The 72,089-nt window shown below is 28.4% G+C and overlaps 1 protein-coding gene across 1 annotated transcript; it reads right to left on the reverse strand.

Annotated features, from left to right (window-relative positions):
- Window positions 1-832: 832 nt before the first annotated feature.
- On the reverse strand, window positions 833-42,948 carry LOC133330596 (uncharacterized; the record flags this gene model as incomplete). Its single annotated transcript, XM_061539035.1, has 6 exons — window positions 833-943; window positions 5,308-5,427; window positions 5,495-6,394; window positions 6,493-6,596; window positions 9,834-10,138; window positions 42,788-42,948. Coding segments are annotated over 6 exons (1,677 nt in total), but the record flags the coding sequence as incomplete, so codon positions are not given.
- Window positions 42,949-72,089: the final 29,141 nt, after the last annotated feature.

The raw sequence follows: 72,089 nt of genomic DNA on the forward strand, positions 1-72,089 counted from the left end.
CTATGGGTGACCAAAAAAATTTTAACAAAAAAAAAAATTTATTAAAAAAATTTTCAAAAATTATATAAAATTAAAAAAAATATTTTTTTTATAAAAATTTTCAAACCATTTTTTATTTTTCAATGGGTGACCAATAGTTTTGTTGTTTTTCCCCATTTCATTAATAAATATTTTCTATGGGTGACCAATAGTGTTCTTGTTTTTCTCAATTTCATTAATAAATATTTTCAAAAAAAATATTTTTTTATAAAAATTTTCAAACCAATTTTTTTTTATTTTTCCTTGTATGACCAAAAAAAATTTTAACAAAAAAATTTTTTATTAAAAAAAAAATTAAAAAAATTAAAAAAATATTTTTTTTTAAAAAAATTTCAAACCAATTTTTTTCTTTTATTTTTCCATGGGTGGCCAGTAGTGTTGTTGTTTTTTTTCTTCCTCGTAATTTCAATAATAACCCACAAAATAATTCTTTTTAAATTTTTCTTTTCTTTATATTTTTTTAAGTAATGGAATATTTTTTTTAATAATAATAATATTTATAAAAAATAATAAAATTTTATAAAATTTAGCTTATTATTACAATAATAATATTAATAAATACAATTACAATTTTCTTAAGCATATAATTTTTCTTATATAACTCTAAAGTGTTTTCATCTTGGCTAAGCTAAAATAATTTACTAGGAAAATGTTTTTTTGAATTTTTTTCGCAAAAAAAAAAAATTAACAAAATAAAAAATAATATTTTTTTAAAATTATAATAATTATATTATTTTTAATTACAATAATAATAATTCTATATGCAATTATAAATTACAAAATATATAAAATAATGATATATTATTAATTAATAAATTCAGTCACTATCATCGGTATTTGTGGAACCAAACGATGAGCTACGGTCATGGATTAACATCGATAAGGTTTCTAAACTGCGGCGTACCTGGAATGAAGAAGAAGAAAAAACATAAAAATTATTATCAGGAAAACGATCAATCATTCGGAAATAAATGTGAGAAATCATGATTCATAGTTGTTGGGAAACCCTATGGGACACGAGTCAAAAATTTTGCCGAATTCCAAAAAAAAATGATTCATTCGAATTTTTTTTCTCGCAAAATTTTATCATTTGACCCACAAATCATATGATTTGCAGGTGGTCGATAATTCTTATCTCGATCCTCAATAAAAATACATGTGATATAAAAAAAATTATAATGACTACAATTGCCTGATCAATCACATTTAAATGAATAATAATCCGGCAGACAATTTGGGATTTTGTTTATCGGGGAAAAATTCCAAAGGAAATTTGGGGAAAAAATTCGGGAGAAAATTTCCAAAAATGCTTACCGATTTTTTTTTATTTCATGGCTCAAAAATCTACACACCTCCCTAAAAAAGACCTACGATGACCTAAGGTAACACAGATACAAAAAATAATTAAAAAAAATACCTCCATATTGATAACAATTATCGATAGACGATTTTTTTATGATTGCCTCCATTATCACCCGAACACAAGCTCGACAAACATGTCAAGATATGAAATATATAAATAAATAATAAAAATGATATATTTATTGTTGTTATTGCCACAACAATAATAAAAAATAAAACACATTATAAAGAAAAATATATATAGTTATCAATAAGCTTGAATATAAATCTCAAAAGGCTTTAGACAAAATAATCGCAAAAGGTTTACAGAAATGTCAGAAACTGACACTGTGATGACAGATATAAGCTAAAACCAAAATAAACACAAAGAAAAAACTATTTATAGAATTAAAAATCAAAGTTATAAACATTGGCCCAAAAAATTAAATTAAAAATCAGCACCCTATTATTTTGCCCATAACTCAAAAAATCGTTGCCCTACAACAACGACATCTATTGGAAATATTGAGAACAATCTTTTCTCTTTCCAAAACCGTTTATTTCCTGAAAATCCACCCATTACATCCCAAGTTATGACCCCTCGAAATCGATTACTAAAAAACAAAATGTTGACAACCAAAAATCTAAAATTTCCGTAAAGTTTTGCTGATAACTCAAAAAATTGTTACGATACAACAACGACATCTATAGCACATATTGAGGACAAACACTTCTCTTTTCAAATCCGTTTATTTCATGATAATTAACCCACTACTTTCAAAGTTATGGCTGCTAGATACCGATTACTAAAAAATTGTCGAAATTAACCAAATTTCAGTAATTGACAAATTTTTCCCATAACTCTAAAAATTGTTGCCATACAACAACGACATCTATTGCAAATATTGAGAACAACTTTTTCTTTTTTCAAAACCGTTTATTTCATGAAAATCAACCCATTACATCACAAGTTATGACTCCTTGAAATGGATTACTTAAAAACAAAATATTGCCAAACAAAAAACTAAAATTTTCGTAAAGTTTTGCCCATAACTCAAAAATTTGTTGCGATACAACAGCGACACCTGTAGCACATATTGAGGACAAACATTTCTCTTTCCAAATTTGGTTACTTCATGAAATTTGATCCACTACATCCAATGTTATGCCCTCTAGATACCGATTACCAAAAAATTGCGGAAGTTGACAAATTTGAAGAAGTTGACTTATTTTTCGCATATCTCGGAAATATTTTAAGCTACCTACTTATATCGGCCCATAATTTTAAAAAGCATATTCTTATCTATCCAAATAATTTTTTTCATGAAAATATCTTCAATACTTTCAGAGATATGGTTTCTAGAAATCGATTACCCAAAAGCAGTGGATGTTGGCATACTTTGAGTAATCGCCTAATTTTTCGTATATTTCAGAAATTTTGGAGGCAACATCTTTTTATCTGCTCAAAAATTTGGAAAAGTGATCTTCCTCTTTCTAAAACATTTTATTTCACCCCAATTGACCTGCTACATTCAATGTTATAGCCTCTGGAAATAGATAACCCAAAAAATTCGTAAAATTGAAAAATTTGGTCATTTGCAAAATTTTTCCGATATCTCAAAAATTTGTTCCGAAACACAAGCGACATCTTGAACAAATATTGAGGACACATGCCATTCGTTAAAAATCCGCCAATTTCATTAAAATACATCCATTACTTTTAAAGTTATGACCTCAAGAAGTTGATTACCCAAAAATGTCAGAAATTGACTTATTTTGAGTAGTCGGATACTTTTCCACATAACTCATGAATTTCATCAGATACAGCAACGACATCTTTTGCAAATATTGAGGACAGATGTCCTTCTTTCAAAATCCGTTTATTTCATTTAAATCTACCCATTATTTTCAAAGTTATGACCTCTAGAAGTTGCATACGCAAAAAAAACGGAACTTAGCAATTTTCGGGAGTATGTATAATACGTTGTGTATAATTTCTAAAGTACTTTGTGGATCTTGGTAAAACAAATCTACTTTTATAAAGGAGCACGCCATCTACATATGGGTTATTTGTTGACCGGATGTATCTCTCAAAATACCCGAGATATCTTCAAAAATATACAAGATGGGAATTTTTCCGACTGTCAATATTTTTTGTGCAATCATGTTCCGGAGGCCATAACTTCTGATCTAGTTCGTATATTTAAGTACAACAAAATTTTGTTGTTAGAAGAATAAGTTTGCCACATAACATTCATTAGGTGTGTTCACATATCTCCTAAAAATTTCAAGATATTGTACAAAATGCCAAAATTCGGAAAATTTCCGATTATGGGCATTTTTGCGTTACCATGTTCTGGAGGCCATAACTTCTGAAGTTGTTAATATATTTTGATGAAATAAAATTATTATCATAGAGGAATAGGTGTTCTACACAGCATTCATTAGGTGTGTTCACATGTCACCTAAAATTTCCAAGATATTTGAAAAATATCAAAATGCGGAAAATTTCGGATTTTGGCAAATTTTTGCGTAATCATGTTCCAGAGGTCATAACATCTGTGGTAGTTTGTAGATTTTGATGAAATAAAATTATAATGATAGAAGAAGGTGTGTGCTAAATAATTTTTATTAGGCGTGTTCACATATCTCCAAAAATTTTCAAGATATTGAACAAAATACAAAAATGCGGAAAACTTCGGTTTTTAGGAAATTTTTGTGTAATCATGTTCCAGAGGTCATAACATCTGTGGTAGTTTGTAGATTTTGATGAAATAAAATTATAGTGATAGAAGAAGGTGTGTGCTACATAATTTTTATGAGGCGCGTTCACATATCTCCAAAATTTTTCAAGATATTGAACAAAATACAAAAATGCGGAAAATTTCGGTTTTTAGGAAATTTTTGTGTAATCATGTTCTGGAGGCCATAACTTCTGAATTTGTTTATAGATCTTGGTAAAATAAATCAAATTTGACAGAAGAATATCTGTTCTACATAACATTCATTAGGAGTGTTCACATAGCTCCCAAAATTTTCAAAATTTTGAACAAAAATCTTAAAACCTGGAAATTTCCTGATTTTAAAAATTTTTGCGCAATCATATTTTGGGGGCCATAACTTCGGAATTAGTTCGTAGATTTGGGTGAAATAAAATTATTTTGAAAGAAAAACATGTATTCATCATAATTTTCATTAGGTGTGTTCACATATCTCCAAACATTTTCAAAATATTTGAAAATGTTTCCGCAAAAATGCGGAAATTTTCGGAATATATGAAATTATTGTGTAATCATGTTCCAGAGGCCATAACTTCTGAAGTTGTTCATAGATTTTGAGGAAATAAAATTATGTTGATAGACGAATGTGTGTTCTGCAAAATTTTTATTAGGTGTGTTCACATATCTCCTAAAATTTCTAAGTTATTAAGAAAATACCAAATTGCGAAAATTTTCCGATTTTGGGAATTTTTTGCCTAATCATGTTCTAGGGGCCATAACTCTTGTCAAGTAAAATTATAGTGATAGAAGAATTTGTTATCTACACAAATTTCATTAGGTGTGTTCACATATCTCCAAACATTTTCAAGATATTTGAAAAATACAAAAATGCGGGAAATTTCTTGTTTTGGAAATTTTTTGCGCAATCATTTTCTAGGGTACATAACTTCGGATGTAGTTCGCAGATTTTTGTGAAACGAAATTATTTTGTTAGAAAAATGTGTGTGCTACATAACATTCATTAGGTGTGTTCACATAGCTCCTCAAATTATCAAGATATCGGAAAAATATTAAGCTGCGGAAAATTTTTCGTTTTGGGATTTTTTTTGGGATACCATGTTCTAGAGGCCATAACTTCTAAGGTAGTTCGAGGATTTTGGTGAAATAAAATTATTTTGATAGAGAACTATTTTGTCTTTGTACCTACCTTAGCGATTTGTTCTAAATTCGTTTTAAGTATATTCTGAGCTTCTTCAGTGCTTTTAACTTGCAATTGTTTTTGGAAACGTAAAGCTTCGGCAAATATGTCATCATCGTTGCCGGAACGCTGTAAATAAGAAATTAAATAAAATATTTAAAATTTTCTAAAAGGCATTAAGGTCTTGAGAACCTACCCAATTAAATTCTATAGGAGATCGATAAACATTCGTTTTCGCTTCAATATCTAATATCCGATACAATAGGAATATCGTAAATACAGCCAATAAAACGGTGAGCATGGCACCCAAATAGACCACATGGACCTCAGTGGGAAATTTCACATTGACCATGAGCTTCTGGCCCAATTGTCGAAACTTATTTACGACCTGATAGGCCTTGGTATGCGGCATTGCCATAACGGTGGTGGGCGATGATGTTGACGGCGTTGGTGTACTGGTGGCCGACGTCGTCGTTGAGGTATTGCCAGCAATAAATGTGAGATTACTACTGTCTAGGCCGGCACATCCAATTGCTGTGGCCGGCCCACTTATGGAGGAGGCAATGACATGACCAATACCACCCGAACCACCATTGGCATAGGCCTGTGAACCAGCCGGAGCCGAGGAACGGAGGTTTTGGTGTAAGGAAGTTGCGGAATTTTTGGCATTTAACGGAATGTCAGAGTGCCGTTGTTTGTCACCACCCGGTGGACAATCGGCAATGCTAAGCGTCGATGCACCCACTGTGCGTCGTAATATCATTTGACTAGGTTCATTCGCGTTGGTTTCATGTGTGGAATTGGCATTATCGGTTGCCTGAGCGGGACTTTCATTGCCGCTGATCGAACAGCTGCTATCATCCTCGACTGAGTATTCTTCGGAAATTTCAATGCTTGCAGGATCTTTGGGTAGGATTTCAACGGTGCCGCCCAGCGGTGGGCAAACGCTGCACATCAAGCGGAATGCGGCTTCGCGGCTAATGAAGCTGCCGAAAACGTGACGTTCATCGGCGGTGGCCACACCGACGGCGTTGGGTATGATTTTTGCCGTTTTCTCTTTGGAGATTTTCGTAACCGAGGATGTGGGTATAACAACCTGGAAGGGGGTGGAAGAGAAGGGAGGTTATGTTATAAAAATAATTTTAATTTAATTTAAAATGAAAAAAGTTTTTAAAATTCAGAAAAAAAGCTCACCTTAGTAACATAACCAAAAACATTTGAATAAAATGCAAAATGTTGATCTGTTATATAAAGATGTCCTTGCAGCAAAATATCACTGACTAAAGCACAGGAAAAATCTAAAAATGGAAGTAGAAAAAATAATTTTTTTTATAAAAAAGTTTGAAAAAAAAAAATAATTTCAAAAAATTTTAAAGCTTTTGTAAATTTTTTGGGCCACCCTATTACGGAAGCCCTAACTCCTAAATTTGTTGGTAGATTTTGATGAAATAAAATTATATGGATAGAAGATTGTGTGTGCCACATAATATTCATTAGGTGTGTTCACATATCTCCTAAAATTTTCAAGATATTGAAAAAATACCTGAATTCTGAAAATTTCCTATTTTAGACATTTTTGCGTAATCACGTTCCGGAGGCCATAACTTCGGAAGATGCTAGTCGATTTTGGTAAAATAAAATTATTTTGTATAGAAGAATGTGTGCGCTACATAATTTTCATTAGGGGTGTTCACATATCACCTAAAATTTACAAAATATTCCAAAAATACAAAAATGCGGAAATTTTCGGATTTGGAATTTTTTTTGCGCTATCATGTTCCGGAGGCCATAACTTCTGAAGTTGCCCGTAGATGTCAGTGAAATAAAATTATTCTGATAGAAGAATATGTGTGCTACATAATTTTCATTAGGTGTGTTCACATATCTTCAAAAATTTTTAAGATATTTGAAAAATACCAAAATGCCGAAATTTTTGCATTTTGAAAATTTTCTGGGCAACCCTGTTCTAGAGGCCCTAACTCCTATAGTTGTTCGCAGATTTTGATGAAATAAAATTAATTTGGAAAGAAGAATGTGTGGGCTATATAAAATTCATTAGGTGTGTTCACATATCTCCCAAAATTTCCAAGCTATGAGAAAAATACCAGAGTGCTAAGAAAATTTCCTATTTTAGTAATTTTTTGCGTAATCATGTTCTAGAGACCATAACTTCTGAACAAGTAATTGGATTTTGATGAAATTAGATTATTTTGATAGCAGAATGTGTGTGCAGCATAACATTCATTAGGTGTGTTCACATATCTTCTAAAATGTTTAAGAAAAATACCAGAATGCCGAAAATGTCCTATTTTGGAATTTTTTGCGTAATCATGTTCTGGAGGCCATAACTCCTAGAGATTATCGTAAATTGTAATGAAATAAAATAATTTTGGATAGAAGAATATGTGTGCTACATAACTTCCATTAGGTGTGTTCACACATCTCCCAAAATCTCCAAGTTATGAGAAAAAATACCAGAGTACACAAAATTTCCAATTTTAGTAATTTTTTGCGTAATCATGTTCCGGAGCTCATAACTCCTAAAGTTATTCCTAGATTTCGATAAAATAATTTTTTTTTGATAGAAGAGTATGTGTGCTATATAATTTTCATTAGGTGTGTTCACATATCTCCCAAAATCTCCAAGCTATGAGCGAAAATACCAGAGTACACAAAATTTCCTATTTTGGTAGTTTTTTTTGAGAGATCATGTTCCGGAGCCCATAACATTTAAAGTTGTTGGTAGATTCTGATGAAATAAAATTATTCTGATAGAAGAATATGTGTGCTACATAACTTCCATTAGGTGTGTTCACATGTCACCCAAAATCTCCAAACTATGGGAAAAATAACCACAATGCTGAACATTTTCTATTTTGGAAATTTTTGCGTGATCATGTTTCGGAGCCCATAACATTTGATGTTGTTGGTGGATTTGGATGAAATGAAATAATTCTGATATAAGAATATTTGTGTTACACAATTTTCATTAGGTGGGTTCACATATCTCCTAAACTTTCCTAGATATTGAAATACAAAAAACAGAAATACTAAAAATTTGCGGTTTTTGAAATTTTTTGAGCAACCCGGTTCCAGAGGCCGTAACTTCTGAAATAGTTCATGGATTTTGATGAAATAAAATTATTTTGCTAGATGAATATGTCTGCTAGATAACTTTCATTAGGTGTGTTCACATATCTCCCAAAATCTTCAAGTTATGAGAAAAATAAACACAATGCTGAACATTTCCTATTTTGGGAATTTTTGAGCGATCACGTTCTGGAGCCCATAACATTTGATGTTGTTGGTGGATTTGGATGAAATAATATTATTCTGATAGAATAATATGTGTGCTACACAACTTCCATTAGGTGTGTTCACATATCTCCCAAAATCTTCAAGTTATGGGAAAAATAACCACAATGTTGAAAATTTCCTATTTTGGTAATTTTTTGCGTGATCTTGTTCCGGAGCCCATAATATTTAAAGTTGTTGGTGGATTTAGATGAAATAAAATTATTCTGATAGAAGAATATTTGTGTTACACAACTTTCATTAGGTGTGTTCACATATCTCCCAAAACCTTCAAGCTATGGGAAAAATAACCACAATGCTGAAAATTTCCTATTTTGGTAATTTTTTGAGCAATCATGTTCCGGAGCCCATAACATTTAAAGTTGTTGGTGGATTTGGATGAAATGAAATAATTCTGATAGAAGAATATTTGTGTTACACAATTTTCATTAGGTGGGTTCACATATCTCCTAAACTTTCCTAGATATTAGAAAAAAGATACAAAAACACTAAAAAATTACGGTTTTTCCAATTTTTTGAGCAACCCGGTTCCAGAGGCCATAACTTCTGAAATAGTTAATGGATTTTGATGAAATAAAATTATTTTGCTAGATGAATTTGTCTGCTAGATAAGTTTCATTAGGTGTGTCCAAATATTCCCCAAAATCTTCATGTTATGAGAAAAAATACCAGAGTGCTGAAATTTTCCTATTATGGTAATTTTTTGCGCAATCATGTTCCGAAGCCCATAACATTTGAAGTTGTTGTTGGATTTGGATGAAATAAAATTATTTTGATAGAAGAATGTTTGTGCTACATATCTTTCATTATGTGTGTTCACATATCTCCCAAAATCTCCAAGCTATGCGAAAAATTGCAAGAATGCTGAAAATTTTGTGTTGTGGAAATTTTTTGTGCAATCATGTTCCGGAGCCCATAACTTCTGAAGTTCTTTTCGACAGTAGAATGTGTGCGCTACACATCCTTAATAAGGTGTGTTCACATAGCTCCTAAAATTTCCAAGATATTTAATAAAATATCAAAATGGTGAACATTTTCCAGTGTAGGATTTTTTGCCCAATACTGTTTCAGAGTTCATAACTTCTGAAATAGTTGGTGGATTTTGATGAAAAAAAAATTTCTAACAGGAAAAATATTTTTTTATAAAAATTTTGAAATTAAAAAAAATTTTTTTTAAATTGAAAGCTTTTGAAAAAATTTGAATTTTTTGAAAAACTTACAGTTAATCAATTTCTCATCTTGCGACACCTGCGAGAAATGCCTTTGGAACTTTTTTACCCTTGAACTGGATACCTCTTTGCGTTTCTTCTCCTTTTCCGGTGGTGTAATATTTTGCGCCGCTGCAGAGCTGCTGCTGCTAGCCGCCACAGTACCGGCCGGCGGCGCCGCCGGTGATTGCTCATGTTTGGCCGTGCTGCTGCTGTTGCTACTGGCACTACGGCGTGAAGGGCTGATGCTGCGCAGGCTGGCGGATGATGGCACCGATTGTAGGGGGGCCAATGAGGTGGAACTATGTTTGAGAGATCTGAAAACAAAAACAAGAGGAAAAAAATTAGAAAATTTGGACAAAAATTAAATTTTCTTATAAATACAACAAAGTTGCGTGCAGGTTCTTGATGTGACCAGTTAACTAACTGTTTTCAAATCGAGTTGTTATTTTTGTAGAATTTTAATTACTTTTTAATGGAACCCCAAACAAAATTGCTGTTTAATTACCCGACAATTCACAACATCGTCATCATCATTCCACAACCTAAACGACTAAAATCTCACATCGAAATATTCAAAAATTGACATGACAAGTTTTTATTCGTTTTAGAAAAAATTCAAAATAATAGCCGTCTAATTCAAAGTGAAAATTTCACGAAAAATCGAACAGTTTTGCAATTTGTTTATTTTCAAACTGATAATCACAAACTGGCAAAAAAAAACTGCCATGTAATTCAAATAGCTGGTCTACGTTTTCTAATGGCGTAGGTAATTGTTTTAACCTTTGTGAGCTGCTGTTGCCTGTTCGCTCAATGCTTGTAGAGAGGAAATAAAATACAACAACAACAATAAAATAGCAGCGAAGAAAATTGATAAGTAATTTTTTCAAAGAAAAAACCAAATAGGAGGTGAGGTACGGGGTTTGGAAATGGTTATTTCAAAATGAATATTTAAATACGGTAGCTGGTTCTGGTAAACTCCAACAACATGTTTTCCCTGAGGGACAACAACAACAAATTTCAAATGGTTTTCAATTTAAACAAATGGAAAATAGGACCATGGGTTTGAAAATAAAAAAAAATAGTAACAGGATTTAAATTTGTTTTAATAGATTTTTTATGGAATGAAAAAAAAATTGTCTTAAAAAAAATTGAGATTTTTCTATATATGCAAAATTTTTGACGATAACTCTGTAGTTTGATCTGACACAGCAACATTGTCAATAACAGATATTGAGATTAAATGCTTCTCTTTCAAAATCCTTTTATTTTATTAAAATATACCTATTATGTCAGATGTTATGGCCCCCAGAAGCGGATTACCCAAAAACGTCAGAAATTGGTCAATTTTTTAGTAGTTGTGTATTTTTTCCCATAACTCGGAAATTTCATCAGCTACAGTGACATCGCCGTCTACAATTTTGAAGAATATATTCTTAGCTTTCAAAATCCATTAAATTCATTACAAAAGTCCTACTACATCCAAAGTTATGGCCTCCAGAACCTGATTGCCCAAAAACGTCAAAAATTGGTCAATTTTGAGTAGTTTTGTAATTTTCCCCATAACTCAGATATTTCAAGAGCTACATAGGTAACACCGTTTACACTTTTAAAAAATACATTCTTAGCTTTCAAAATCCACTTATTTCAATAAAATAGACCCACTACATTCAAAGTTATGACCTCTAGAAATCGATTACCGAAAAAAGTAAGAAATTGGCAAATTTTTGCCCATTTAAGTTTCACAGTTTTCCACAATTTTAAAGAATACATTCTTAGCTTTCAAAATTCATTTACTTCATTAAAAAGGACCTATTACATCCAAAGTTATGGCCCCTAGAAATCGATTACCCAAAAAAGTAAGAAATTTGGCAAATTTTGAGTGTTGGTGTAATTTTCCCCATAACTCGGAAATTTTGTTAGGTACCTAGGAACAAATGTATAGAAGTTTAAAGAACACAATCTAATCTTTCAAAATTCAAATTATATCCAAAGTTATGGCCTCTAGAAATTGATTACCCAAAAATATTGGGAACTGAAAATTTTCGACTTTCGTAAACATTTTCAGATATCTTTGAAATTTTGCGAGATATAACAATAATATATTCCAGAAATCTTGAGGTGGGGTGCTTCCCTATCCACCTCAGTTTATTTCATTACAATAAACCCATTACATTCAAAATTACGGCCCCTAGAAATCGATTACACAAAAAAGTCAGAAATTTGCAAATTTTTGAGTAGTGGTGTAATTTTCTCCATAACTCGGAAATTTTGTGAGGTACATAGGAACCAAAGTATAGGAGTTTTTAGAACACAATTCAATCTTTCAAAATCCATTTACTTCATAAACATCGATCTATTACGTCCAAAGTTTTGACCTCTAGAAATTGATTACACAAAAATATTGAAAACTAAAAAAAAATCGACATTCGTAAAGTTTCTTCCGATATCTTGAAAATTCGTTAAGACACAGCAGTAAGATATTTTACAAATATCGAGAACAAATGTTTCTCTTTCATAAACAATTTATTTCATTAAAATAGACCCACTATTTTCAAAGTTATGGCCTCTGGGAAAGGGTTACCCAAAAAAATCCTGAATACTAAAAATTGACGACATTAGTAATTTTTTCCGATATCTCGGAAATTTGAAAAGCTATATCATGAAAATCTTAAACAAGTTTAAAGAGCTTATATTCTACTTTCAAAATCTTTTTATTTCAACAATAAATACCAATTGCGACAAAAGTTATGACCTACGGAACTTGAGTGCACAAAAAATGATTGAAGGTGAAAATTGAAAGCATAAGTGTATTATTGCCGATATCTCGAATATTTGTGCAGCTATATTAGGATAACCTTTTACAATTTTTGAACGGACATATTACTCTATCAGAATAATTTTATTTCATTCAAATCGATTTATTACTTTAAAAGTTATGGCCTCCAGAAATTGCTTACCCAAAGAAATTTTGAATACTTTGTTTATTTCCCTGGGAAAAATATCACACGTGACAAACTTTTCCCCCTTCTCGTGGGTGTTATGATTTTCCGTGTGTATTTTTTCCCCTGCTAAAATTTGTCATTAGTTCTATTTTGTTCTATGAGAAAAACTAAAAAAACGTTCACATGTGATATTTAATAAAAATTTATGATGGGATTTTGTTTTTAGACAACACCTGCTACCATTTTTTCACAGTTGGTAATTTCGGTTTCCCCCCAATCACATGAATGCTGTATATCAAAATTGTTGTTTTTTTTTTTGTCTTATTTTCTCTGAAGGTCTCCAAACTCAAATAAACAAAAAGGCAGGGCAGTATAATTTACAAATGCTGTAAAATTTATTTTTGTTGTTTTTTTTTCTTTGAAAAAGATAAATTGGAAACGAGAAGAAAAAAATGAGTGTCTACGTTACTGGAGGCACATATTAGAGGGCCTGGTCAATGACTGGGAGCAAAACAAAAACATTGTAAAAAAATTTCAATTTTTTTCCTTTTCTTCCCTTGAATAAAAAATTTCCAAAGGAAAATATTCCATTATCCTTTGTTCTAGAATTCTTGAGGTTCTGCTGGCAGCTATGCATTTTTAATATGTTTACCGAAATTCTAGACAAATATTGTTAACCAAGTTTTTTTATTTATATATAAAAAAGTTTGCCTTTGAGTTTTTTTTTTTATTTTCAAGGTGAAATTGTTCTTCGTCGTGTAAACATGGCCAAGGATATTGTCCTAGTTTCTTGAGTAAATAGAAAAACAAAATTATAAGACTTTCCCCCAAAAGTCAGATGAAGGTGGTCGCCATAATGCCAATTTTTTCTAGAACATACTACTGGAAAATATATTTTTTGGAGAGTGAGAAATGTGCTCTCTAAAATTGTCAAAGGTTATCTTAACGTGGCAGCTCAAATTTCCGAGTTATCGGACCTATTAAACATACACCTTATATTTTTACCTTCCCTCATTTTTTGTGTAGTCAAGTTCTATGGGGCACAACTTTTGTCGTAATAGGCCTTTTTAGATGAACTAAAAATATTTGGAAAATAGAATAGGTAATCTTTCAAAATGTTAAAGATTACCGTGCTGTAACTTTTCACATTTTCGAGATATCGCCAAAAATACCCACACACCTCAACGTTTATATACCAACCATTTTTTCGGTAATCTAATTCTAAGGGTCATAAAATTTTAACTAATGGACCAAAGTTTATGAAATAAACTGTTGTAGAATTTATGTATTCTTTCATATCATAAACATTTACGAGGGCGTACCTTCACTAATTTCTGAGTTATAGGAAAAATTACATCTGTACTTAAAATTTTTAATGTTCTCCAGTTTTTTGGGTAATCATTTTCTAGAGGCCATAAGTTTGGAATTAATACACCAATCCCAAAAATATAAATGGATTTGAAAAGAGTGGAGTATCCTCTTTAAAATAGTGTATAATAATAATGATGTACCCTGACAAATAGCTGAGATATCGGAAAAATTATTCATGTACCTTAAATAGTTAAAGGTAATCATTTCTTGGGTAATCAATTTCTAGAGGCCATAACTTTTTAAATAATGCAACAAATGTTATGAAATAAATTGATTCCGAATTTGGAATATGCATTCTTTCATATCACAAAAAGTTACGAGGGTGTATCTTCACAAATTTCTGAGTTATAGGAAAAATTGCACCAATACTTAAAATTTTCAATGTTCTCCAGTTTTTTTGGGCAATCAATTTCTAGAGGCCATAAGATTAGAACTAATAGACCGTTTTAAATTAAGTAAATGGATATAGAAAGAGAAAAATATATCCTTTAAAATAATGTATAATAATAATGATGTACCCCTGCAAATAGCTGAGTTATCGGCAAAATTACACATGCACTCTAAATTTTCAAAGGTTGGCATTTCTTTGGTAAGCAATTTCTAGAAGACATAACTTTTGAACTAATGCATCAATTTTTAAGAAATAAGCCAATTTTGAAAGATAATCATGTGTTCTTCAAAATTGTAAACAGTGAAAATTATGTAGCTAAAAAAATTCTAGAGATATGGTAAAAAATACACTTATACTCAAAATTTGCCAATTTCCGATTTTTTTTGGTAACCAATATCTAGTGGCCATAACTTTAAAAGTAGTGGGTCTATTTTAATGAATTAAACGGATTTGGAAAGATAAATATTTCTCCTCAATATGTCATAAAGATATTGCTTTTATATCACTTCAAATTCCAGAGTTATCGGAAAAAAATGCCGATGGCGGAATTTTTCAATTTCCTTTTTTTTTGGGTAACCAACTTCTAGAGGCCATAACTTTTAAAATTATTGGTCTATTTTCACGAAATAAATGGATTTGGAAAGAAAAAAATGTATCCTCAATATTTGTGAAAGATATCATCTATGTATCTAATTAAATTTTAGTGATATCGGAAAAAATATATAGCTGACGGAATTTTTTCAATTTCCAAAATTTTTTGAGTAATCAATTTCGAGAGGTCATAACTTTGAAACTAGTGGCTCTATTTTAATGAAATAAACGAATTTGGAAAGAGAAACATTTATTCTTAATATGTGTCTAATATATCGTAATTGTATTGTAACAAATTTGTGAGTTATCGGAAAAATTACACAAGTAATCGAAATATACCAACTTCCAGCATGTTTGGGTAACCAAGTTCTAGCGGCCATAACTTTGAACATTATCGGTCTATTTTAATGAAATGAATAAATTTGGATAGAGAAACATTAGTCCTGAACATTTGTTAAAGATATCGTTGTCGTAACTGCTAAAATTTCAGAGCTATCCGGGAAAAATATTTACAAATGACGGAATTTTTCAAATACCGATTTTTTTGGGGTAATCTATTTCTAGAGGTCATAACTTTGAAAGTAATTGGTCTATTTTAATGAAAAGCATAAATTTGGAAAGGGAAGCACTTGTCCTCAATATTTGTGGAAGATATCGTTGTTATATCTGCTTGAATTTTGGAGATATCGGAAAAATTTTGCAACTGATGGAATTTTTCAATTACCGATATTTTTGGGTAATTTACTTCTAGAGGTCATAACATTGAACGTAATGGATCAATTTTAATGAAATAAATGGATTAAGAAAGGGAAATGGTTGTCCTCCAAATATGTAAAAGATGCTGGTGTTGTATCGCAACAAATTTCAGAGTTATCGGAAAAAAATTGAGAATATTGAAAATTTTCATTATTTTCCTTTTTTGGGTAATCATGTTCTAGAGATCATAACTTCTGAACTGGTGGGTTTATTTTCATGAAATAAATGGATTTGGAAAGAGTAACACTTGTTCTCAATATTTGTGAAAGATATTGTTGTTGTATCTGTTCGAATTTCGGAGTTATCGGAAAATTTTTGAAACTGACGGAAATTTTCAATTTCCGATTTTTTGGAGTAATCTATTCTTAGAGGTCATAACTTTGGAAGTAGTGGGTCTATTTTCATGAAATAAATGGATTTGAAAAGAGAAACATTGATCCTCAATATTTGTGGAAGATATCGTTGTTGTATCTGTTCGAATTTCGGAATTATCGGAGAAAAATTTGCAATTTAAGAAATTTTTCAATTTCCGATTATTTTGGGAAATCTATTCATAGAGGTCATAACTTTGAAAGTAATGGGTCAATTTTTATGAAATAAAAAAAATTAGAAAGAGTAACACTTGTCCTTAATATTTTTGGAAGATATCGTTGTTGTATCTGCTCGAATTTTGGAGTTATCGGAAAAAACTTTGGGAATGTTGGAATTTTTCAGTTTATACATTTTTTTTTGGTAATCAGATTCTAGAGGTCATAACTTCCGAAGCAATGGGCTTAATTTTATAAAATAATGGAATTTAGAAAGAGTATCACTTGTCCTTAATATTTGTGGAAGATATTGCTGTTGTATCTTTTCGAATTTCGGATTTATCGGAAAAACTTTAGGAATGTTGGAATTTTTCGGTTTCTAAATGTTTTTAGGTAACCTGATTCTAGAGGTCATAACTTTGAAAGTAATGGGTCTATTTTCATGAAATAAATGAATTTAGAAAGAGTATCACTTGTTCTTAATATATGTGACAGGTATTGTTGTTGTATCTGTTCGAATTTCGGAGTTATCGGAAAAACTTTAAGAATGTCGGAATTTTTAAGTTTTCAATTTTTTTAAGTAACCTGATTCTAGAGGTCATAACTTTGTAAATAATGGGTATATTTTAATGAAATAAATGGATTTGGATAGAGAAACATTTGTTCTCAATATTTGTGGAAGATATTGTTGTTGTCTTTGTTCGAATTTCAGAGTTATCGGGAGAAAAAACTTTGCGAATGTTGAAAAATGTATTTTTTCCCTTTTTTGGGTAATCAGGTTCTAGGGTCCATAACTTCCAAAGTAATGAGTCGATTTTAATAAAATAAATTGATTCTTAAAGAAAACTCCAGTAGAAAAAATACAAAATTATTTTTAGAGAAAAATTCAATATTTTTTCGTTTAAAAAAATTAATTTTTTATAAAAAATCTATATGTTGAAGGCGTTGTATCAAAAATATATCATGATAGAATATTTTATGATAGAAAATCTATCATGAGAGAAATGTTTTTCATGTCAAGAAATATTTCTAGAATTTCTTATTAAATCCTAGAATTTCTAGAATTTTTTAATAAATAAGATTCCCCCTTCAAACCTCCCTCCCCCTTTACTCCATAACATCATCAGTTTGAGTATTCCCCACAATTTTTGTTTTATGTTTTTATGGCCCTATTTTTTTTTGGTTTCAAAATTTTTCTCTAATATGACGCAAAATTTCGAGATGGAGATAAAATTTTAATTGCAGAATTTTTTTTACCGATTCTCTACCTCCTTTTTGTTTTCATTCTAAGATGAAGAAGAAGAAAACACTTTCTCTCCACACAGCGACTGATGGCTTGTGACGCCAAAAGTTAAATGACATTTTTATATAGCCACAAATGTTTGCTAATACTCTATATAGGTATTTTAAAAAATTTTTTTATTTGTTTATTGATAAACAAGGAAAACAAATTTTTATTCGCAGAGGTAGAGGTAGAGTAGCATTCATTTGTTTATTTTTTTATTTATTATCTTTTTTGCCGGTTGTCTGATCACCATGCGTGTGCGTTCTGCTGTTTGTCCCCTGACAATCCCCCCAAAAAACACTTGGCATTTTTTTTTAAATTTTATTAAAAATATATATTAATTGGAATTTTTTGATTCGATCTGACGTCACAGTTATGATTTCATAGGAATTTATTATTTTTTTTATATACAAAAATTATTAATTATTATTTATATTTGTTATCTAACAAAAATACGTCATTGTTATTGAATATTATTTGAAATTAATTAAAAAAATATATATTTATTTCAAATATTCCTCTCCTCATGCCCCGTTTCCCTACTCCATACCTGCTAGACAAATTACTTTTTAAATGGCATCATTATCTACTCGAAATAAAAAAATGATGATGGGAATGCGAATCATCATCACCATCATATCCGTTAACACCTCCTCAAGATCAATCAAAACAAACAATTATTTACGTCATTTCGGCGGAGATTATTCAGACAAATTTTTGGAAAGTTAATTTTGAAAACAAAATTGAAAAAAATCCCCCAAAAATACTTTTTTTATTTTCAAAAGACAATGGGAAATTTTTTTTATTTTCAACTGACAATGGGAATAATTAAAATCTGACATCATTTAAATTTCTCGAGGCCATAACTTCTAAACTAATCCGTTAATTTCACAGAAATAAATCGGGTTTGGAAGATAAGAATGTTCCCTTTAAAAGCACCAACAATGTCGAAGATGCACCTCTTAAAATTTCCGAATTATGGGAAAAATTACACAAATACCCAAAATTGGACAATTTTCATAGTTTTTTTGGGTAAGCACATTCTTTTAGGCATAATTTTGAAAATTATGGGTCTATTTGAATAAATTAAATTGATTTTGAAAGATAAAAATATGGACTTTAATAATAGGGAAGAATCCGCTGCCTTAACTTTGCAAGTTTCTATGATATCGGAAAAATAACACAACCTGCTAAAATTCTCAAATTCAAATATTTTTGGGTAATCGATTTCTAGAGGCCATAACTTCGAAACTAACAGGACAATTTTTAATAAAAACCCCGATTCTTGTGCAAAGAGTGCACTCTTTAAGATTGTAGACAGTGTAAAATATGTAGCTTGCCATATTTATGAGTTATGGGAAAAATTAAACAAATACCCAAAATTTGCCAATTTTCAAAACTTTTTTGGGCAACCACATACTTTTAGGCATAATTTTGAAAATTATGGACCTATTTGAATGAAGTAAATTGAAATTGAAAGATAAGCATATGAACTTTAATAATATGGAAAAATCCGCTGCCTTAACTTTACAAGTTTCTGAGATATCGGAAAGAGAACACAACCTGCAAAAAATTTCAAATTTAAATATTTTTGGGTAATTAATTTTTAGAGGCCATAACTTCGAAATTAATCGCCCAATTTTAAATAAAGATACCGATATTTAAAGCTAAGAGTGTCCTCTTCAAGATTGTAGACAGTGAAAAATATGTAGCTTGCCATATTTATGAGTTATGGGAAAAATAACACAAATACACAAAATTTGCCCATTTTCACAATTTTTTTGGGTAACCACACTCTTTTAGGCATAATTTTGAAAATTATGGGTTAATTTTAATGAAATAACATGATTTTGAAAGATAAACATATGTACTTTAATATTATGGAAGAATACGCTGCCTTAACTTTACAAGTTTCTGAGATATCGGCAAAATAACACAAATTGGGCAATTTTTCCAATTCACATATTTTTGGGTAATCGATTTCTAGAGACGATAACTTATAAACTAATACGACAATTTGAAATAAAAATCCCGATTTTTAAAGCTAAGAGTACACTCTTCATGATTGTAGACATTGAAAAATATGTAGCTTGCCATATTTATGAGTTATGGGAAAAATTAGACAAATACCCAAAAATTTCCAAATTTCCGATATTTTTGAGTAATTAATTTCAAAAAGCCATAACATCGAAACTACTTAGACAATTTCAAATAATGATGCCGATTTGGAAAGCCGAAAGTGTACTCTTTAAAATTCTATTCGTAAAAAATGATGTATCTTGAGAAATGTTGGATATATAGGAAAAATTACATAAATACCCAAAATTTGGCAATTTCTCACAATTTTGGGTAATCTGTTTCTATAAACCAAAACTTCTAAACTAATAGGTCAATTTTAAATAATACCCCCGATTTTGAACGCTAAAAATGAGTTCTTTAAAATTCCGGACACTAAAAATTACGTATCCTGAAAAATTTTAGAGATATGGGACAAATTACACAAATACCCAAAATTTGCCAATTTCCTATATTTTTCTAACATGTTTAGGTAATCCATTTCTAGAGACCATAACTTCGAAACTAATAGACCAATTTTAAATAATAATCCCGATTTTGAAAGCTAAGAATTTGCTCTTCAAATTTCTAGACATCAAAAATTATGTATCTTGAGAGATTTCAGATATATGGGAAAAATTACACAAATACCCAATATTTGTCAATATCCGATATTTTTGGGTAAACAATTTCTAGAGACCATAACTTCGAAACTAATCGGTCAATTTGAAATAAAAACCCCCGATTGTGAAAGCTAAGAATGAGCTCTTTAATATCCAGGACAATAAAAATAATGTTTCTTGAGAAATTTTAGAAATAAGGGAAAAATAACACAAATACCCAAAATTTGCCAATATACGACATTTTTGGGTAATCAATTTCTAGTGGTCATAACTTCTTAACTAAACGACCAATTTTAAATAATAATCCCGATTTAGAATGCTTAGAATGAGCTCTTTAAAATTCCAGACACTGAAAATAACGTATCTTGAGAAATTTTTGAAATATGCGAAAAATTCCAGAAATAGCCAAAATTTGCGTATTTCCGATATTTTTGGGTAATCAATTTCTAGAGGCCATATCTTCTAAAATAATCGCCCGATTTCAAATAAAACCCTCGATTTTGAATGATAAGAAGAGTTATTTTAAGTTCTGGACAGTAAAAATTATTTATCATAAGAATTTTTTCAGATATGTGGAAAATTACCCAAATACCCAATATTTGACAATATCCGATATTTCTGGGTAATCAATTTCTAGATGCCATAACTTCGGTACTAATGCATCAATTTCAATAAAATAAATAGATTTTGAAAGTTAAGAATGTGCTCTTGAAGATTGTAGACATGGAAACAGATATAGCTGATCAAATTTAAAAAACTTGGGAAAAATTATAAAAGTACTTAAAAATTTCCAATTTCCTAAATTTTTGAGTAACCACATTCTCCAGGCCATAACATTGGACCTGGTGGTTGTATTTTAATAAAAAAAAATTGATTCTGAGAGATAATAACTTATACTTAAAATTTGTTGACAACAATATTGCTGTATCTAACCAAATTTCGAAGTTATCGGAAAAATTGAACAAATGATCGAAATTTTCATTTCCTTCCTTCATCTATTTTTTTTAAGTAACCATTTTCTGTAGCGCATAACTTTGAAAGTAATCGGTAGTTTTTAATAAAATAAATTGAGTTTAAAAGATATTCGTCTGTTCTAAAGATTTGTTAAAGTTATACATTTTGTATCTAATCAAATATACGAGATATCGGGAAAAATTCACGAGTACTTAACTTCAGTACTTAACTTCAGTTTTTTTGGAGTAACCATTTTCTGTGGGTCATAACTTTTTAAGTACTGGGTATTTTTTAATGAAATAAATTGATTTTGAAGAAGAAGGTTTTGCTCTCAATATTTGCTAAAGGGGAAGTATTTGTATCTGTTCAAATACAAGAGATATTGGAAAAAAATACACGATTACTTAAAAATTGGCATACTTGGGATTTTTTGAGTAATCATGTTCAATGGATCATAAGTTTTGAGGTAGTGGTTATTTTTTTAATGAAATAAATTGAGTATGGTAGATAATCATCTGTTCTCAAGATTTGTTAAAGGCGTAAATGTTGTATCTAATCAAAGTAAAAGATATCGGTAAAAATAGATGATTACTTAAATTTTCACATAGGTGGCATTTTTTGAGTAATCATGTTTAATAGCTTATAACTTTTGAAGTAATGGTTACTTTATTATGAAATAAATTGTGTTTGATAGATAATCATCTGCCATTAATAATTGTTAAAGGCATCATTGTTGTATCTTATCAAATTCAAGAGATATCGGAAAAAATACCCGATTACATAAAAATTGTCAAAATTGGTATTATTTTGGTAACCATGTCCTACAGCTCAGAACTTTTGAAGTAATCGGTATTTTCTAATCAAATAAATTGTATTTGATAGATAATCAGCCGTTCTCAAGATTTGTTAAAGGGGTATTTGTTGTATATAGTCAAATTCTAGAGATATCCGAAAAAATACCCGATTACGTAAAAATTTACAAAAGTGGTATTATTTTGGTAACCATGTCCTGGAGTCCGTAACTTTTAAAGTAATCGTTATTTTTTAATAAAATAAATTGAGTTGGACAGATAATCATCCGTTCTCAAGATTTGTTAAAGGGCTCTTTGTTGTATATAGTCAAATTCTAGAGATATCCGAAAAAATATATGATTACTTAAATTTTTGACATATAAGGAATTTATTCGGAAATCATGTTCTTGAGGTCATAACTTTTAAAGTAATGGTTACTTTCTAATAAAATAAATTATGTTTGAAAGATAATTATCTGTCCTCAGGATTGATTAAAGGCAACATTGTTATATCTAATCATATTTAAGAGATATCGGAAAATATACACGATTACTTAAATTTTTGCATAGGTAGAATTTTTTGGGTAGTCATGCTCATGAGTACCTAACTTTTGAAGTAATCGCTATTTTTAAAAAACTAAATTGGATTTGGAAGATAAGTATCTCTGCTCAAAATTTGTTGAAGGCATCATTTTTGTATCTAAGCAAATTCAAGAGATATCGGAAAATATAAATGATTACCTAAATTTTTACCTAGGTGGAATTTTTTGAGTAATCATGTTCAATAGCTCATAACTTTTGAAGTAATGGTTACTTTATTATGAAATAAATTGTGTTTGGTAGATAATCATCTGTCGTCAATATTTGTTGAAGGAATCTTTGTTGTATCTAAACAAATGTAAGAGATATCGGAAAATATACACGATTACTTAAATTTTTGCATAGGTGGCATTTTTCCGGTAGTCATGTTCGGGAGCCCATAACTTTTGAAGTAATCGTTAGTTTTTAATAAAATAAATTGGATTTGGAAGATAATTATCTCCTCTCAAGATTTGTTGAAGGAATCTTTGTTGTATCTAAACAAATTTAAGAGATATCGGAAAATATACACGATTACTTAAATTTGTGCATAGATGGGAATTTTTCGGTATTGATGTTCTGGAGCGCATAACTTTTGAAGTAATGATTACTTTTTAATAAAATAAATTGTGCTTGACAGATAATCTTCCGTTCTCAAGATTTTCTGACGGTAACTTTATGATATCTCACAAAATTTAAGAGATATCGTCAAAAATATATGTTTACCTAAATTTTTACATAGATTGGATTTTTTCCAGTATTGATGTTCCGGAGCCCATAACTTTTAAAGTAGTTGGTATTTTTTAATCAAATAAATTGTATTCGACAGATAATTATGTTCACTCAATATGTGCTAAAGGCAATATTGTTGTATCGGATCAAGTTGAAGAGATAATGGAAAAAATACACGATTACTTAAATTTTTTCGTAGACGGAATTTTTTCGGTATTGATGTTCAAGAGCTCATAACTTTTGAGATATGGCAACTATCTTAAAGTATCTTGGTTTGTTTTTGAAGAGAAAGATGTTATCTTTCAGAATATAGGTAGCTATATAGAGGTAGCTGTTGAAAATTTTCGAGATATTGGGTAAAGATTGAAGGTGCTAAAATTTGTATATAGATGAGATTTTTTCGGTCGCTTTTCTAGGAGCCATAACTTGGGAAGTAATTGATAGATCTTTGCAAAATAAATTGCTAATGGAAGTTCTAGCCTTCTGGGTTGAAATTATAAACCTCTTCTTATCCTGGGAAGCAATTATCCTTTTAATGATCCTTGTAATAGAACTTCTTCTTTGCTATGAGATATTTTTTTTTGATTAGTTCATCAGGGTTTATTTTTTTCAAATATTCCAGGAATTTTTTTCCACACATTTATTTGAAATATATAATGTCTAGTTTTTATTACCCTAATTCTGTAGTGAGTCAGTCATTTTTTTTTCTTGTCCCGAAATTTATGATTTTTTCTTGGCTACTTATTTTGTTCACATGTTTTTTGTCACACGTTTTTTTATTGCGACATTTGAACGTTTTGCCGATCACATAGAGAGTCATATAGTGTTTGTCATTTATCAGAGACAAGATCGTAAAAAATCGAATTACTATTTATCGCCTGAAATGGCTGTCGGGACGGCTGGCCAAATTTTTATGGGTTTATCACACACACTTTTTCTACTTGCAATAGAATTTGAACCCCATTTTAGGCCACATGATTTGTAATCTTTCGAAACAACAACAAAGCGTGAGTCATTTGATTTAGAACAGGTGTTTTTCGGAAATATTTTTTGGTCTTGGTTGATCAGGTGGCTAATCAATAAATAATCAGATGGCTAATGGTCATAATCTATAGAGCCAACATTATTCAGCAAATTTATAGGGTTTTCAAAATTGTATAAGCGAATGATTTGTTTTTTGTTAAAATTCGGCCAATAAGTTGCGAATTTGCATCAGAAATGTCGGGAAAAAAGTCTAGAAAAAAATCGAAAAAAAATAATTCCTGGAGATTTTGAAAATCCCCAATAAAAATCCCTCTATGACCTGTCATGCATCGAATATGTAGGCGTAGATTATTCCATTAATTTATTACCTCACTGATTTGCTGATATCAAAAATCTATCCTATCCCGTCATTAGATTAATAATGACGCACATTACTCCCTCCTCCACTTCTCTCCCCTCCCCCTCCACCTCTCTCTATCACGCCATAGATAAATACCACTAAATTAATCCGCCTCCAAGTGCCACTTAGTATTGATGACGCCATAATTTCATTTCAGGCCCAAACCACATTTAGGTGTGTCGTCTGCAGCCATGGCTCGTCATCAATGAATCCGCAACACATTCCCATGCTGACATGGATACTCCATTTTGAGTATAAACAATCCGCAAATGCTTACAACTTAGTAAATAATTGTCCCATATACATTTTTTTGCCTCACTATTCTGGGTACTTGAAAAACGTGATGAGACTTATTGATAGACGAACGGACGATGGGTTCGATTATTTGAACTTAGATAAGTGTTACCAAGAATGTGTAATGTGCTTACAGAGGGCATAGTTCTATCTGTTAATGACTTATGTACAATAAATATCAATTAATGTAATATCAGGTTATAAATGGGCGGAATAGAATAGACATTTGGTAACAGACATTTTATGGGTACAAAGTTAGGGAATATTAACCCAATAAAATAATAATTACTAGGATTAAGTTGTTTTCCATACGAACTGTTAGATTACAATAGAAAAAAATCGTACTCTTAGAGATATGGGTATCAAAGATTCTCAGAAAAGCACACGTTTCGCCAATACTTCGATAAGAAAAAAAAAAAAACAAAAAATTATGAAAAAATATTTATGGGTCCTCTAGGGCCATTTTTTGTCATTTTAAGCACATACAGTTTTTGGACCAGATCTCCTGAATTTGGCGAGCTATACCAAAGACACCTTCCACAATTTGATAGATAACATCTTCCTCGTCCAATATCCTTTTGATTTCATGGAGATATCTCCACTATTTCAGAAGCTAGGGCCTCAAGAAAGCCAACGCAAAAAAATACCCAAAAATAGGTAATTTTGTGCACATGCAGTTTTTGCCCAATATCTCTTGAGTTTGTTGAGCTAAATCGATGAAATCTACTATATTTTGATAGATAATATTCTCCTCTTTCAACATACTATTAATTTCATGAAGATATCTCTAATAGTTCCAAAGTTATGGCCCCTAGAAAGCCAATGCAGAAAAAAATCAAAAAATGGGTAATTTTGAGCACATGTGATATTTGGCCCATATCTCTTGAATTTGTTGAGATAAATCAATGATACCTGTTACAATTTTATAGATCACATGCTCCTCTCTCAATATTCTTCTGATTTCATGAAGATATCTTCACTATTTCAGAAGTTATGGCTTCTGGAAAGCCTGGGCAGGAACAATTTATGAACTTGGTAATTTTGTGTACATACAGTTTTTTGCCGATATCTTTTGAATTTCCTGAGCTATATCAAAGACACCTTCCACAATTTGATAGACCACATATTCCTCTTTCAACGTTCTGTTGATTTCATAAAGATATCTCCACTTATTTAGAAGTTATGGCCTCTAGAAATCTCTTCGCAGAAAAAAATCGAAAAAGTGGCAATTTTGAGTAAACTCAGTTTTTTTGGCCATGACTCAGGTATTCGGTTACCTAAACCAGACTTACTAACATCTATTTAAAGATAAGACAGTGCCCTATCAGAAACTATGTTATATCGTAAAGCCGTTCTTACAAATTTTGGTAGTTATGGTCCACACAATTCGAATGCGGAAAAATAAGTTGTCATTGACAATTGTGGGTTATTTGGGTATTTTGGCCATAACTCAGGTATTCGGTTACTTAAACCAGATACACTAACATCTATTTTAAAGATAATACAGTACCCTATCAATATCTAGAACACATCAAGTAGCTGTTGCTATAAATTTTGATAGTTATGGCCCACACAAATCGAATACGAAAAAATTAACTGTTGTTGGCAATTTTTTGTTATTTGGCTACTTTTGCCATAACTCAGGTATTCGGTTACTTAAAGCAGATTAACTAACATTTATTTTAGAGATGAGGCAATACTATATCAAAACCTAGAACACATCAAGTAGCTGTTGCTATAAATTTTGATAGTTCTGGCCCACACAAGTCGAATACGGAAAAAATGAGCTGTAATTTGAAATTTTGGGTTATTTGGATATTTTTGCCATAACTCAGGTATTCGGTTACTTTGATCAGATCTATTTACATCTATTTAAAGATTAGACAGTACCCTATCAAATCCTAGAGCATGTCGCGAAGCTGTTCCCATTTATTCTGGTAGTTATGGCCCACACAAATCGAATGCGGAAAAATGAGCTATAATTTGAAATTTTGGGTAGCTTGGGTATTTTGGCCATAGCTTTGGTATTTGGTGGGATAAATCAATATTTTATATTTCAATTTTCAGGTAAGATATTCATCTGTGAAAATATAATACAATTCTATGACCTTATTTCGGTAAATTTAAGAGTTATGACCCATAGAAACTGATTACGGAAAAATATGTCGTAATTGGAAATTTTGAGTCATTTAGGTATTTTACCCATAACTTTAGTGGTTAGTGTCATAGCTCAATATTTTTTGCTTCGATTTGCAGATAAGACATTAATTTTTAATAATTCTAGCTAATTTCCTTAACATTTTTCTAAAATTTTCAAAGTTATGGCCTCAGGAATCTGGTGGCTGAAAAATGTGCGTAATTAGATGTAATTTCTTTTTTTGGGCAACTTTATATTTTTGCTGTAAATTTGGTATTTCTTGGGATAGATCAATATTAGTGCCTTCGATTAGCAGATAGGACATTCCTCTTTCAAAATTCTAGCTAATTTCATAAAACTTTTCCTGTAATTTTAAGAGTTATGGCCCCAGGAAACTGATGACGAAAGAATGTATTGCAATTTGAAACTTTGGGTTATTTAGGTATTTTACCCATAACTTTGGTATTTGGTGGGATAGATCAATATTTTATACTTCGATTTGCTGGTAAGACATTATTCTTTGAAAATCAATAAACAGTTTGTATAGTTAGTCCTATATTTTTTCGAGTTATGGGCTTTGGAAGTTGATTGCAAAAAATAGAAGGTAATTTGCAGTTTTGGGAAATTTTCATATTTTTGTCATAATTTTGGAATTTATTCAGATAGATTCGAATTATTAATTTCTATTTACAGCTAAGATGTTCTCTTTTCAAAATCTAATAACATTTTGGAACGCTTTTCTATTAGTTATTGAAGTTATGGGCCTTAGAAAGTGATTGCGGAAAAATAGGCCGTAATTTGAAATTTTGAGTCATTTTGATATTTTTGCCAAAATTTTTGTATTTGTTAAGATAAATTGGTTGTATTAATTTTTATTTACAGCTTAGAAGTTCCTCTCTCAAAATCTATTAACATTTTGGAACGCTTTTCTATTAATTTTTAAAGTTATGGGCCTTTGAAAGTGATTGCGGAAAAAATAGGTCGTAATTTGAAATTTTGGGTCATTTTAATATTTTTACCATAACTTTGGTATTTGTTGAGATAAATTAGTAGTATTAATTTTTATTTACAGCTAAGATGTTCTTCTTTCAAAATCTAACAACATTTTGGAAGGCTTTCCTATTAATTTTTGAAGTTATGGGCCTTAGAAAGTGATTGCGAAAAAATAGTCCGTAATTTGAAATTTTGGGTCATTGGGGTATTATTATCATAACTTTGGTATTTGTTGAGATAAATTGGTAGTATTTATTTTTATTTACATCTAAGACCTTCTCCTTTCAAAATCTAATAACATTTTGGAACGCTTTTCTATTAATTTTTAAGTTATGGGCCTTTGAAAGTGATTGCGGAAAATTAGGACGTAATTTGATTTTGTTGGTCATTTTCATCTTTTTGTCACAATTTTGGTATTTATTGAGATAAATTGGTAGTATTAATTTTATATTTACATCTAAAAGGTTCTTCTTTCAAAATCTAATAACATTTTGGAACGCTTTTCTATTAATTTTTAAAGTTATGGACCTTTGAAGGTGATTACGAAAAAATAGCCGGTAATTTGAAATTTTGGGTCATTTTCCTTTTTTTGGCATAACTTTGGCATTTCTTGAGATAGATTTGAATTATTAATTTTTATTTATAGCTAATATGTTCTTTTTTCAAAATCTAATAACACTTTGGAACGCTTTTCTATTAATTTTTAAAGTTATGCACCTTTGAAGGTGATTGCGAAAAAATAGCCTGTAATTTGAAATTTTGGGTCATTGGGGTATTTTTGTCATAACTTTGGTATTTGTTGAGATAGAATAGAATTATAAATTTTTATTTACAGCTAAGATGTTCTGCTTTCAAATTCTACTAACATTTTGGAACGCTTTTCTATTAATTTTCAAAGGTATGCACCTTTGAAGGTGATTGCGAAAAAATAGCCTGTAATTTGAAATTTTGGGTCATTTGCTTATTTTTGCTCTAACTTTGGTATTTGTTGAGATAGATTCGAATTATTAATTTCTATTTATAGGTAAGATGTTCTTCTTTTAGAAATCGGTCAATTTGGATAGGCCATATATAAATTATTTTTGAAGTTATGGCCTCTTGAAGCTGAAAAATATTGTCAGATTTGCATTTTTGGTTCATTTTAGTATTTTGGTCATAACTTTGATATTTCGTCAGATAAATTTTCGGAATTTGGAGGCTATTCAAAGAGCAGATATTTCCCTATAAATTGAATCTCCTTTCCGATTTGTTACCCCTCCCCTTATTTACTTACTGCATCGATCTGAAACGCTGCAATTTCGGTTTATTATCCTCATCCGATGGTGCAGCACTTTTTGTCGACAGCTCAAACATTGAAATTCTTTTGAATTTCTTTTCTGAACTGCTGCTGGCACTGGCATTACTGATGCGTTTCTTCACTGGAGTACTTGTGTATTTGCCATTGACCTCCATTGTAGGACATTCTGTTCCCATTTCAGGAGATGGTGTTGAGGTGTTGGCCACTTTAAGATTTTTCATATTCAGCAATTTCGAACGTCTTTTTTCACTGCCACTATTACCACTATTAATCTGCGATTCTGGAAAATCATCTTCCAGCTCACCGGCGGCTTCTTCCTCCACTTCCATATCACTTATATAATTATTGAAGATGTAATTTTCAAAGGAATCGATGTCCTGATCATTGCGTGGATGAAATACACTTTTGGCACTTTCCACTAGACTTGTCAACGAGTCATAAACCATAATCGAATTGAAGGAAGAATGGAAACAAAACAAAGAAGATTGACAAAGACAAAGAGGAGGAGAGAGGGAGAATTGACGTTTTGAATTTTTTTCCGATTTAAAACTTTGTTTACACTGAGAGAATTTTTCTTTTTGGTATTGATTTTCGTTTTCAGGCCATTTTTTTTGATTTATTGATTTTTTTTGTTTGCTTTCAAAATAATTATTTAATCGCTTGGCATTATTTAATAAAATTTTCTATGTTGTTGTTGTTATTATTTCAATTCATGTGGGTTGCGTTTTTGCGGTTATTGTTCTGTTCTGTTCGGTTACTCTACTTAGCGGATTTTCAAAGAAAAGGTGAACCGTATTTTGTGATTGTTATTCGTCAACTGAAATTTCATGATTGGGATTTGACTCTCATTGGCTTTTATTTGATATTCATATTGTTAAAAGTTGTTATTGTTGTTGTTTTTGCTCTTGTTGTTGTTGTAGTCTAGTTAATGTTATTGTATTTGGTCGTCGTCGTTGTTGTTTGCCGTCCATCAGTTATTATTCTCACCGTTTGTTATATTTTCAGCACGGCTCTTCACCTCCTCCTTGCTCTGGGCCGGCATATAAAGGGCACAGTGGGTGGAAAGGGAACAAATTTTCAAAATCAAATTTTTAAAATCCTAAAAATACCAATAACTCAAATATTCAATTAAATCCGATTTTAAGATGCCATAAATTTTCCCAATAACCCCCTTCTAATTTTTTAAATTTTCCCCATTTTTCTCCCATTACCCAAACACTGTGCCATAGAGATTCCCTATATATAGGTTTTGTTGTTATGCCTGTTTGTTGTTGTTGTTGCTTTATTATTATTATTTCGTGAGTACAATTTTTAGTCTTATCTGGGGCGCGTTATCAGTCACAAACACACGACAATCCAAGTGAGAAAAAAAAATAAAATGAAACAGTGAACGCAGGCAATATTTGAATTTTTTCTTTATATTTTTAATATAGGAGTAAAAATTTTGCAGAGCATAGAGAATCTAAATTCTCCAGAGGGAATACCATGGGGGTCCTATGCAAATTCCAAATACCAATTTGTAAAAATTAAGGCAAGAAAGAGGTCAACTTCGTTAAAAAAAAAACAGTGATTAATTTGAGACATTGCTTTGAATTTTCCCCATAACTTCGGAATTTTGGCAGATACCTTATTATAATCTTCTAGAGTTTTATAGGTCACTCTATCCTCTTTCAAAAGTAACAAACTTCGAGAAGATACTCCCATAATTGCCGAAGTTATGACCCATAATAGGATATTACCCAAAAAATTGGAAAAACAAGAATCTAAACGACATTGGTTTATTTTTTCCCATAACTTTGTAATTTCGGAAGATACAGCAACATCACCGCCTACAATATTGCAGGTCAAACTATCCTCTTTCATAACCAGTAAATTTCGTAAAGATACTCCCATAATTGCGGAAGTTATGACCTCTAAAAGAACATTACCCAAAAATAGGAAAAGTCAAAAACAAAAAGACGTTGATCTAATTTTCCCCATAACTTCGGAATTTTGGCCGACACCTCATTACCATCCTTAAGGTTTTTAGAGGTCACTCTATCCTCTTTCAAAGCTAACAAATTTCGAGAAGATACTCCCATAATTGCCGAAGTTATGACCTCCAAAAGAACATAACCAAAAAATTTGGAAAATCATAAATAAAAAGGTGTTCATCTAATTTTCCTCATAACTTCGGAATTTTAGCAGATACAGCAACATCACCGCCTACAATATTGCAGGTCAAACTATCCTCTTTCATAACCAGCAAATTTCGTAAAGATACTCCCATAATTGCCGAAGTTATGACCTCCAAAAGAACATTACCCAAAAATATGAAAAGTCAAAAATTAAAAATAAAAAAAATGGTTTAATATTCTCTCATAACTTCGGAATTTTGGCAGATACCTCATTATTATCCTCTAGGGATTTATAGGTCACTCTGTCCTCTTTCCAAGCTAACAAATTTCGTGAAGATACACCCATAATTACGGAAGTTATGACTCCAAAAAGACTATTACCCAAAAATTTGAAAACTCAGAAGTTGAATTGACATTGTTATAATTTTTCCCATAACTTCGGAATTTTAGCAGATACAGCGCCATCACCACTTACATTATTGTAGGTTAGACTTTCCTCTTTCAAAAATATTAAATTTCGAAGAGATACCCCAATAACTACGGAAGTTATGACCCCCAAAATACCTTTACCCAAAAATTTCCAAAAAATCCGAAATTTCAGGAATTTCTCTATTTTTACCGTTATCGCTGTTTTTAGAATCGTTGCTGCTATATAATATATTAGAATTTCAAAGAGGAGACGTTCCGCTTTCAATAAACTCCAATTTTGTTAAGTTCCACTAAATACTTCCGAAGTTATAGCACCCAGAAAATGGTTACTTAAAATTTTAATAAAAACCCGAATTTCGAAGCCCATTTTTAATTTTTTCCCTATTTTCAGAATTTTATCAGATCGTTCAAGACTTCGAACTATAATTTTGAAGGTTACATATGCAGCTTTCAGAATCTACTCCATTCTTTAAAATATCTCTATAATTGCCGAAGTTATGAATCATGGAAGGTGACTAACCAAAAATTTATGAAATTGAAAATTTCAAGTATTTCTCTAATTTTTCCGATATCACTGCTATTCGAATAGCTGCAGCTGTATTATATATTACGATTTCGAAGAGGAGATGTTCTTCTTTCAATAAAGTCCAATTTTCCAAAATTCCATCATATTGTTCTGAAGTTATGGCACCCAGAAAATAATTACTTAAAAATTTAAGAAAAATGGAAATTTCAAGTTCTAGATATATTTGTCCTATATCTTCAGAATTTTATCACACCGACCGGGACTTCGACCTGTAATTTTGAAGGTTACATATACCCCTTTCAAAATATACCTCTTTCTTCGAAATACCTCTATAATTGCTAAAGTTATGGACCCTGGGATGTGAATACCAAAAAAAATCCCGAAATTGAAAATTTCAAGCATTTCACAAATTTCTGCGATATCGATGGTATTTGAGAAGCTACACAAATATAATATATTACGATTTCGAAGAGAAGATGTTCCTCTTTCAATAAAGTCCACTTTTGTTAAGTTCCATCAAATAGTTCCGAAGTTATGGCACCCAGAAGACGATTACTTTAAAATTTAAGAAAAATTGACATTTCAAGTACTCGAATAATTTGTCCAATATCTTCAGAATTTTATTCATATCGATCAGGACTTCGAACTATAATTTTGAAGGTTAAATATTCTGCTTTCAGAAACTACCATTTATATTCTACTACCTGTATAATTGCCAAAGTTATGGTCACTAAGAAACTACTATCCAAAAATTCATAAAATCAAACATTTTAGGTATTTATCATATTTTTCGATATCTCCGATATCCGATTCGCTACAGCAATATAACCGGGCACATTACTTAAAGGTGAGACCTTACCCTTTATAAATTAAGTTATTTCACCAAAATATACCAATTACTTTTCAGTGTTATGACCTCTAGCATGTGGTTACTCAAAAAATCCGTATGTGAGGAAATTTTGCATATTCGAGAAATGTTCACGATATCTCGGATATTTGTTCAGCTACGCCAATTAACCCGTTACGTAATTTTAAGAAGAGACTTCAGTCTTTGTAGATAAATTTATTTTACTGAAATTTACCAAGTAATTTTGAAGTTATGGCCTGCAGATTATGATTTCTTCAGAATTTCGATATAGACAAAAATTTGCGCACACATCTATTTTCCCGATATCTTGGATATTTGATCTGCTATGTCAATGTTGTTGTTACATAACTCAATGGTAAGACCTTACCCTTTATAAATCAAGTTATTTAACTAAAATATACCCAATACGTTTGAAGTTATGCCCTCTTGAATACAGTTACTCAAAAAAATTTAGGGTTGCAAAAAATGTGCGCATATGTAATTTTTCCGATATCTCTAGATTTTGAAGTGGCACCTTTAAATATCTGTCATGTAGTTTGAAGAGGACACTTCGACCTTTACAAATCAAGTTGTTTCCTTAACATATACCAACTACTTTTAATGTTATGCCCACTAGAAAACGATTACTCAAAATATGACAAAAATATACGATTTTGCGTACTCTACAAATTATCCCGATATCTCTAATTTTTGATCTGCTATATCAATGCAATTCCTACATAATTTATAGATGGGACCTTACTCTTTACAAATCAAGTTATTTTACCAAAAAATACCGATTACTTTTCAAGTTATGACCTCAACAAAAACGGTTACTCAAAAATGTGTATGAACTGAAAAATTGTGCGCACATATCATTATTCCGATATCTCTGAAATTTCAATTGCTACCTTCGTATAATTTTTATATAATTAGAAGAGGAGACTTTGCACTTTACAAATCTAGTTATTTTATTGAAATATATCAAATATTGACGAAGTTATGAACCCATGAAAAGCGATTACTCAAAAATTGTTTGATTCCTAAAAAATTGGTACTCTACTATTTTTTCGAATATCTCGGATATTTGATGTGCTACATCAATATAACTGTTACATAATTTGAAGATGGGACCTTACTCTTTATAAATCTAGTTATATTTATCGAAATATATCCATTACTTCGGTAGTTGTGACCTCTAGAAAACGATTACTCAAAAAAGTTTAGGGTTGCAAGTAATTTTGTGCATTTCAATTTTTTCCGATATCTCTAGAATTTGAATTGCTACCTTTATGTAATTCATACATAAATTGAAGAAGAGGCTTCGAACTTCACAAATCAATTTATTTTATTGAAATATATCAAATAGTTTAGAAGTTACGGCTTCATGAAAATGATACTTCTATTCAAAAAATGTAACATTTCTTAAAAATTTGTATTGTATTAATTTTTCGGATATCTCGGATATTTGATGAGCTATGTCAATACACTTGTTACACAATTTGTTGGTGGGACCTTACTCTATATTAATCAATTTATTTCACCAAAATATTCCCAATACTTTTAAAGTTATGGCCTCCGGAATATGGTTACCCAACTGAATATGTATGTAAATAATTTTGTATTACATTTCGTATTTGTTTTTGGTATCTCGTTAATTTTTATACAACAATGTATCAATTTATGACCCATATTGGTTCCCAAAGAGGGTTCTTGATTATCGGATATTTTCTTAAAATCCAAAAAGAAATAAAAAATTGTCAGATGACTGACTTTCTTTGTTAGTAACCACCCTTCCTGCTTCTGGTATTTTCCGCAATACTTTTTTTTTAATTATTGAACAATTTGCAGATGGCCAGCCTATTGCCAATATTATTAGCCAAGTTAACGTTGTTTTTATTGTATTTTGCACACCTGTTATTGGTTCCATGAAATCTTATCTTTATTAAAAAAAATAAAAACAATACATGTTTGGTGGAGGATTTTGCAAAATGAGGGGGAATCAAATGAAAATACCCTATAGACAGGCCACATTAATCAGGTCAAAGGGGTTAGAAAGGGGGAAAATTTTGATCTCATGAGGCCACAGGTGGGTTCTAGGGCCTTATCTTCTTGCTTCTCCTCTGCTTCAAATCTGAAAAACTTTTCAGATAAACCTCAGGTGTTACTTCTTTGTCTGCAAAGAGCAAAAAAGTCATGACTTTTTTACAAGTGGTACTTGAGCGCAAAAACATGTGTCCCCCTCTACTTTCTTCGATAGCGCAACAATTGTGCCATTAATCCCAGATATAGTTTTGTTGTTGTTTTTTTACACACGTACACATTATTTTCACTACAATCAATACAAATTTATTTGATTAGAGCCATAAAAGATTTATTGAAGATAAGCCATAAAAAAGACCATAAGAAAAAATAAATAAACGAAGATAGGATCCTACCAAGTAAACAACAAAAACAGAAGTAAAAAATTAAAAAAAAAAATAGGTGGGAGTGACTCACAAAAATTTGACCTCCTTTGACCTTTCACAATAATAAAAAATTAAAATTGAGGCGTGAAACCACCACACCCCCATTATCTAATTAAGGCTCCCATCATAAGCTGATGACTATACTGTATGATCAATAATCAATCAAACCCCTTCTATCCTCTGAAGTTTTAAAAATTCATTGGCATTCCCACATAGGGTTCTGTCATGACTCATTTGACAGACTATGGGGTCCCCATATTTATCTATTTGTTTATATCTAGGATTTTATTGCATTACCATATGGCGCGTAGGGCCGATATCTAATATTGACACATAGAAGTGTGTACTTCAGTTTCAAACGACTTTTTTGTATAACAAATATTTGTGGTTTTGTGTTAATAACTAATCGCGATCATAAATTATTGATTCGAAACATTAGTCATTCCATGAATTAGTCATATCGATTGGACAGGAGAAGAAAAAACAATCTTTTTTTTTGAAGATTGTGAAAAAAATTTTCGATACTCAAGTTCTCATGGTCATAACTTATGCAAATGCTATCACATTTTATGCAAATTTACCCATTTTGGAAAGCCGAAAATGTCCTCTTCAAGATCATCGAAGGTCATATTAACATAGCTTACCAAATTTTTAAGATATGGGATAAATAACAAAAGTTCTCAATTTTTCCCCATTTTTAGCGTATTTTGAGTAACTCCCTTCCACAGGTCATAACTCCTAAACCATACGATATATCTCCGTAAAATAAATTTATATTTAAAGAGGGAGATCTCTTCTTCAACTTTTGTAACAGTTCCGGAAATCTAGCTATTCAAATTTCCGAGATATCGGAAAAATTAAAAAGTTGTAAAATTTTCTCCATTCTTAGCATATATTGAGTAACTTTCTTCCACAGGTCATAACTTCTAAACGTAACGATATATTGCACTAAAATAGATTTCTATTTTATAAGGAAGTTCTCTTCTTCAAATTTTGTAACAATTGAAAAAGTCTAGCTATTCAAATTTACGAGATATCGGAAAAATTAAAAAGTTTCAAATTTTTTCCCATTCATAGCATATTTTGAGTAACATCCTTCCACAGGTCATAACTTCTAAACTAAACGATATATTGCAGTAAAATAAATTTCTGTTTTAAGAGGAAGATGTCTTCTTCAACTTTTGTAACCGTAGTTCAGATCTAGCTATGCTAATTTACGAGATATCGGAAAAATTAAAAAGTTCCCAATTTTTCCCCATTCTTAGCATATTTTGAGTAACTTCCTTTCACAGGCCATAATTTCTAAACTAACCAATATATGCGATTAAAATTAATTTCTATTTAAAGAAGAAGATGTATTCCTTGACTTTTGTAACAATAGCGCAGATCTAGCTTTTCTAAAATTCCGAGATATCGGAAAAATAATGTAGATTACCAAATTTACCCATTTCAAACAATTTTGAGTAACTACCTTCTACAGGTCATAACTTCTAAACTAAACGATATATCTCCGGAAAATAAATTTATATTTAAAGAGGGAGATCTCTTCTTCATCTTTTGTAACAATTTCGCAGATATAGCTATTCAAATTTCCGAGATATCGGAAAAATTAAAAAGTTCCCAATTTTTTCACATTCTTGAAAGTTTTTGAGTAACTCTTCCTAGAGGTCATAACTTCTAAACTAAACGATATATCTTTGAAAAATAAATTGATGTTTGTAGAGGAAGATCTCTTCTTTATCTTTTGTAAAAGTTATAGAATGCTTGCTGTTGAAATTTCGGAGATATCAGGAAAAAAATAAAGCAGGTTCCCAATTTTTCCCATTCTCAATTTTTTTTAAGCAACTTCCTTCCAGAGACCTTAACTTCTAAACCAGACGATATAGCTCCGTGAAATAAATTTATATTTCTTCAATTATATATCTTCTTCAACTTCTGTAACAGAAACGAAGATCTAGCTATTGTAATATTCGAGATATCGGACAAATTATTCACATGCTCAAATTTTCCAATTTTAGAAATTTTTGGTTATGGATTTTTAAAGAGTCATAACAATTTTAATTTTCATGATGTCTTCGAGAAATTTACTATTTCTGAAAGAAAATTATATGGGACATATAATCATAAACAATTGTAGTAGTCTAGCCTAACAAATATTCGAGTTATCGGTAAAAATACAAGGTGCGCAAAATCTTTGAAATTTTACTCTTTTTTAAGTAGTCATCTTCTAGGGCTCATAACTCGTAAACTAAACGAGATATTGTGGTAAAATAAATGAATGTATGAAGAGGAAGATCTCTTCTTTAACTTTTGTATTAGTTGCCGAAGTCTGACTGTTCAAATTTTTGAGATATCGGAAAAATTAAACACTTACTGAACATTTTCAATTTTAGACATATTTAGGGAAATTTTTTCTAGAAGCCATATTTTTAGCAAATTTCAGAATATCTTCGAGAAATTAACTATTTCTGAAAGAATGTGGAGTGAATTTTATAGGTGTAAACGGTTTTAGTAATATAACCAAACCAATATTCGAGTTATCGGTAAATATAGCCAAGTGCGCAAAATTTTGAAATTTTTGGTAATTTTTGAGTAATCAACATTCAGCGGTCATAACTCCTTAACTATACGATATATCTCCGTAAAATAAATTTATATTTAAAGAGGAAGATCTCTTCTTCAAATTTTGTGACAATTTCAAAGATGTAGCTACAACAATTTTTGAGATATCGGGAAAATTTAGAACATACTCAAAAAGTTCAAATTTAGAAATCTTTGGGTAGACATTTTCTAGAAGCCATAACTTTTTCGAATTTCAGAATATCTTCAAGGAATTAACTATTTCTGAAAGAATGTGGAGTGAATTTTATATTTGTATAATGTTTTAGTAATGTAACCAACAAAATATTCGAGTTATCGGTAAAAAAAAACACGGGTGCGCAAAAAAATTGAAATGTTGGTCTTATTTGTGTAACCTATTTCATGTGGCCATAACTCCTAAACTAAGCGAGATATCTTAGTAAAATAAATTTATATTTTAAGAGGAAGATCTCTTTTTCAACTTTTGTAACAATTTCAAAGATGTAGCTATTTAAATTTCTGAGATATCGGAAAAATTTAGCACATACTCAACATTTTCAATTTTAAAAATTATTGGGTATATATTTTCTAAAAGCCATAACTTTTGTAATATTCAAGAGATCTTCGAGAAATCGACTATTTCTGAAAGAAGAATAAGTCTATTTTATATGTGTGAAAAGTTTTAGTAACATAACTTAACTAATATTAGAGTTATCGGTAAAAATACACTGGTGCGCAAAAAAATTGAAATGTTGGTCATATTTGTGTAACCTATTTCATGTGGCCATAACTCCTAAACTAAGGGACATATCTTAGTAAAATAAATTTATATTTTAAGAGGTAGATCTCTTCTTTAACTTTTGTAACAGTTCCCAAAATCTAGCTGGTCTAATTCTCGAGATATCGGGGAAAATTTAACACATACTCAAATTTTCCTGTTTTGGAAATTTTTGGGTAAACATTTTCTAAAAGCCATAACTTCGGTAAATTTCAGAATATCTTCAAGAAACTTACCATTTCTGAAAGAGTGTATTTTATAGTTGTAAAAGGTTTTAGTAATGTAACCGAACAAATATTTGAGTTATCGGAAAAAATACACTTGTGCTTAAAAAAATCTGAAATGTTGGTCATATTTTTGTAACCTTTTTCATGTGGCCATAACGTCTAAACCACGGGACATATCTTAGTAAAAAAAAATTATATTTTAAGAGGAAGATCCCTTCTTCAATTTTCGTAACAGTTCCCAAAATCTAGCTGGTCTAATTCTCGAGATATCGGGAAAAATTTAACACATACTCAAATTTGCCTGTTTTGGAATTTTTTGGGCAAACATTTTCTAAAAGCCATAACTTCCATAATTTTCAGAATATCTTTGTAAAATTTGTCGTTCCTTGAAGAAAATTGAGATTTCTATACATTTCAAAAAAATTGTAGTATTGGAGATATCGGTAATAAAACAAATCCCTAGCTTTTCTAAGTAAATTATATTTTTTCACTCACACTTTTTTCCAAATTTCCCAATATTATTCTAAGGAGAAGAAAACATTTCGATTTAATTTCCATCTTATGTGTTTTCATTTCGGAAAATTTATTTACCTTACATTTCAGTTGTTTTGTAAACAAGTCGTTTATTTTCACATTTTTCCATTGATGTTTTGAAAACCAAAAAAGCCATAAAATGAATTTTGAAAAACTGGAACTATTCAATTTTCACATATGTTGAAATCACAACAAATAAATGTGCAATGAACAGAATTGAAATAAAAGTTTTGAGAAGAAAACATTAAATTTTGAAATTGCGCAATATGTATATGTGTGTGTGCGTAATGCAACACGTTTCGAAAATATATTTCCTCGAACAAGACTAGATAAAATTTCTTGGCATAAAAGATAAAAATCTCATTTTTTGGGGGAAATATAAACAAAATGATGGGAACCATTATGAGCCAATGGGAAGGGGGGAGGGGTGCAATTTTTTGGTAAAAAGAAAAAAAATAATTCGAACATTATTTCAACAAGTTCTGGGAACAAAAATTCTCTTTTACGCATCATTACAAAAACATCTCCAAAATTAATCATGCTCTTTGTCAAAAAGTAATACTAATAAAAAAATCATCATCATTATGATGATGAGCTCTTCCTGTCATTGTTTACAGCTTCATTGAGTCACTGAGTGAGTGATGAACTCACGAATCTCTTTATTTGCTTATAAAAAATGCACGTGATTCTATGAAAAAAAAAAACACTGAATTAATAGAAGAGACATTTACGCGGCGCGTAATCTTTTTCAAGATAACTCAAAAATTTTGGTCTGCTATATAAGGTTTTCTAATTTCTATTTTAAGGGGAACACTGATTTCCAACACTAATACCCGGTTTTTTGAGGATAAACCGTATATCGCACAAGTTATGGTCTCTAGAAAATAGATCTACAAAAATAATCGAAATTAAGAAATTATGACTTTGGTTTAATTTTTACCGATATCTCGAAAATTTTCACAGATACATGAACGAAGCTGTTACAAAAATTACAGAAGAGGTCTTCCTCTATCAAGCCTTATTTATTTTACAAAGATATATCAAATGTCTGAGAAGTTATGACCTCTAGAACAGCATTACTCAAAATATGAAAATATTTTGAAAATGTGCGTAATTGCAAATTTTTACCGATAACTCTGAAATGTGTTTATACATACCAAAATTGCACTTCATAATTTTAGAGATCACATATTTCTCTATCACAAAACAATAAATTTTATAAAAATATTCCGATAATTACCAAAGTTATGGCCTCTAGAAACATACTACCCAAGTATTGTCGACAATCACTATTTAAGGGAATATATTTATTTTTTCCGATATCTCCAAAATTTGTTGAGTTACATCAACATAATTGTTACGAAATTCGTAGAAGAGATCCTGCTCTACAAACTCCAAGTTATCTTATTATAATATATTGGTTAGTCTAAAAGTTATGGACCCCAGAAGTGCCTCACTCAAAATATGTGAAAATTTTGAAATTTTCCGTACATGTAGATTTTTACCGATAACTCTAAAATTTTCTCAGATATATAACAGATTTTCATTATATGTTTAGAGAGCACATATTACTCTATCACAAAACAATAAATTTCATAAAGATATTCCGAAAATTACCAAAGTTAGGACCTCTAGAAACATACTACGCAAGAATTATCAATAATCACTTTTTATGGGTATATATTTATTTTTTCCGATATCTCCAAAATTTGTTGAGTTACATCAACATAGTTGTTACAAAATTCGTAGAAGAGATCCTGCTCTATAAAATGTAAGTTGTTTCATTGAGATATCTTGGTTAGTTAAAAAGTTATGGCCCCCAGAAGTGCATTACTAAAAAATATGTGAAAATGTTGAAATTTTGTGTAGTTGCAAATTTTTACCGATAACTCTGATATTTTCTCAGACACATTACAATTTTGCTTTACAGTTTTAGAGAGCACATATTACTCTATCACAAAACAATAAATTTCATACAAATATTCCGAAAATTACCAAAGTTAGGACCTCTAGAACATACTACCCAAAAAAATTATTAAAAAATTTAGGTAACTATATAATTTGTCCGATATCTCAGGAATTTGAGAAGCTGCATGGGTATAATAGTTACTAAAATTAAAGAAGAGATCTTTCTCTATAATTGTCCATTTATTTTACTAAAATCTAATAAATAGTTTCGAAGTTATGGTCCCCAGAACTGCATTACTCAAAATATATTAAAAATTGGCAAGTTTTTGTACTTGTAGATTTTTACCGATAACTCTGATATTTTCTCAGACACATAAGATTTTTGCTTTACAGTTTTCGAGAGCACATATTACTCTATCACAAAACACTAAATTTTATAAAGATATTCGGATAAATACCAAAGTTATGGCCTCTAGAAAACCCAAAAAATGCTACACCTCCAAAAATATAGGTAAGTATACAATTTATCCGATATCTCAGGAATTTGTTAAGTTGCATGGGTATAATAGTTACAAAATTTAAAGAAGAGATCTTCCTCTACAATATCCCTTTTATTTTACTAAAATATAATAATTAGTTTAGAAGTTATGGCCCTCAGAAGTGTGTTACTTAAAATATATGGAAAATTTTAAATTTTGCGTAAATACTGATTGTTCCCATAACTATGCACTTTTTGGACTTATTTCGTATAGGGTATTATAACAGTTTTCCGAAACTGTTATGCAACTAATTTTTTCATCAAATTTTTATTTTTTTAAGATTTTTTTATGAAAAAAGTTCCCCTTACCTTGCACTTGTATATTCACTTGACGTTGCACAACCTATCGACGTGCCTTCCGATGAATCTGTGATCGAGACTTGATGTTGCAGGACCCGCCTGGAACTTTGATTTGCCGTTGATTGTGTCGTCGCCGATGTGGATAAATTGCCAATATCTTTGTCGTACGAGCTATTTAAGCACTGAATACTCTGGGCTTCAGTGTGTGTTTGCAATGGGGCCATGAGCGAATCTGTGGGCAACTGGGCGAGAGTGCTAACGCTGCTGGTCGATCTATGGGGCGAGAGAAAGAGAGGGAGAAGAGAGAAAATTTATTAATGGAATGCCTTAAAAAAATTTAAATTTTTATTAAAAAGAAAATGGAGAAATGGATATCCTTAAATTAAAAAAAAAATATTTTATTTAATTTTCTTGAAAAAATACATTAGGTGTGTTCCACTATTTTTGTATTTTTTACAATAGGTGTGTTCCAGCACTTTTTTTCAAAAAAAAAGAAATAAATAAAAAAAAGAAAAAAATAAATGTGATGTAAATAAATTAAAAAAAAAAATACAAAAAATATTTTTATTTAATTTTCTTGAAAAATTACATTAGGTGTGTTCCACTATTTTTGTATTTTTTTTTTAATTTTTGCAAAATTTTAAATAAAAAAATATTTAAAAACATAAATGTGATGCAAATAAATAAAAAAAATAAAAATTATTTTTAATTTATTTTTTTTGAACAAATTTACATTAGGTGTGTTCCACTATTTTTTTTTTTGTAAATAAATTTTAAAATAACGTGCTGGAAAATCCCACAAATTAACGTCACTCTAAGTCAAAACTAATCATGAACCAAAAAAAAATTTACATTAGGTGTGTTCCACTATTTTTGTATTTTTTTACTTTTACAAAAATTAAAAAAAATATATTTAATGTTATAAGTGTGTTGCAAATGAATCAAAAAAAAATTAAAAATTATTTTTTTAATTTTCTTGAACAAATTTACATTAGGTGTGTTCCACTATTTTTTTTTTAATTTTGGACTATTTTCTTTACTTTTTTTTTGTGTTGGAAAATCCCATAAATTTACGTCACTAAATTTTTACGTCGTAACTAATCATGAACCAAATAAAAAAATTCAGGTTAACCATCATCCAAAATTTATTTGAAATTTTGTTTTGAAACAAAGCGAAAAAAAAAATCCAACGGATTTTTTGTTTTAAATTTCTGTATATTGACCTATTTGGCAAATGTTTTGTATAAGTGTCAGATTTCTTGTTCGTCGTTAACATTTTTCCATTGTTTTTTTTTCTTTGAGGTCCATAAAAGTCAAAAAACAAATTCGCAATTTGCGGTTCAGATATTTATCTTGTGAACAGAAAAGAAATCACACATACATACACACACTAACACATCACTAGAATGAATGTCTTGTTTGGATTACTTGACAGTTTGATAAATGGTTTTACTTTAGTGATGATCCGTTCCCGCCATAGTCACGTACGTCGGGTGTTAATATTTTGTTTTTAAGAAATTAAAAAAAAAAATTCCCAAATATTTTTGTTATGGTTATTGATTTGACACTAAAATAACAAAATACTATTTTTTTGAAATATTACTGACACAATTTTTATACAAAATTTATTTGAAAATAATTTAGAAATTTAAATTAGTTTTTAGAATAAATAAACCTTATATTTCTATTGCCTACCTTAAGGGGTTCGCATTAAAACCAACATTTTTATAACCGTTCCTTATCAGTTTTTGGTCATTCCTTATCAGGAATTTAAATCCCTCCCCTTATCATTAAGAAAAATAATTAAATAACGGAAAATTGGTATACTTTGGGGCTGTGGGGGTTAAAATATTAATATTTTTATAGAAAACCTCCATAAACATAAAAATCAAGAAAAATTTGGCCAATTTTCATTTTTTCCGCGAGTATAACAGTTATAAAATTAACTGTTATACTCGCAAAAATGATCTGAAATGACTAGAACTACCACCAATTTAATATTCTAATGCATTTTAATTCATTTTCATGATTTTTGGTGTGTATAACAGTTATAAACTTAACTGTTATACTCACAAAAATGACCCTAAATGACTAGAAATACAATCAATTTACTATTCTAATGAATTTTAATGCATTTTCATGGTTTTTGGTGAGTATAACAGTTATAAAATTAACTGTTATACTCCCAAAAAATGGTTCGATATTGCGGGAAATACAACCAATTCACTATTTAAATGTATTTTAATTAATTTTCATGGTTTTTGATGCGTATAACAGTTAAAAAATTAACTGTTATACACACAAAAATACTTCAAAAATGACGGAAAATATAACAATTTAACTATTTTAATGCATTTTCATTGTTTTTGATGAGTATAACAGTTATAAACTTAACTGTTATACTCGAAAAAATTATCCGACATGATTAGAAATACAACTAATTTACTATTCCAGTAAATTTTAATTCATTTCCATTGTGTTTGGTGAGTATAACAGTTATAAAAATAACTGTTATACTCGCAAAATGATCGGGAATTACTATAAATATAAACAATTTACTATTCTAATGAAGTTTAATTCATTTTTATGGGTTTTGATTAGTATAACAGTTATAGACTTAACTGTTATACACACAAAAATTATCGAAAACTGTTATACAAGATAGAAAAATAAATATTAATTGACTTAGTGATGATTTTTAGGCCCATTTTGGTAGTATAACAGTTTTCGAAAATTGTAAAATAAACTGTTATACACATAAAAATTTAATTTTTTTTATAAATTACTAACGAACTATTGAAAATACGATAATTCACATAATTTTAATTTGTTTTCACGTAGTTTTGATAGTATAACAGTTTTCAAATTATGTAACTGTTATACATGCCAAAATGATAAAAAAATGACTACTAATAATTGCAAATGACGGGAAATACACTTATTAACAGTTTTTTATGGATTTTTATGCATTTGTATTACAGTATAACAGTTTCGGAAAACTGTTATACGCTGAAAATTGGTATTCTACATTGCAAAAAATTATATTTTTAATGAATGTGGATGAGAAATAAATAAAAATTTATGTTTCAATCAAGTTTTCATTATTATAACTCTCCAAAATAACTGTTATACTGCAACAATAACTGTTATACAGTAGAAAAAGTTGCGAATTTTCATAAAAATGAGTATATAATGACTAAATAAGTCATTTTATGCATGATTTGAGTTGTATAACAGTTTGAAGAAAACTGTTATACTCGAAAAATTTTCGCAAAAATTGATATTTTTCAATAATTAATAAATGTGGAAACATTTTGAGATAATTTACCGTAGTATAACAGTTTGAAAAAAAAACTGTTATACTCAAAAATTTTTCGGAAAATGGATATTTTTGAATAACAAATAAGTATGGAGTCGTGTTGGTGCGATTTACTGCAGTATAACAGTTTAAAAAAAACTGTTATACTCTATAAAAATTTAAGAAAAAATTACATTTTGAATTTTTTTTTAAATTAAATATTAACAAAATTTAATATTCCATCTTACCCAAATTTATATTCTTATATGTAATAAATAGCTGACCGATTCTTTCGAAGGTTTAAATAAATTTAAATAAATGTATATTTATTTAATTTAATATAAATCTCTGCCTATTATTTAATCTCAAAAAAAAATTATTTTCTTTTTTTATTAAATAAAAATATTTAAATACAATTATTTCCTAATTTTTTTATTTGACATTTTGTTGTTGCTGATGATGATGGTGATTTCCTTGTATAAATGGCAATTTAAATATGTCATTGTTTTATAAATATTTTTATTTCTTTGTTGTTGTGGTAGAGAGAGCGAGGGTGAGAGCAATTTCATAAGTTAATGACCCCTCTTCTCTCACGATGTTTTTTTATTTGCAATTGTTGTGGGAAATAAAATTCATATTTTTTTCTGTGTAAATATCACTACCCCTTTTTTTGTTTGAAAACAACAAAAAGCCACATTTATATAATTGTAATAAATGAGGCCTGTATTTCCGATATAATACATAATCATTTTTTATAAATTGAAAAAGGGTGGATGGGATTGGGATGATTGAAAATAAACACCATGATAGAGAAATGTCAGAAAATCATGGCAATCATGGCTATAGTAGAAAAATTTTTTATGACTTAAAATTACTATTTTTACGATTTTTATGTGTATAACAGTTTTCCATAACTGTTATACTGTAGCTAAAACTGCTTAAAACTGTCTTAGAATAATAATTTATAGATTTTTAGGACATAAAATTCATATTTTTACGATTTTTGTGTGTATAACAGTTTCCTATAACTGTTATACTGGAACTAAAACTGCTTAAAATAGTCTTAAAATAATAATTTGTCGATCTTTAAGACAAAAAATTTATATTTTTACGATTTTTATGTGTATAACAGTTTTCTATAACTGTTATACTGGAGCTAAAACCACAGAAAATGGTCCCAAAATGGTTATCTATGCAAAATAGATGAATTTTGGACAATTTTTATTAGTATAACAGTTTTCGCTAACTGTTATACTCAAGCAAAAACACCAAAATTGGGCTAAAAATGAGTTTTTAATGGATAAGAATGAATTTACAGACATTATCACTTATGTAGGAGATGTTTTTAACTTTTATACCCAAGGAAAAAAACTGTTATACAGCTTAATTTTCTAAATTTTATTAAATTATACTTCTATATCACCCACATATCGCCCCTGAAATCAATCAACGGCAGTTATTCTGTACCAAAACAATTTTTTAGTGCATAAAATCGTAATTTTTACGAATTTTATATGTATAACAGTTTTCTATAACTGTTATACTGCAGCTAAAACTACTGAAAATGGTCTCAGAATGGTTATTTTTGCCGAATAGATGAATTTTGGACAATTTTTTATTAGTATAACAGTTTTGGCTAACTGTTATACTCGAGCAAAACATACCAAAATCGATCTCAAAATGACTTTTTAATAGATACGAATGCATTTGAAGGCATTTCCTCTTGTAGAACAACTTTCTATAACTGTTATACTCAATAAAAACTGTTATACAGCATTATTTTTTTTTAATTTTATTAAATTATACTTCTGAATTATACATGTCGCCCATAAAATCGTTCAGAGGAAATTTTTATGATATGAAATTCTTATTTTTCCCGCATTTCATATGTATAACAGTTTCCTATAACTGTTATACTGGTGATGAAACTGCATAAAATGGTCGTAGTATGGTAATTAATTGATTATAGATGCATTTTTGTTAATTTTTATTAGTATAACAGTTTTCTATAACTGTTATACTAGAATAAAAATGCCAAAAATTACCTTCAAATGGTTATTTAATGGATAAGAATGAATTTTCATTTGTTTAGGCGATGTCTATAACTGTTATACTGAAGGAAAAAACTGTTATACTGCTTTATTTTCTAAATTTACGTTTATTTCCTCATCATATCACCCATATAATCAATCAGGGGATATATTTTACAAAGAAATAATTTTTATGACATAAAAGCCTAATTTTTACGATTTTTCTTGGTATAACAGTTTTCTAAAACTCTTATACTGCAGCTAAAACTGCTAAAAATCATCTTTTAATGGTTAGTTATGGAATGAAAATGCGTTTTTAACAATTTCTATGAGTATAACAGTTTTCTATAACTGTTATACTCGGGAAAAAATGCTAAAAATTGCTCTTAAAATGGCTATTTAATGGATAAGTATGTATTTGCAGAGAATTTCACCTATATAACAGTTGTGTGTAACTGTTATACTGAAGGAAAAACTGTTATACTGCAATATTTTCTAAATTTAAGAACATTTGAAATTTATTTCAGCATCATAACACCCATGTTGTCGATTAGGGGCAACCATTCTGCAAAATAAGTAATATTTATGGCATAAAAACCTAATTTTTAGGATTCTTAGTTGTATAACAGTTTTCTACAACTGTTATACCCGTAACAAAATTTTATAAAATGGTCTCAGAATGATTTTTTATGCAATATAAATTCATTTTTGGCAATTTTTATGAGTATAACAGTTTTCTATAACTGTTATACTCAAGCTAAAAATGCAAAAAATTGTCTTAAATTTGTTATTTATAGGATAGGGAAATGAATTTTTAACCATTTCCACTTGTATAACAGTTTTCGATAACTGTTATACTCCAGGAAAAACTGTTATACACTCAAAATTTTCATGAAATTAGTTTATTTTTTCTACTGCAGTACATCACCAAGCCATAAAATGTTTTACCCCACCCAATTTATCCCCTCCTTCACCTCCTCCATCACAAAATTCCCATCATCCCCTCCCCAAAACGTTTACCCTTTTTTCCATTTTAGCTAAATATCAAAAATTAATTGATGAATTCATCATCCATCACAACAACAACAATTAATTTTAATTCAGCGGTTCTTTTTGAAATCGTATTTGTTTAATAAATATTGAGACGCACACACAAACAAACACATACAAACACACACACGATAACAATTAAACAAGAAAATTAATACATGACAATAAATCTCAAATTTCATGACAATAAATTAAAAGAGGCAGAACATTAAATGGCATAAAAGTTGGGGGAATGTCCCACGGCTAAGGGTATGAGGTTTGCGAAACAAACAACAACAATGTGATCATCAAAAGGAAAATTTATTTTAAAGGCAAATTTAATTTTTTTGTCAACATTTAAAAATTAATTTTTTTAATTTTTCATGCATTTTTTTGAAACTGTTATACTGTCAAAAATGTAAGAAAACACGCTTTTATAGATCTATTTTCAAAAATGTATAATTTTTAGTGATTTTCTGCCAGTTTTTCCTTAGTATAACAGTTTAGTAAAACTGTTATACTCGCGTAAAAGTGGTCATACCAAATAAATATATTGTCAATTATACAATATTTCATGTTTATTTATATTTTGCGACTTTTTTCTCCAGTATAACAGTTTATGTAAACTGTTATACTAGCTAGAAAACTGTTATAATGAGCAAATTGAGTGCAAATTATATTAGAATTCATGTTTTCTAATGTTCATAAGCAATTATAATTGTTTTCATTCAATTTTGTTGTCTCAAAAAAACTCTTATACTCCATGGTATAATAGATTATTAAAGAGTTATATTGCAAAAATGTGAATTTTTTGTTTTATTTTGTGTTATTTTATATTTAGTATGAATTTTGTAATTTTTTAAAGCTAATTCGTCCAGTATAACAGTTTATGTTAACTGTTATACGGCATTAAAAACTCTGATATTAACCAAATTTACGACAGATTTTTGTTAGATTTCACTTCCCTAATTGTGAAATTGGATAATTGTATTTTTTTTTCAATATAATTCCACATTTATTTAACAATAAAAACTGTTATACTGGTCGTTTTAAGTGAGAATTTTGTAAAAAATTAAATTTTTCTCATTGGTATTGCATTCTATTTGAATTGTACTAATTTTCTGCATAATTTTTGGCAGTATAACAGTTTACGAAAACTGTTATACAAACTGTTATACACTTAAAAATGGTACAAAATGATAAAGACTATCATATTTTATCGATTACAGTTTGTTTTATATCAAATCTCACTGATATAAGGTCACTATAACTGTTATACTGGTCAAAAAAATTCGGATTTTTGTAAAAATGCTCGATTTGTTTTTTAAAATTTTCGTTATAATTTTACTGGAATTTGATGTGATATATGATTGGCATTATATACTTAAAGAAAATATATTATTCCCATTTTTGTTTTATTTTTTCTCATAATTTCACTATTTTATGATAATAAAAACTGTTATACTGCTTCTTTTAGTGGAGAATTTTAGAAATTATTGAAATTTTTTCATTTGTTTTGCACTCTATTTGATTTATAATAATTTTCTGCTTAAAATTTGGTTGTATAACAGTTTTCGAAAACTGTTATACAAACTGTTATACTCATGAAAATGACGAAAAATTATCAAATATTTCATGTTTTATCGATTTCCATTAAATTTCATGAGAAATCTCACTCATATGAGGTCACTAAAACTGTTATACTGGTCAAAATTTTCAAATTTTTGTAAATTTTTTGATTTTTTCTTAATGTTTCGTTGCAATTTTACTTGATTTTTGATTGATATATCATTGGAATTCAAATTTTAAAAAAATTTTATTTTTTTTCTAAAATTTCACTATTTTTTAATAATAAAAACTCTTATACTGCTTCTTTTAAAGGAAAAGTTTACACATTTTTGCAACTTTTTCACTGCTTTTGTATTCCATTTGAATTTTAATAAATTTCTGCACATTTTTTGGCTGTATAACAGTTTTCGAAAACTGTTATACAAACTGTTATACTCGGGAATTTGTCGGAAAATGGTGTAAAACTTCATTTTTGATCGGTTTCCATTAAATTTCCGGACAAATCTCACTCATATAAGATCAATGAAACTGTTATACAGGTCACAAATTTCAAATTTTTGTAATTTTTAAGATTTTTCTTTTTAATTTTGGATTGATCTGAGATTAACATTATATTATTAAAAGATTATATTTTTAATTTTTTCTCAACATTGCACTATTTTTAAATAAGAAGAACTCTTATACAGCTTCTTTTATGGGATAATTTTACAAATTATTGACATTTTATCACTTGTTTTGTAGTCTGTTTGATTTCTAATAATTTTCTGCGTAAAATTTGGTTGTATAACAGTTTTCGAAAACTCTTATACAAACTGTTATACTCGGGAATTTGTCGGAAAATGATGCAAAACTTCACGTTTTATCTATTTCCAATCAATTCCGTGTCAATTGTCACTCATATGAGATCAATGAAACTGTTATACGGGTCAAAAATTTTCGAATTTCCGTAAATTTTTTGATTTTTTCTTAATGTTTCGTTGCAATTTTACTTGATTTTTGATTGATATATGATTGGAATTCAAATTTTAAAAAATTTTTATTTTTTTTCTAAAATTTCACTATTTTATTATATTAAAAACTCTTATACTGCTTCTTTTAAGGGAAAAGTTTACACATTTTTGCAATTTTTTCACTTGTTTTGTATTCCATTTGAATTTTAATAAATTTCTGCACATTTTTTGGCTGTATAACAGTTTTCGAAAACTGTTATACAAACTGTTATACTGGGGAATTTGTCGGAAAATGGTGTAAAACTTCATTTTTGATCGGTTTCCATTAAATTTCCGGACAAATCTCACTCATATAAGATCAATGAAACTGTTATACTGGTCACAAATTTCAAATTTTTGTAAATTTTAAGATTTTTTTTTTTAATTTTGGATTGATCTGAGATTAACATTATATTATTAAAAGATTATATTTTTAAATTTTTCTCAACATTGCACTATTTTTAAATAAGAAGAACTCTTATACAGCTTCTTTTATGGGAGAATTTTACAAATTATTGACATTTTATCACTTGTTTCGTAGTCTGTTTGATTTCTAATAATTTTCCGCGTTAAATTTGGCTGTATAAGAGTTTTCGAAAACTGTTATACAAACTCTTATACTCGGAAATTTGTCGGAAAATGGTGTAAAACTTCATGTTTTATCGATTTTTATTTAAGTTAGTGTCAAATCTCATTCATATGAGGTCAATGAAACTGTTATACTGGTCAAAATTTCCATTTTTTTATTATTGGATTTTTTTCATAATTTTTTGTTGCAATTTTACTGAAAATTTGATTTGCATTACTTTCGTAAAAAAATATAATTTTTCCATATTTTGTTTTATTTGTTCTCATAATTTTACGATTTTATTATATTAAAAACTCTTATACTGCTTCTCTTAAGGGAAAAGTTTACACATTTTGGCAATTTTTTCACTTGTTTTGTATTCCATTTGAATTTTAATAATTTTCTGCACATTTTTTGGCCGTATAACAGTTTTCAAAAACTCTTATACAAACTGTTATACTCGGGAATTTGTCGAAAAATGGTATAAAACTCCATGTTTTATCGATTTCCATCAAATTACATACCAAATCTCGTTGATAGAGGGTTACTCAAACTGTTATACTGAGTTAAAAATTTCCAATTTTATACTAAATTTTATTTTTTTTTTAATTTTTTCCATGATTTTATATACTCTTTAAATAAATAGAATTTTGTGTAGAAAATTTTTGTTATTTTTTTCACATAATTTCACTATATTGTAATAATAAAAACTCTTATACTGCTCTATTTTGGAAAAATTTTACACATTTTTAAAAAAAAAACCTTTGCATTTACATTCTAAATTAAATTACAATAATTTTCGCACCAATTTTGGGTTGTATAACAGTTTTCGAAAACTGTTATACAAACTGTTATACTGGGGAATTTGTCGGAAAATGGTGTAAAACTTCTTATTTAAACGATTCTATTGAATTTTATGTCAAAGCTTGTTAATTTGGGGGCACTCAAACTGTTATACTGTGGTAAAAATTTAAATTTTTTTCTAAAATTTAATTTTCTTTTATTTTTTTTATGATTTTAGAAGCATTTTAATTAAGAAAGATTTGTGTAAAACAATTTTTTTTAATTTTTCCACATAATTTCACTACTTTGTAATAATAAAAACTCTTATACTGCTCGTTTTTAGTAAAATTTTTACACATTTTTTAAAAAATTCCTTAGTAGTTACATTCTAAATTAAATTACAATAATTTTCGTACCAATTTTGGACTGTATAACAGTTTTCGAAAACTGTTATACAAACTGTTATACTCGGGAATTTGACGGAAAATCATGTAGAATTTCGTATTTTATTATTTCCAATAATAATTTCATGTGAAATTTCATTGGAATGGGGTCACTCAAACTGTTATACTGAGGAAAATGTTTTCGAAATTTTGCAATTTTTTTATTTTTTTCGATTTTTATTTATTATTTATTGTAATTTATTTTTAATTTATCATTTCCTTAAATTTTATTTATTTTTTTCTGTCGAAAAATAAAAAAAAAATATATTTTCTTCGTTGTAACTATCCCACCGACCCTACACAACCGCACCGAAAATCATCACTGATTCATGTTAATTTTGCAAATTAATATTAAGCCCCCCGAAAAGGCAAAACTAAGTAAGCTGTCTATCCACACAAAACTTGAATTAAACAAAAAAACTAACTTCATTAAAACAATGGAGGAAGAGAGAAAAATCTGCAGAAGTAGAATAAGAAAGGTTTAAACAAAGTCAGTGCCTTTGGCTATGATTTAAACAACAACAACAACAGTAATAAAAAAAAAAACAAAGAAGAAGTGGCCAACCCTTTTGCCAAATTCAAGTAACCGTAAATTTAAAGCCAGCGACTTTACAAAAAACGCCACATCAAGTCAACTTAAGAGAGAGATGGAAAGAGAGTCAGACAGACAAAGAGAGTTCAAAAAATCTCGTTTTGCCCAAAAAAAAACAAAAATAGTCAAAAAATGAAGTGGCTCCAAAACAACAAAAAACTGAAATCACCACAAATGGTTATTTGGGATATTGCGGGCATTAGTCATTAAGTCTCAAGCACCGGTACCAGTATTGGACAAAATTAAAAAAAAAAAAAAAAACAAAAAAACTAATATTCATGATTTAAAATCAGTTTGCCATGATGTTGAAATTTTTTCGAAAATTTTTAACTACTGGTTGAAACATGAAGGTTATGGTAGTTTTTTTTCGGCATTAAATGGTTTGGAACATTTAAATGAGTTTGACGTAAATCAAATACACATGTGGATTTGAAATTTAATGAACCACAAACTACCTTGGACTTGTGAAATAATCATAATGTTATTATTATTTTTAATAACTATATTTTATTTCAAATAATAATTAAATTCATGAAAACAAATATTTTTCAATGAAAACCCCATTAAAATGCATTAAAAATCATTTTGGGGCAAAAAAATCTAATTTCGAATTTTTCGAAATTGAGTTCGAAAATTCGAACATGGATTTTTGGGTATGAAATTCCTTAATTAAGCTCTTCTGCATCATTATAAAGTGAAAATTTTCAAAATTTGCCCAAAAATTCACATGTTCGAATTTTCGAACATAAATTTTTTATGGAAACTATTGTGATTTTTCGACTAAAATTAAAGTCAAACTCATTTTCAATGAAAAACACATTAAAATGCATTAAAATTTATTTTGGGACAAAAAAATCTAATTTCAAATTTTTCGAAATTAAGTTCGAAAATTCGAACATGGATTTTTCGGTGCGAAATTTCTTAATTAAGCATCTCTGCATCATAATAAAATGAAAAAATTGAAATTTGGTCCAAAATTCACATGTTCGAATTTTCGAACATTCACTTAAAATGATAAAAATTTTGATATTTGGGCGTAAATATGATATAGAATCATTATAAAGTGAAAAATTTTAAATTTTGCACAAAAATTCACATGTTCGAATTTTCGAACATAACTTTTTTATGGAAACTCTTGTGATTTTTTGACTAAAATTAATTAAAGTCAATGAAAAAGATATTAAAATACATTAAAATTCATTTTAGGGCGAAAAAATCTAATTTCTATTTTTTCGAAATTATTTTCGAAAATTCGAACATGGATTTTTGGGTGTCAAATATCTTAATTAAGCATCTCTGCATCATTATAAAATGAAAAAAGTGAAATTTGGATCAAAATTCACATGTTCGAATTTTCGAACATAAATTTTTTTATGGAAACTATTGTGATTTTTCGACTAAAATTAAAGTTAAACTCATTTTCATTGAATAAGGCATTAAAATTCATTTTGGGGCGAAAAAATCTAATTTCGAATTTTTAGAAATTAAGTTCGAAAATTCGAACATGGATTTTTGGGTGTGAAATTTCTTAGTTAATCGATTCTGAGGCAACATAAAATGAAAAAAGTGAAATTTGGCCCAAAATTCACATGTTCGAATTTTCGAACATCTACTTAAAATGTTAAAAATTGTGATATTTGGACGAAAATATTAAAACTAAAATAACGGAATAGGTATTCCGTAGAAATTTAACATTTTACTTACAAAACACATAATTTCAAATGATAAACCATGTTCGAAAATTTTCGAAATTAATATTTTAACCAAATTTTGTAATTTTCTTACAAAAAAATTATTACACAATAGCTAATATGGAAAATTGGACGTTTTTGTTACAAAAAATTGAATTTCGAAATGAAAAAATTAATTTCGAATTTAATTTTTAATTCGAATTTTAGTAAATTGTTGAGTATTATTGTTTTAAAATACAATATAAAATGCTGCTATTGTAATAATTTAAAATTGTTTGTGCAAAAAAACTATTTTCGATAATAAAAATTATGTTCGAAAATATTCGAAATTAAATTTTTACCTCAATTAAAGGTTGTATTGATTTAAACTGCAATATATTTAATTTAGCATGTCATGACTAAATATTTCAGTAGAAAAAAAATATTTTCGAAACTAAAAATTATGTTCGAAAATTTTTGAAATTGAATTTTTACGCCAAAATTTGATTTTTATTGCTTTGAAATGAAATATGTTAATGTGTGTATGCAATTATAAAGGAATTTAGGAGCAAACATTGATTTTCGAAAGTAAAAAATTAAGTTCGAAAATTTTCGAAATTGAATTTTTAACTCAATTTAAGATTTAATTGCTTTAAAATGTAATATGTTGAAGTTTATTCGCTATAATAACGTTTTACAGGAGCAAAAAATGATTTTCGAAATTAAAAAAATTAAGTTCGAAATTTTTCGAAATTAAATTTTCCAAAATTTTTCGATTTTTTTAATTTAATGTGCAATATGATGTGGTGTTACTGTAATAATTTAGATTTTATGGTTCAAAAATTGATTTTCGAAAATAAAAACCGAGTTCGAAATTTTTCGAAATTGAATTTTTACCTCAATTTAAGATTTTATTGATTTAAACTGCAATATATTTAAGTTAGAATGCCATAATTGCGTATTTCAGTATAAAAAAATTATTTTTTTAAATAAAATTTAAGTTCGAAATTTTTCGAAGTTGAATTTTTACGCCAAAATGTTATTTCTATCGCTTTAAAATGCAATATATTAATGTTAGCATGCAAAATTAAATTATATTATAGCCAACAATTGATTTTCGAAAATAAAAATTATGTTCGAAAATTTTCGAAATTAAATTGTTACCCCAAAAATTGATTTTATTGCTTTAAAATGCAATTATATTAATGTTAGCATACAATAATAAAGTGCTTTATGGGCAAAAATTGATTTTCGAAAGTAAAAAAATAAGTTCGAAAAATTTCGAAATTGAATTTTTAACTCAATTTAAGATTTAATTGCTTTAAAATGTAATATGTTGAAGTTTATATGCGATAATAAGGTTTTTAAGGAGCAAAAAATGATTTTCGAAATTAAAAAAATTAAGTTCGAAATTTTTCGAAATTATATTTTCCAAAATTTTTCGATTTTTTTAATTTAATGTGCAATATGATGTGGTGTTACTGTAATAATTTAGATTTTTTGGTTCAAAAATTGATTTTCGAAAATAAAAACCGAGTTCGAAATTTTTCGAAATTGAATTTTTACCTCAATTTAAGATTTTGACTGATTTAAACTGCAATATATTTATGTTAGAATGCATTATTAAGTATTTCAGTAGAAACAAATATTTTCGAAAATAAAAAATTATGTTCGAACATTTTCGAAATTGAATTTTTAACCAAAGAAATGATTTTTATTGCCTTAAAATAAAGTGGGACAGAGAGGAGGGGGGATTTCTGTTTTTGTTTATGTGGCTCTCCCCCTCATCTGTTCGATTTTTACGGTTCATTGAAATTTATGTAGTGGACATCGACTGGCTGAGCTCATTTTCGAAATAAATTGGGGAGTGTTTCAAAATTGTTGTTGGAGATTTGTTTGAGGGTTTGCGGCGGGGAGGGGAGGGGAGACCTTGTTTCTTGTTCTCTTTTTTTTTTGTTGGGTGCTAGAGGAGTTGGAGGTGTGCTCCAATTTTTTTTTGTCAATGAATTTTCAATGATTTTTTTAGAAATCGAAACGCCACACGACAATTAAACGAACCTTGAAAATAGTTTTGAATTCAAAAATTTCAAAAACCCCCAAAATGATTTTGCTTAAATGGTATTTTCCTCATTGTCATGATTTTTTCTCACAGCGATTTGATTAATGATTCGTGGTTTTTTTCAGACTCCAAAACTCATCTTCACGAACATCATCCCCCACACACACACACACATACCCACACCCTAACACACACCTACCCCAAGCTCTTGACCCAGTTAAACAAAGAAACAAAAAAATGCAATTGAAATTGAAATCTCTGAAATCACAGATGATGGTGGTGATTTCATTAGCAACTTTTACTTGAGGTAATTATTTGGTCACGTCTAAACATGACCAGCCAAAAAAGAGCAACAAACAAATGTCACATTATTTGAAGTAAATGGCCATTATTATACGTTCCGTTTTTCTTTAATTGTGTACGAATTTAAAACTTAATGATAACATTAAAAAAAAGGTTTCATTAAATTTCTACGAAATTTAGAAATTAGAAATTTCTAAAAATAAAAAAAAAAAAAAAAAAAAAATTGGAATAAAGTGAAAAAAATACTTGACATTTACAAAAGTGAAAAAAATTATGTTACATTTTTTTCTTTTCTAAAACAAAAAAAAAAAAAAAAAATGTAAAAAAAATTTTTTTTTTCAATTTCGAATTTTTTCGAAATTAATTTCTTTAGTCAAAAATACTCATTTCCTCATTAGATCCTCCCTATTTACAATTTTCCACACTATTTTCGAAGAAATTCCAAAAAATTTTGGCAATTTTTTGAATTTCGAATTTTTTCGAAATTGGCAAACTTCCTCAAAAAAAGTAAATGTTTGTTAAAAATGTGTTCAAATATTAAATTCTAGAGAAATTTAGAAAAAAAACACATAAAAATTTGAAATTTTGTGTAATTTCGAATTTTTCGAAATTAGAAATTTTGACCAAAAATAAAATTTGTTTGTAAAATTTTGATCAAATATCAAATTCCAGATGAATGTCAAAACAAAAATTCACAAAAGAAGGAAATTTTTTGAATTTCGAATTTTTCGAAGTTACAAATTTTGACTAAAAATAAAATTTGTTTGTTTAATTTTGATTAAATATCAAAATCAAGATAAATTTCAAAATAAAAATTCACAAAAAATTATTTTTTTTTTAATTTCGAATTCATCGAAATTATTATTTTTCGAAATTATAAATTTTTGACCAAAAATATATTTTTTCTTATATAATAGTGATTTAACATCAAATTACAGGTAAATGTCAAAACAAAAATTCACAAAAAAAAGTAAATTTTGTTAAATATCAAATTCACTACAATTTTGAAAAAAATCACATACAAATTTGACTTTTTTTCAATTTCGAATTTTTTGAACATAGATTTTTTACAAATTTTAATAGAAATCATTCACTTTTCGTTAAAAGATTTTCTTTATTACTTAATTAAAAAAAAAAAATTCCCGAAGAAAAAATGCGAAAAAGTATAAAATTTTTAATTTCGAAAATTTTTCGAAGTTAAATTTCTTACTATTTTTGGAATAAAATTTATACAATCTTTGCAATCTGGTATCTGGTATCGATTTCCAGCAAATTTGAAATTAAAAATTGCGAAAAAAGTTAAAATTTTTTAACTTCGAATTTTTCGAACATACATTTGTAACTTTTGTTTACTTAAAAAATCCAAAATTTATAAAATCTGTCCAGCTATATGATATTTTCACCATTGTACCAGTTCCATGATAAAAAAGTCAATTATTTTAAATTTCGAAAATGTTCGAATTTTTTCGAACATTAATTGTAGCACATATTTTACAATTTTTTGATCTATAAACTATGTATTTAAAATATAACGAAATAAAATTTATTTTTGTCACAAAAAATTGCGCAAAAAATTATGAAAATCTAATTTCGAATTTTTCGAACATTGATTTTTAACGTAAAATATTGCAAAATTTATAAAATAATTCATCAGAGACCTCTTTAAAACTAATTTCATAATAAAAATGTCATTATTTTAAATTTCGAAAATGTTCGAATTTTTTCGAACATTGATTTTTAGTACATTTTTTAAAATTGTTTAATAAATAAACTATGTATTTAAAATATAACGAATTAAAACTCATTTTTGCCATAAAAAATTGCGCAAAAATTTAATGAAAATTTAAGTTCGAATTTTTCGAACATTGATTTTATGAGTGAAATATTGCAAAATTTATAAAATAATTCATCTGTGACTTCATTTTAACTAATTCCATGATAAAAGATGCATTATTTTAATTTTCGAATATGTTCGAATTTTTTCGAACATTGTTTTTTTGCGTAAAAATGTTAAAAAATCATACAAAATATCATATGTAACTCAATTTCAACGTTAAATCACTTAAAAATGCCAATATTTTAATTTCGAAAATTTTCGAACATCAAATTTTTTCACAAAAAAATTCAAAAATTTCCAAAAAAAATCCAATTTCATACCAAAACAAAAATACCATTGATAAAATTCGATTTCAAAAAAATATTGAAAAATTCCCATAACTTGTCTGGGGAATTTTCCCAATTTTAATGCTTTCCCAAATAAAACCTGCTTGCTTTCATGCTGTTCCACATTTCTTTTCCCATAATTGTTGTTTTATTTCAGAATTTCTTTGGATTTTAAAGTTCTTTGAACTTCCCAGCCCATACGCCATGCATTCGTGAGATTAAGGTGAAGCAGAGAAGGGGGGGTGGGGTAGTTTTCTTAAAAACGAAATATGACAGTTATGCAGATATGTTGGAGTGTTGTTTGTCTTCTTCGCTTGACCAATTAGCAAGACCTGCCGGTAGATCTTCGAGGGGTGTGTGTGAGTGTTTTTGGGTTTTGGGCTATTTGCTCTGTTGTTGTTCTTCCGTGCGTGTGTGTGTTTGAGTTTGAAGAGCTTTATAAATATTTATTTAATTTTCACATTAAATATAAGTGTTATACACGGAGGTAAGGTACCTCTAATTAAAGTTACCGGGTAGCATTTAACGAAGAAGAAGAAACAAACTGGCTCGCCAAGTCATTGTTGCCACAGTCGTAGACGTGGCTGATAACGAAGTCAACGACGATGATGATACATACGGACATTCCCCTCTTCGTTCCGCTGCATTAGTTTCATTCATGCGGAAGTTGTCTTAGAAGTGGATAGGTACACTGAGAAAAAAAAATTGAGGAAGGTGGGCATTGCATCTCAAAATTTTTCAAAAAAAAAAAACATATTTTTTAAAAAATTTTAAAATTAGTTTTTATTAGTATTTTATAAAATTTCTATATATTTTTTCAAAAAATAAAAAAAGTTCAAATTTTTTTTCTCAAAATAAAATTTAAAAAAAAATTCTTTTTTCAAAAAAATTTCAAAATTTTAAAAAAAATTCTAAATATCTTTTTTTTTAAATCAAAAAAATTAAAAAAAAGTTTAAAAAAAAAATATAAAAAAATTAAAAAAAAGTGGAGAAAATTTTTTCAAAAAATTCAAAAATATTTTATTTTCAAAAAAATCTTTTTTTTCGAAAAAAAATCAAAAAAAGTTTCAAAAATATATTTAAAATTAAATTTTTTTTAATATTTTAAAAAATTTCTATATATTTTTTTCAAAAAAAAAATCAAAAAAAGTTTAAAAATATTTTTTTTGAAATAAACTTAAAAAAAATTATTTTTTTTTCAAAAAAATTTCAAAATTTTAAAAAAATTTCAAATATTTTTTTTAATCAAATTTAAATTTTTTCTCAATTTTTTTAATTTTTATTTTTTTTTCAAAAATTAATTTTAAAAAAAAAATTTAAAATTATTTTTTTTTTAATTTTTAAAAAATTTATATATTTTTTTTCAAAAAAAAAATCAAAAAAAGTTTAAAAATATTTTTTTCGAAATAAACTTAAAAAAATTATTTTTTTTTTCAAAAAAATTTCAAAATTTTAAAATATTCTAAATATTTTTTTTAATCAAAAAAAGTTAAATTTTTTTTTTAAAAAATTCAAAAAATATAAAATAATTTTAAAAAAGTGGAGAAAATTTTTTCAAAAAAATTAAACTAAAAAAAAATCAAAAAAATTAAATAAAAAAAATCAAAAATATTATTAAAAAAATTTCGAAAATCAAAAAAAAATTCAAAAATATTTTTCAAAAAATATCGATTTTTTTCTCAATTTTTTAATTTTTATTTTTGTTTCAAAAATTATTTAAAAAAAATTAAAATTAAATTTTTTTTAAATTAAATTATTTTAATATTTTAAAAAATTTCTATATATTTTTTCAAAAAAAAAAAAAAAATTAAAAAAAATTTCAAAATTTTAAAAAATTCTAAATATTTTTTTTAATCAAAAAAGTTTAAAAAAATTCTTTTCAAAAAAATATAAAAAAAAAATTTAAAAAAAGTGGAGAAATTGTTTTCAAAAAAAAAATAAATTAAAAAAAATCAAAAATATTTTCGAAAATAAAAAAAAATCAAAAATATTTTTCAAAAAATATCGATTTTTTTAAATTTAATTTTTTTCTCATTTTTTTAAATTTAATTTTTTTCTCATTTTTTTTAAATTTAATTTTTTTCTCATTTTTTAAATTTTTATTTTTTTTTTCTCTGTATTTTGAAGTAACAATCATGTTTTATGCTAGACTTAATACAAGTCCACACAAGTATTACCAGTCACCAAAAGCATATGGTTTGGGATACAACATGAAAGCGTTACGCCTGCAAAAAAACAGGTTAGTAATCATGTTCATTAGTCATTTGGCCCAAGAAGAGATAGAGAGAGAGGCTCATTATCGTCATCATAATAATGGTGAGCATATAGAACATAAATGTACTCTTCCTTTTTCAACACCTGCTGTCGCTGAGAAGACATGTATGACAGGCTGGCTGTATGCATGAATGGGGTTTCTTCAAGTGTTTGAAGATGCCTGAACTTGTTTCACCGAGGAAGTTTTTTTTCTTCTTGATCGTGATCTTCAAATTGCTTCTATTTTCTATTTTTTAATTATCATAATTTTGCACATAATTTGATTTAAGTCACTATCAAAAATTATCGCTAAATCAAAAACAAAGTGGTTAAATGTCATCATAAAAAATTTAATGAAGTGTTCAATTAACACTAGACAGAAATTTATTGGCAGGAATGACACAAAAAAATAAGGAAATCCATTAAAATTTTACTTTCGAACTTAATTTCGAAAACTCAAACCACACAAATTTAAGTATTTTTCCGCTAATTTAGGCAAAAACAACTAAAAATAGGCAAAAAAAGGAATTTCGAATTTTTCGAAATTAACTTCGAAAATTGAAAACTCCAAAAAATCTACAATATTTGAAATATTAATCACTAATTTGCAATATGCAATGATAAAATTATACGAAAAATGAAAAAAATCACATTCGGACATAATTTCGAATTTTTCGAACATAAAATTTTCGGGGAAATATAAAGATTTTTGATTTATTAGATGGAAAATAGTTAAAAATATATAAAAACCTAAATTTTTTGGGCAAAATAAACTTCGAAAATTAAGTTCGAGTTTTTCGAACATGAAAAATTTGGAACAAAATGTTATGAATTTTGTTTGGTAACATGTATATTAATACAAAATAGAATAAATTTTATTTTATTAGCACACAAAATTTTAATATTTGGACAAAAAATAGACTTCGAAAATTAATTTCGAATTTTTCGAACATGTAGTTTTTGAGAAAAATTGTGTATTTTTCATTGAATAAATGTAATTTAATAAAAATGTATTAAATTTTATTAATATTCGCTCGAAAATGTTCATATTATATGGCAAATAAACTTCGAAAATTATGTTCGAATTTTTCGAACATAAATTTTTAAGGGAAATAAAATGATTTTCGATTACTAAATCGGAAAATAATCAAAATTCGAATAAAATATAGTAATGTTGGAGAAAAAATGACAAAAAAAAAAAAAATAAACAAAAACGTAATTTCGAATTTTTCGAAATTAATTTCGAAAATTGAAAACTTGAAAAAAATCCACAAAAGTTACATAGTAGTCACTAATTTGCAATATGCTATGAAAAAATGATCCGAAAAAGCAAAAAATTTACATTCGAACATAATTTCGAATTTTTCGAACATAAAATTTTTGGGGGAAATTTAAGGATTTATGATTTATTACATGGAAAATAGTAAAAAATATATAAAAATTAAAATTTTTTTGGACAAAATAAACTTCGAAAAATAAGTTCGAATTTTTCGAACATGAAAAATTTGGAACAAAATGTTATGAAGTTTGTTTGGTAACATGTAATTTTATACAAAATAGATAAAATTTTATTATTATTAGCACAAAAATGTAATATGTGGACAAAATGGACTTCGAAAATTAAGTTCGAATTATTCGAACATGAATTTTTAAGGAAAATAAAATGATTTTAGTAAATGATTACGCAAATGCAAATGAATGAAAATTCAAATAAAATTTGCAAATGTGGGTCAAAATTAACTTCGAAAAATTTTTCGAAATTAATTTCGAATTTTTCGAACATGATTTTTTACCGAAAATTTTATGGTTTTCAATTACTAACACAGGAATTAATTAAAATTTGGACCAAATATGATAATATTTGCTCGAAATATGCTTCAAGTAGTGTTTCGAAATTAATTTCGAATTTTTCGAAGACGGAATTTTTACTGAATTTGAATGATTTTCAATTACTAATGTGAAAATAATAAAATTTAGATACAATTTATGTACTTTTTCCATGAAATTAACTTCAAAAATCACATTCGAACATAATTTCGAATTTTTCGAACATGAATTTTTAAGGAAAATAAAGTGAATTTCGTTTACTAATATGGAAATCACTGAAAATTCAAATAAAATTTATTAATTTCGAACAAAATAATGTTCGAAAATTGTTTTCGAAGACAACTTCGAATTCTCCGAATATGGATTTTTAGGGAAATTGTGAAAAAACAAAATGCAATATTGCCAATAATAGCTTAAATTTTACAGTGTTGACTTTAAAATGAGGCTTAATTAAAAAAATGCAACATATTTCAATGTTCGAAAATTTTCGAACATGGATTTTTTCTTCAAAAATTTAGTTTTTTTCTATTTTTTATTAAAACTACTAAAGGCAATTAGTTTGAAGTAAAATTTCAATGTTCGAAATTTTTCGAACATGGATTTTTTGTTCCAAAATTTAGTTTTATTTAATCTTTTATTAAAACATCTGAAATCTATTAGTTTGGAGTAACATTTCTGCAAGAAATTGACATTTTTCTAACTTCGAAAATTTTCGAAATTAATTTTTTTTCGAAAAATTAATAAAAATTATTTTTTTTATGAATGAATATAGGTGATGAATAAAAAATGGTTTCAAATTGCTTTAAAAAATTATTTTCAAAATTTCATCAGAAGCCCATTCGAACAACCACCTGCCACTGTATACACATCGATAACGTTTGTATTTATCAAACCTGTTTACCCATAATTTTATGCCAAATATTCGCTCAAGCCTACTTGAATATGTCTAGCATATAAACAAATAAAAATATTAATTGAATTGATTTCAAATATTTGTTAAACAAATCTATGGAAAAATCAAAAAAAAAAAAAAAATACTAGAATTCTAATTACAACAACATTAGAAATAAAAACAAATCGTGTTGCATGTTATCATTAATCATATGGAAACACCAACAACAACAACAATGTCCATAATGTAATTGTGCATTGTAAATGGTATGATAGAGTGCGGGGTACCCGGCTCGGCCACAAAAGAGGAAATAGTCTTTAGAACGCAACATAAAATACGGCAAAGTTTAATGACTTCGGAGACGTCGACGTTGGCTCTCCAGCCCGTCCAAACCAATAAAATAATGCAAAGTCGTAAAAGTCTTGAGTCATGCCAATAAAAAAATAAAAAACCTAAAAAATTGTCTGTGTGTGTGTGTTGGTGTGTATGGCCGCAATTGAGTTACTGCTGCGGCTGCTACTCCAGTCCTCCTCTACCAAAGACTGGCTGGCAGACAGACATTGCAAGTTATGGTGCCCACCACTACCACCACCACGCCATACACCATTCTGCATGCCAATAATCGGTATATTGCACTTGGCTCTGGCGGATGTGTGCGGCCCCAAAAAGAAGTGGCAAAGTAACAACAAAACAAAGAGTAGTTAGTGGAGGCACAAAGAAGAAGAATGCCTCAACAGCAAAAAGGGGACAATAAAAAATTGAAAAAGAAAAATAAATTTATCTGTCTACAAAGTAAACATGCAACAAGCTTGCTCTCTATTTTTTTCCCGGACTTCGAACAAAGAATAGATACCGAGGCTCTTACGGAAATAGAATATTTTTTTGTGGAGAGGGGGTCATAAAGATTTTTCAGATATTTTTTTCTTTTTATTTTGGGAAAATTTTAATTTAAAAAAGTAATAAATGTAATTTATAATTATATGCAAGGTTCTTGACCCTTTGGTTGCCAGCTCTGCAAATAACTTAATTTATATATGTATGTGTGTTTGTCTAACAAATCAAATTTTCTAAAAAAATAAATAAAAAATACTAAAAATAAAATTAAAAGAAAATCAAAAAAATTAAAAAAAAATTTTCAGACCCTCAAAAATTCTCTGAGGCTTCCCACAGGTTCCCCTAAGTGCCAAATGTTTGCCAGACCTTCCCTAAATAAACATACAAATTATTTTAAAATTCCTCCCTAGAATATTTTCATCACCAATAAAAATTTTAAATAAAAGTATGAATTTTTTATGGACCCTCTGAATTGCTTCGAATGTTCTGAAAATTTTGATTTTTTCTAATGGGTCCCTACTTATATTACATACAAAAAAAATTACAAATATACATACATAGTTGTGCACAATCATGCATTTTTATGATGCAAACCGTAAAATGTTAGAAAAGTCACATAAAATAACACATATAATTTTAAATTTTTTTTTGAAAGCCCTTCCGATCGGATTTAAGGTTCCGCCGAATTTCTATTTTTTTGCAAGGACCTCTATTTAAAATATATATAAAAATATGTAAATGTGTGGTGGTAAATTTTTGAACAATCATGATATTATGTACCTCACCCCAATTTTTGTCTTAAAGTTTTATATTTGCAATTTTTTTTATAATTTTTTTCAACACCCTTCGGATCGGATTTGAGGCTTTTCTGATTTTCTATTTTTTCTCAGGGACCTCTATTTTAATAATATATAAAAATATGTAAATATGTGGTGGAAAATTTTTGAATAATCATGATTTGTATGCAACTAACACTAATTTTTCTTAATGTGTGAAATTTGCAAATATTTAAAACATATTTTTTTAAGTCCGAATTGGATCGAATTTGAGATTCCTCAGAATTTCTATTTTTTCTCAGAGACCTCTACTTTTATAATATATAAAAATATGTAAATGTATGGTGGTGATTTTTTGAACAATCATGATTTTTATGTACCTAACCCCAATTTTTTCTTAAAGTTTGAAATTTTCAAATATTTTTATAATTTTTTTCAAGACCCATTGGGATCGGATTTGAGGTTCCTCAGAATTTATATTTTTTCTCAGGGATCTCTATTTTAAAAATATATAAAAATATGTAAATGTGTGGTGGTGAATTTTTGAACAATCATGATTTGTATGCAACTAACCCTTTTTCTCAATGTTTGAAATTTGCAAATATTTGAAACATAATTTTTAAGTCCGAATTGGATTGAATTTGAGATTCCTGAGAATTTCTATTTTTTCTTAAGGGTCTCTACTTTTAATATGTATAAAAATATTTAAATGTGTGGTGGTAATTTTTTGAGCAATCATGATTTGTATGAAGCACCTCTCAATATTTCAACGGTGAATAAATTGTAACGAATAGTTTAAAATTTTTTTGAAGCCCATTCGAATCTGATTTGAGTTTCCCCAGAATTTCTATTTTTCCTCTAGGATCTCTACTTTCAATATGTATAAAAATGTGTATATATGTAGTGGTAATTTTTTGAACAATCATGATTTGTTTGCTAATAATCAATTTTTTCGTAATGTTTAAAATTTGCTAATATTATTTAAACATTTATTGAAGGCCCTTTGGATCGGATTTGAGGTTCCTCAGAATTTCTATTTTTTCTCACGAACTTCTACTTCAAGTATATATAAAAATATGTAAATGTGAGGTGGTAAATTTTTGAACAATCACGATTTGTATAAAGCAACCATTAAATATTTGAAAGATGAATAAATTGTGACAAATAATTTCATAATTTTTTTGAAGGCCCTTCGGATCGGATTTAAGCTTCCCTAGAATTTATATTTTTTCTCAATGATCTCTGCTTTAATAATATATAAAAATATGTACATGTGTGGTGGCAATTTTTTTGAACAATCATGATTTGTATGAAGCTATCTCTCAATATTTAAAATGCGAATAAATAGTGACCAATATATTTATAAATTTTTTAAGGCCCTTCGGATCTGATTAGAGGTTCCTCAGAATTTTTATTTTTTCTCACGAGCCTCTACATTAAGTATATATAAAAATATGTAAATATGTGGTGGTAAATTTTTGAACAATCATGATTTGTATTCCACTAACCCTATTTTTTCTTAATGTGTGAAATTTGCAAATATTTAAAACATAATTTTTTAAGTCCAAATTGGATCGAATTTGAGATCCCTTTAGAATTTCTATTTTCCCTCAAGGGTCTCTATTTTCAATATTTATAAAAATATCTAAATGTGTGGTGGTAATTTGTTGAGCAATCATGATTTGTATTAAGCAACCTTTCAATTTTCCAACGGTAAATAAATTGTATCAAATAATTTCATAATTTTTTTGGAGACACTTCGGATCTGATTTGATGTTCCTCAGAATTTTTATTTTTTCTCAGGGACCTCTACTGTCATAATATATAAAAATATAAATATGTGTGGTGGTAAATTTTTGAACAATCATGATTTGTATCATACAACCTCCACATTTTTGATAGGTGAATAAATAGTGACCAATAACTTTATAATTTTTTGGAGACCCTTCGGATCGGATTTGAGGTTCCTCAGAATTTCTATTTTTTCTCAAGTACCTCTACTATAATAATATATAAAAATATAAAAATATGTGGTGGCAATTTCTTGAACAAACATAATTTGTATACAACTAATCCAAATTTGTTTCAAGTCTAAAATTTCAAATAATCTTTTATAATTTTTTTAAAGGCCCTTCGGATCAGATTAGAGGTTCCACAGAATTTTTATTTTTTCCCATTGGACTCAGCTTTCAATATGTATAAAAATATGTAAATGTGTGGTGGTAAATTTTTGAACAATCATGATTTGTATATAGCAACTTTAAAATGTTTGAAAGGTGGATGACCAATATTTTATATATTTTTTTAAGACCCTTTGGGTTTGATTTGAGGTTCCTCAGAATTTCTATTTTTTCTCACGGACCTCTACTTTAAGTTTATATAAAAATATGAAAAAGTGTGGACACAATTTTTTGAACAATCATGATTTCTATGAAGTACAATAATGGTGAAAATCAGATAAAATTATCGTTTTTATTTATCAAAGTTTCGATCGATTTTTTAAAGTTATATATTATAGCTATAGATTTCGATTGGTCCGTGACACATAGTAAAATTTGCTGAAAAATATTTTTTTCTTTGACTGCAACTTCGTAAATTCAAGGATAGTGGGTCAAATCTTCAAAAATTTAAAAAAGGTACAAAAAATTACCCAAGAAATTTAAATTTATGTATACCAGCTTTTCCACCGATTTTTTTAAATAGAAAACACTTTACATTTTTTTAATTGAAAAAATTTCACAAATTTATTTACCGATGAAGGATGCCGATTATATTTCAAACAAAAAACATTATTACTAATCCCTTCTTAGCACACAAGATGAACGAAATTGAAGAAACAGCACAATAATCAAAACAAAACCAAAGACAGTTATAAATTGGATTGTTACATACATATATATTAAACTGTCAAAATGCTGTCAAAGACTGATTACTGTATTGTTGTTGTCAAAGAAATAGGAAAGCAGTGCAAAGCAAACACTTAAACAATATTTCAATATTGTTGTTGTTGTTGCTTTCCTAATAAGACGAGGAAACAGCAAGGGCGATGTTAATAAAAGGAATACCCAAACATTAGGGTGAGTCGAAATGATATATAATTGATAGCTACAGATTTCGTTTGTTTGGTGACCCATAGTGAAATTTTATGGAGAATATTTTCTACTTTAACTGCAAGTCCATCGCATAATGCACAGTGGGTCAAAATGCCCAAAAATGGGAGAAACTTACAAAATTATACAAAAATATTCACCTATTTATATATCACAGATTTTAACCGATTTTTCAATGATATACATAACAGCTACAGAGTTCTCTTGTTCGGTGACCCATAGTGAAATTTGATGGAAAATATTTTCTACTTTAACTGCAACTCCATAAAATAAGGCACAGTGGGTCAAAATGCCCAAAAATGGGAGAAACTTAAAAAATTATCCAAAAATATTCAACTTTTTCTATACCACTGATTTTAACCGATTTTTCAATGATATACATAACAGCTACAGAGTTCGTTTGTTCGGTGACCCATAGTAAAATTTTATGGAGAATATATTTTACTTTAACTACAAACTCCTAAAATGATGCACAGTGGGTCAAAATGGCCAAAATCTGGAAAAAGGTATAGAAATTACCCAAAATCAATTCCGTGTGAATTTATAAAAGTCCAATCGATTTTTGTTGCTATATATTATAGCTAGAGATTTTCATTGGCCGGTGACCCATAGTGAAATATGATGGAGAATATATTTTTCTTTGGTAGCAACCCTCTATAATAAGACACAGTGGGTTAAAATGCCCAAAAATTGGATAGGGTTACAAAAATAATGAAAAACTATTTTCTTTTTATATATGAACATTGTGACCGATTTTTAGTGATATATACTATAGCTTCGTATTTTGTTTGGTCGGTGACCCGTGGTGAAATTTGATGGAGAATATTTTCTACTTTAGTGGCAACCCTATAGAATAATGCCTATTAAGTCAAAATGGTCAATAGTTAAAAAAAACCTACAAAATTACCCAAAAATAGGCCCTTTTTTATATACCTCACATTTCAACCGATTTTCGAATCATATAAATAACAGCTACAGATTTCTTTTGGTCGGTGACCCATATTGAAATTTTATGCGGAATATTTTTTTCTTTAACTGTAAACACGTACATTGAAGGGTAGTGGGTCAAATTGCCAAGAATTGAAAATGGTACCAAAAATACCAAAGAAAAATGTACATTTATATATACTAATTTTCCGAACGATTTTTGGGAGGTATATAGTACAGCTACCGATTTCTTTTGGTCAGTGACCCATAGTGAAATTTTATGAAGAATATTTATTTCATTAACTGCATCTCCCTAAAATGAAGCACAGTTGGTCAAAATGCCCAAAACTGAAAAATGATATACAAATTGCCCCAAATTAGTTCACTTTGTGTATAGCAAAGTTCCAATCCGATATTTCAAGGAAATATATTTTTGCTATAGATTTAGTTTGGTCTGGGACCCATAGTGAAATTTGACGAAGAATATATTTTTCTTTGGTAGCAACCCTCTAAAATAACGCACAGTGGGCCAAAATGGCCAATTATTAAAAAGTCTTGCAAAAAATACCAAAAAAAAACAATTTTAATTTTATATATCGAATTTCCAATCGATATTTTATTGGTATATATTATAGCTACCGATTCCATGTGGTCGCTGACCCTTAGTGAAATTTTATGGAGAATATTTTTTTCTTTTACTGTGACCCTGTAAAATAAAGGGAGCGAGTCAAATCGTCAAGAATTGGAAACGGGTACAAAATTTACAAAAGAAAAAATTTGCATTTATATATATCAACTTTTTGACCAATGTTTGGAAGATATATATTATAGCTACTGATTTTATTTGGTCGGTGACCTATAGTGAAATTTTGTGGAGATTATTTTTATCTTTAACTTTGACCCTGTAAAATGAACGATAGTGGGTCAAATCGCCAAGAATTGGAAAAAGTTTCAAAATGTACCCAAGAAACATATTACATTTATATATACCAACTTTTCGACCGATTTTTTAAAGGTATATATTATAGCCACCGATTTCATGTGGTCGGGGACCTATAGTGAAATTTTATGAAGAACAAGTTTTCCTTTACCTGCTACTTTGTAAAATATAGGGTAGTGGGTCAAATCGTCAAGAATTGAAAAGGGCACAAGATTATTCCAAGAAAAAATTACATTATATATACCAACTTTCGACC

Source organism: Musca vetustissima, unplaced genomic scaffold, assembly GCF_032173495.1.
Source record: "Musca vetustissima isolate MV318-11 ecotype Yass unplaced genomic scaffold, APGP_CSIRO_Mvet_v1 utg12995, whole genome shotgun sequence".
Lineage (NCBI taxonomy): Eukaryota > Metazoa > Arthropoda > Insecta > Diptera > Muscidae > Musca > Musca vetustissima.